We start from the raw sequence: 72,089 nt of genomic DNA, 5'->3' as shown, positions 1-72,089 counted from the left end.
GAACAAACTGCCTGGCGGGGGCATCGCAAATAATAGCTCCAATCTTGATGGTGTACCGCTGTCGGTCAAGTTCTAGACCTTCTTTTTCGAGCTGTATGATCTCTTCCAGAAACGGACCAAAAAATTCTTCAAGACTTTTCGATTTTCCCTAGCCGGCGGAAATGCTGACAACAAATGGCTCGCTGTCGACAGCACTAACCACACGAAACAAGATTGGCCCCATCTCGACTGTGTTTGTTGGGAAAACTGGAATACCGTCAATATTGATATTAATAACAATGACTTTGTTTCCTGGGTCTTTCATTCCCTTTTTCAATTTTCTTAATATTCCAGCAGACAGAGAAAATGGTGAAAATACTTGTCACCGACTTTTTCTTTTGTGGTTTTTAGAATTGTTCTTGGATCGGTTGGGATGTCATGGCCCACATCTTTAACGAGTTTTGCAACGCCACCAAGAGCATTGAGTGACAGACCCTTCTGTAAACATAGCAGGGCCAGTCGTTGTAATATTTCCTCTTTAGTAAGTGCTCGGACATGACTGCTATCATTTACGATTTCACCAGTTTCAAGAACTATATGTTCTTGATCTTCAACTCTCTATCTACTCTAATTTACGGCATCTGTTGTTACACCTTTCAATTCTTCGTTATTAGCTACGTGTACCTCAGTGGAATCGACTATGAAATCGGTGGAAGATACATCTTTGAAACCGTAGTTGGTGCTGGTATGTGGAGAAGTGTCTTCAGTCAGCTCGACAGCAGAATTCACGTCTACGGGTCTTAATTAGTAGTGGGCTGAACATATCGTAATGAAATTAAAATTACTATAGGTTTGCATGAAAAAGAATTTGTCAAATACTAGTATTGAAAGCGCCAACATTTCTACGAACTGACAATTATTGTCTTGTTACATTGGCCATGACGTTCTTCACTGTTTTATTAACGGCATATCTCCTTGCTGATGGGCGGTTTGAACATTTTAAACAAGACTAAAAAACGCAAAAGATGAAAGACTTCAATGGTGCACCTGGAAATAAACAACCAAACAACCAACAACCTGGAAATAAACAACCAAGCAGCCTATAGGCATAGGCTGCTAAAATGTATTTTGATGGAACAACAATATTGGAGCATTATACAGCACAGCCCGGTTTTCAAGATAGAGGTTTTCATAACAATATAAGAAATCTGGGTTGAAACCAAAATTGGGACATGATACATCTGAGCACGGATTCCAAGTTTGAGATTTTCATAAACATATAAGAAAACCGGGTTGAAACCAATATTGGGACATGATACAGCTGAGCAAGGTTTCCAAGATTCAGATTTTCATAAACATATAAGAAAACTGGGTTGAAGCCAATATTGGGACGAGATACAGCTCAGCACGGTTCCCAAGATTCAGATTTTCATTAACATATAAAAAAACCGGGTCGAAACCAATATTGGGACGTCATCCAGTTGAGCACGGTTTCCAAGTTCAATATTTTATGGGAAACTGGGCTGAATCTAATGTCGGTACAAGCTCGTCCTTCAAACACACGGACTCCGATTTTTTAAAAGCGCGGAAAAAAGGATTAATCCCAATATTTCACCGAATACGTTTTAACCCCAAAATTCCATTGTTGCTAAGACGATGTCAGAGCAATCACATAACAATATCTTTTAATCAAGACTCGGATCCCCGTGACAAAACCAAGTTTGGCCAAATGAACCTCCGAGATCGTATGCTATCCGGGTGACCACTAAGACAGTATTCAACGACTTCTCGAAAAGATGCAGATGGAAAAGGGAGAAGATGTAAATCTATTCCCTGTTCTATTTCTTCAAGTTCTTCTTGAGTGTCTAAGTCTTGAACTGCAAATTGTTTCAATTCCGCTGCCAAGTCATCCATACTATCCATCAAAGATCCATCTATTTCAAGTTCTATGAAAACCTCCTCACTATCGGGTTTCTCAGCGGCTTCTGTTTGTGATGGCAATTGATTTTCTAATTGCAAAGGTGTAGTGTGAATATAAACTCACCTTTTATTGATTCGTTGGCCATTTTACCAGATTCCAAACCTGAAATTTGGTCAAAACCAGCAGCCACCATGTTTGAACCACCATCGGTCATAATTCGAGGCACCTAAAAACAAATAGAGATTTGAATTAATTTGTTTCAGTTCCCTTAAGTAAAATAGTTTATTTTCCTTAAACAAATGCCTTATTTGCAGGAATTTCCCAGTCTTGTAACAGTTTTTCATATTCAGCAAGAATAGCTTGACTTGTGTGTCTTCCATGCATCTTACGAATTCCCAAGAATACGACAAACTTTTCAAATTCGTCCGTGACAGAAGAAAAAAGGCATAACTAACTGGTAAGTCCGCCGTGCCAGATTCTGAAGCTTCACTATTGAAGGGGATTTTCGGGGGGCTTTCTTAAAGGACGAAAAAACATTGTTATAGTTGAATTCGATATCAGTATCAATTGGAGCATAAATCTTTTTGGTACAACTTTAGTAATTATCTCACTTATGTTTCCAATTGCTGGGTACGCTCCCTAGACAACTCTTGAACATCAGCAAGTTCCTTGGAAGTGCTGAGACCGTAACAAGCCTGTTCAAGAGAAGACAGAGAGAAATAAAATGGCGAGTAATGTGGACACGCAGTGATTGCAGAATTCGAAATATCGATTTAAGCAGATGCAGGTAGTAAGTCGTTTTTGTTACGCATAAAGTGGAAAGTGTGGAATTTTGAACTTGTGGTATTGTTAAAAAAACCAGTTGGTTCATGGAAAATACTTATTAAAAGATATTTTTAACTTTAAATAATCAACCAAAAGAGAAAATTAAAAGGTGACATAATCTCTTTAAAAATGGCCAGTTAGCCGCTGTAAATTTTCCATTAAATGATCACCAGCTCAAACATATCCTTGGTTCTATACCTATACATATACTTCTCTTATCTTCTATATCTATATCTTCTATACCTAACCTGTTTTCCAAACAAATCTGGTAGAAAACTTGGGTTGTCTTCTCTTTTATTCTGACAAAGTAGTGATTTTTAAAAATCAGAACAATAATTTAAAAAAAAAGACAAGAGAAGAACTATGAAGAAATTTTCGCAAGAAAAATGAACAATTAAAACGATGAAGATTTAGAAGGAAGCTAACAAAAACACATGTCAATGTTATTGTATCGTCCCATTGAATAATACGACTAAACGAACTTAAAATTTTTTTCTCAATTTGATGACCCACATACTGGTTTATCGGATACTCTCTCAGAGAGAATGTAAAAATCTGTAATGCATAATGCATCATTTTCGATTGATTTATGATTTTCAACACAATTTTTTTATTTAAAAATATCTACTGTGTAATCATGTGAAAGAAAAGGAAAAAACAGCAATAGGTAGAACAATAGATTGTTATTGAAGATTCAAGAAAATTATTTAAATATGAAGCCAAGTCAAAAAAGAACTTGAAGGAACTCGTGACTAAAGTAATTTTAAAATTGATGGAGATGTATAAAAGGGGCATCACAAGTTTTCTGTAGCTGGTGTATGTAATGATCTTACTCGAGCTGAAAAAATCTAAATTTTATGAGGCCGTGAAATACAAAACCTATTTCTAACAAATTATAAAGCCTTCCGTGGTTGATTCGTAAAAAAAAACTAAAAGAACGTAGCCCCATCAATGTGTTTTCCACGTGTTGTTTTTAATGTTTTCGTGTAACTGATAATGGCTACTGACAACGGTTCCAAGTTTTGGGGTGTTGTAATAAAAACAAGTTGCGGGGTAGATAAAACATTCTCAAAATGATTTAAATTAAATATTTAATTAAGATAGATCTCAAACATAGGAAAAAAATCCCTTTCAAAAATAAGTTGTAGGCAAAAAGACGCGTGTTGAACAAACAATTATGTTTTTTCAAAATTTTCGGACTTTGTACAATTTTTTTAAAATAAATAATGTTTGGGGATGTGAATATTTGAATCATCTATTATAACATATTAAAAGCCCGCTTCGAAACAAAAATATATCTGCAAAAAGAACCAGCACCCTAGGCGGAAGCACTAAAAAATGTATGCGTCGGCTCTAGCAAAGGAACGGTATTATTGCAAACGTTGGTTTCCATCCGAGTTTATATTTCCTGTGCAATCCCGCGATTCCTTTCGTACACAATTTCACTATCGCAGTGTACAGCGGCTTTATATTTTGAAGGCGCAACGGGTAAATTTCCATTTATACACTAATACGTGATTCAAGCATTCGAGGCAAATTCTAATGGCGAAGCGATCTGTATTTACTTGAATAATTTAACCGCAGTTAGTTACGTGAACAAAGGTGGCAGGACCAAATAGGTCGCTCTCACGTCTACTGCTAAAGATTTGGCGGCTTGGTGTGAATGCACAACACTTTAATAGAGGCAGTACATGTAGCTGCCGAGGTTAATGTTGTCGCCAATTGTAAATCCAGGGGCGGCCAGCGATGGGTGGATAGACCATTTAATTTTTTCCAAGATTCAGGAGCTTTGGGATATGAACACGAATTCATTTGTTGTTCCATGGAAAACCCAATTGCAGAATTTACTGTCAGGGAAATCGCAGCTCGAGGCAACGGCCGCCAATGAGTTTCACTTAGATGGGATTGCGTTAAACGTTACGCATTTCTGCCTTTTCATTAATTTAAAGAAGTCGAGGAGTGAGAAACCACAGGCAAAACGTGGTTTTCAGTGGTACTGGAACACGTTAGGCATATCCCCCTCCTACTGACACCACCGACGAGTCTCATTACGGCGGCACAAGGCACGCTTCACCCATTACTCCAGTCAGTTGCACTCTAACTTAACTTCTGGGGTCTCTCCGGGGATTATACAGTCTGCAAAGATTTGTTACGCCTGTTATTGAGCTTCACTTGGAAAGAAGCCATGCCAACCAAAACTTGCCATAAAACGACTACGAAGGAAACCTTAAAAAAATAATTAAAATGTTTTTTTGCTTTATTTCCTCTGTCAACAGATTGTTATTACTAATGCTGAAATTATATATGATAGGGTATCCTTTAATCACGTCTACATAGAAGGTTCAGTCTTAAAAAAAGTTGCAGTAAATGACGCAATGCAGGTGCATGTTAAAATAAGTCGTACTATTTTCAAATATGATTGCATATTTGCTCAACTTACCCCCCAACGAACGAATAGAAGGGCAGTTGATGGGTCACTTCAAGGAAGAAACAGAGCACTAGGATTCGGATTCATAATGGTACGAGACAACGGACGACGACGACGAAGGACACCATAAAAAATAATTACATTTTTTGTAGATCTATTTCCCCTGTCAACAGATTGTTATTACTGATGCTGAAATTCTGTACGATAGGATATCGTTTAATTACTTCACCATAGAGGGTACAGTCTTAAAAAAAGTTGCAGTAAATGAATGACCCAATGCAGTTGTAGGTTAATAAAAAAGGTGTATTATTTTCAAAAATGATTGTATATTTGCTCAATAGTCAGAAAGGAATAGTCGGTGTGATTGTTTGTCTTTCTATGGCCTAGGGACATCAAAGAGGGAGGGCGGCCAATGGTAAAGGGTGAAGCCCCGCCCTGATGTTCAACAAGGTTACCGAAAACGGAAATTTTGGTCCAAAATATCTGTTAAGCAAATTATATTGTGATACAAATTGAATACGAAAACACCCACTTCTTTTTAACATATGAACTAAATTAAGATTCTACTATTGTGTAAAAATAATAACCTGAAAATTTTACAGCCAAAGAAGATATAGATTTTAAAAGAGTGGATGATTTTCAAATTCCTGTTTTTCACGAAAGCACAATTTGCCATTTCTTGTTTACAGTCATCCGTGAAAGTTTCTTGAACAGGAAAAGGGCTCTCTATGTTTTAAGTTTAATTTGACGGAAGGGATACTATGGTGCCCACCGTAACCCCAGAATTTTACGCCTTTTTCTCTTTATCTCTACATTCTACTCTTCCTTTACCTAATTTCAAATTTTTCTTAACTGCTTATGCATTACAACATAAAACAAAACTTATATTCGTCAGTCAGTGAATCACATGAATGGATTTCAATAAAAGTAAGAAAAGGGGATGACAGGAGTAATAAAATGTTTTTGGTAAGAATTTCGCCACCGTGAAAGCATATCAGTCGCAATTCTACAAGTTCCTTTAAATTGGCTCTCTGTTTTGGGTTACTGAGGAATAGAAATCTATCCCCGACACAAGTCGAACTATCATAAACATTGTTGATGAGAGCTAATGAGCGTTAATTGGAACACAATTCGACAACAAGGGAAACATTGATGCGATTAAAACATGAAAGCGTGAGAACTTCCTATTTCTTTGAGAAGAGGATACAACCCACCAGTTAGAGTAACTTCACACACTTCATAATACAAATAATCGACTATCTCTAGCTCCCGAAGTCTTTCCAGAGAGAGAAGGCATAATAGATCGATGTCTGAAAAACCATTTACCCTGCAGAGTCTTATTTTTCTAATCAAAGGACACCAGCGGAGCACTAATTGAAATATACCACTATGATAAGGATAATTCAAAAAAATTGATAACATGCAAAGGGAATACCTGATAGGATTATTATGCAATTCTAAGGCTTTTTCGGTAATACCAGCTAATACTTTCATTCAATCATTATGAATTAATATTTTCATGGAAGGAAAGCTTGTCACGAATGAAGTTCTAATTCAATTAATTGCTTTGAGAAGCAATGAAAAAATTTCAAAAAATACGAAGAATATTCTAGATTATCTCACAAATAAGCCTGTCTAGTTTGTTTTTTTGTCATGTAACTTTAAATAAGAGATTTTTAGCAATTTACGAATACCCCCTGGTTTGGGGGGAATTGGCTTTGCAACACAGGGGACATTTGGCGTGTATAAACGCAGCCGTCAGAAAGATGTCTAATCGTAAGTGTTATTTTCGGTCAGTTTCTTTTTGTTTTAGAAATGGTTAGAACCTATATTAGAAAAACAGATAGAGGAAAAGTTAATTCTGCTCATATTTACAGTGCTGTAAAAAAGTTTTGATTGAAAAAAAAAAGCTCTTTGTCATGTTGGTATTGAAATGTCGATTCCTCGACGAAGCTTGACAAGATATTGCTCAAATGCGAAACAAATTGATGCTGATTTATCTACAGTTGTTGAAAATCCAAAATTTAGCAGCTCTATTGGAGGCTACAAACTAAAAACGGTAACTATTGCTGAACATATCGCTATGTCATTGCTTGTATACTTTTGATACTTTGTAGATTTTTTCTTCGAAGGAAGAAACTAAGTTGGTAGATTACCTAAAGAGAGCTTCTGATATATACTACGGGTTATCAACAACTGAATTGAGAAAGCGAGCGTACCAGTTTGCTGATAGTCTTCAAAAGAAAATACCATCATCTTGGAAAATGAAGAAGATTGCTGGTGTGGATTGGCTACATGGTTTCATGAAAAGACATTGGGACCTTTCCATCCGTCAACCTCAAGCAACGTCATTGAGCAGGGCCACAAGCTTCAATCCCCACAATGTTAATGCTTTCTTTGATAATGTTGATAAAGTTTTAAACAGGGGCCTTACCACAGACCGGTTTCACAACATGGATGAAAGTGGATTTACGACTGTTCAGCGTCCTATTGGCATCATCGCTCGCAAAGGACGTAAACAAATTGGTGCTCTAACTTCTGCAAAAAGAGGAACACTCGTAACAGTAGCTTTGGCTGTGTCATCTTTAGGAACAAGTATTCCTCCATTTTTTATATTCCCCAGGTAAATGAATCATTCTTTTGGGCACTTAATATTATACACTTCCTTATAGATAATAACATTCCTTTCTGTAGGGTGCACTTCAAGCAATCTTTCTTGAGAGGTGCTCCATTGGGTTCCAATGGATCGGCTAATCCGTCTGGGTGGATGACTGAGAATGACTTTGTTTTGTTTTTGACACATTTCATCAAACATGTCCGTCCTTCTACCGAACACGAAGTCGTTCTTTTCCTGGATAACCATTCTTCCCATTTGTCAATCAAAGCTCTGGATTTGGCGAAAGCAAATGGTATCATCTTGATAACTTTTCCACCCCATTGCTCGCACAAACTCCAACCACTTGATAGGAGTGTTTTTGGACCATTCAAATCTTACTTCAATACCATGGCAACTAACTGGATGCGGGAGCATCCAGGCGAGACCATGCAAATTCCCAATATTGCCGAGCTTGTCGGGTTAGCTTATCCCTTGGCAACCACACCTTCGAACATCCTCTCAGGGTTTAGAGTTTCTGGCCTTTCCCCTTTAAATCGCTTCATTTTCAACGACGATGCTGATTTTGCTCCTTCTTTCGTGACGGATCGACCAGTCGTTTGTGATCCTCCAAACCCTCCCTCAAACACAGAAAATGAAGAAATTGAATCCGTGTCACTTATTGTAGAAGAAGGAGAGCCTTTTTCCAATAGACAACGAACTTTTTAATGTTCAATTGGACAACACCCTGCATATTCTTCAAGACCTAGCGAATAAGCAGGTAGATTTATATTTGTTTGAGCCTTCTGTTATTCTACTGACAGATATGTAACGTTTTTGTTCAAATAGTTTCCAGAAAGCAGCCAGGCTTCACCCATTAACGTCCAGAAAAGTGATCGGCAGGTTGGTTTTTATTCACGCCTTCTGTTATTCTATTGACAGTCATGTAACGTTATTGTTCTAACAGATTCCGGAAAACAGCCAGGCTTCATCCATTAACGTCCAGAAAGAGAATCAGCCTACCGAAACCACCTTAGAAACTCTCAGGCCTCACCCTAAAGCTGGTGAAAGGAAGACAACGAGAGGTGGTGGGAAAAAAAGGAGATCATCCATTATCACCGACACTCCCGAAAAAGAACAACTGGCTGCAGAGAAGGCAGCATCTTTGGCCAAGAAAAGACCTATGAAGAAAATACTGCAAGAGAATCCGGAAACATCAAATAACGCTAAATCAACAGCAAAGAAAAACATTCCAGTGAAGAAAACAGCAGCCCGGAAATCGTCAGTTCAGAAACCCTCATTACCAAAAAACAACCCAGAACAACATAACCAAGAAAAACAAAAAAACCCAGCAGAAGAAGATGAGAGTCTTTGTCTTATATGTCAAGAGTCGTGGTTGGAAAGCCTTTCTGGGGAAAAGTGGGTCCAGTGCATCAATTGTAAAGGATGGAGCCATTCAAAATGCGTACGAGTAAATTATCGTCTTTGCGATGATAGTAATTAAATATTTTTTTACAAATTTATCTTTCGTTTTTATCTTTTATACATGTTAACTAAGACATCCATTACACTTTTTCATTGATTATCTATGTTTTAATTCGATTATTTTCTAATTAAATGAAGTTTTAGTTGGTAGTCAGAATGTATGGTTTTCCCATAACAAATACAGGGGCCGAGACACCCCGGCGGTGTGAGCAAGTGACCCCGTATCTGGGGCGGGTTTGCTCTCTTTTTTTTATCGTCAATAACCTAGTCTTAATTTATTTAGATTGGATTGAAAAAATCACCATTTAAAGCGGGAATTGTTTACTTTTTTTTTAAGATTTAGTGGATCTAAATACGTTGGAAAATAAGGGAATGGGAGCTAAGAGAAAAAAAGTGAGCCGGTCGCCCCACTTTCCCCTACATAGTCCTTGTGATCTATTTCCCCACCCGAGGTTGTCAACGCGACTGACACACTATTCCTGGATACAACGGTCTGTAATATTTTGCACTGTGAAACGTCTATTTCTTCGTTAACGAAAAAAAATGATTAAAATAACTGCCAAGAAAATAGGAGAAATGTGTACCTGAGATTATTACAAGAAGTTCAAATGGTTTTTAACCAAAAATCACCAGCTTCGGAGAATGAAATGTTCATTACTCGCAAATTTGGAAATTTGGCAAAGAAAATTAGAAAAGTAAAATGTGTTTTTCGTTTCCCTAATTTAAAATGGTTCTGATTATCATGGAAAAAAACATTAAGTTGTAAATTTGATATGTTCTGTAATGAAACAATGTAATAATAACTTCAAAAGTTTTAGATTTCAAGCACAAATTTATAATTTATAGTTACAGGGCATCTGGTTACAGCACTTTTTAAAAGACTGTAGGTCCCCATATAATTCCTTTGACTGAGATCCAATGTATCAAGTTGATGTGTCATAAGCTGTTCAAGAATGTCTCGCCTAAGTTCTTCATGGTAATCAGCCTCATATATTCCTGGATACTGTATTTTATTGCAATCAAGCATTCTTCTACAAAATTTCATTTCCATAGCTATTTTTCCAGCAACCATTTCTTAACTCCTGGTACATTTGCTTCATACCAATTAAAGTGTCAACTATTTTATGCACAAACCTAATTGAATTTTATTCTTCTTCCTAAACAAATATTTTGAAGTTCTAAAGACAAGGCACCAATTTTCTACTCATGGATACCCAATCCTCAAAAATTTTCAATTTGCTATAAGGTGGTACAAAATTGGAAATTTCGGTATTGTTTTATCATCTTCCACAACTGGCATTCAAATCACCAAACAGTACAGTTAGGACTCTCTCACCACTACTCGCATTTCACTGCTGTTAATGTTCACTCTATGATTTAGAGGACACTCCAAAACAGGTTCCTGCCTAAACATACATAAAAGATTAAATCAATCTTCTCGTCAGTCCATTAACTTCAACCATTAACAATTTTGTCTACAACAATGGCTTTAATTTTCACTGCTAAAAAGGTACTCATAAAATATATATGAACCCTTATTACATGGTATGAAGGGAATGATATTGATTTTTAAAGTTGAACGGTTCATTAAGAATCCTAAAATTTACATCTTTCTTTTCACTTGTGTTGCAAAAGCCAGTATCCATAATGAAAGTTGAAACATATTGTAAACCGATCTAAAAAAAATAAAAGTTGGATAGTTATTAACCGTGTGTATAATGCAAACTTAATTTAAAATAATTTCTTGTCAGTGAGGTCAGCCCGCTACAAGCTTTTTACAATTTGAAGAATGTGAAGGTGGAAAATATATTTCTTCTTTTTCGACTGTTTATTGAGATTCAAGGCAATCACATGAAAGTTACCTGAAGTCTATGGGGTACCAAACGAGCATTTTTTTTTTCTAAAAATTGATTCATAATTTGAAATCGAAAATCAATTTGAAAAACGCTTTGCAAATTAAAAACGAAGTTAAAAAGTTCCAAAATCAAAAATTTTTGAAAGTGAACTCAAAAATTAAAAATGGAAACCAAATCCAAATTAAAAAGCAACATGATTACTTTAAATAGAAAATAATATTCGTAACAAATTTTAAATTTAAAAATGTAATTTAATTTTACTCGAAAATCAAAATCAATTATTAAATTGAATTCAAAAATCAAAAAGTTGTTGCATTTGAACTTAAAAGTTGAAAACCAAATATGAATACTGAACAGAAAATTAGCTATTACTCAGCTCGGCAGGATGGTGGCGCCAAGAGGCGACGTCTTGTGATATCTAGAATAGAAAATCGTCAAATTGTAGCATATGCGGAATGTATGGCATGATTTTACTAATGAAAGACATATATCAAGGTATGGTGATATTTGTAAATATTTGTAAATAATGGTTTAGATAACGGAACAGGGCTCAAAATACAGAAATTAAAACAACTGGTAGGCTACGTGCTAACGTGCATAAATAGAAAATCGGCCAACTCCGAAGTCCATTAATTCAAGTTAAATCAAGAGTCAAAACTGTCCTTAAAAATAATTATAGGTTTTTTTGATTGATAGCTTACCTGAAGATGAGAAGTAGAAAATAAAAAAATATATATATAGGCTATATTTCAACCCATTTTGTAAAGCCCTTCTGACCAGCCTTTGCCTGCCTTTGCTGCCTTTATTTTATTTTTTTATTTTATTCAATTTCTATAGCGCACTTTACAACACAATGATCAAATGACGCTTGCCTTTCTAGCGAAAGCTCACTGAATATGCGCCATATAGGCTCTACGGATCAGGTGTCTAGACTAATGTCTTCATTCCCCAGTCTGTCTCATATGTGACGTATGAGACATCTGATATGTCCTGCATGATATTCCCAGCACGTCCAACATTGTCTCGTGTATCCGGGCGTGTCTCATATAAAACATAAGCGACGCCTCCTAAATTTGATATAAACCGACTATAGAAAATCTGAAAAATTTGCGCAGAATGTTTTTGGATCTCTTCACCGTCATGTTCGACATGTCTCGCGTTGTATACTGTATACACATGATTGGGTATAAACGACAGAAAAATGAAAAAAAAAATTCAAGGGAACGTGCATCTATTTAAATAATAACGAAAGAGGTAGGCCGAATGAAAAACATTCTGCTCAAAATTTTCATATTTTCCAGTCGTGGGAGTGGGAAACTCTTGCTGAATCAAACAGGGGTTTCCCACTCTTGCTTCCGTGGTTCAGGAATCCGACGGGACAAATTTGGGAAAAGGGGAAATAAAAGGCGTAAACGATTTTCTTTGTCGGATTGTGTTTTCCTGTTCTTCTTATCCTCTGAGTTGTAACTTTTAAGTCGAAGGTGTTTTTCACTTTTGTTTTATTTTGATGAAGGTTGTTGGAATTCGTCTGTTTTATTAGACCAACTTGATCTTCTTTCAGGTTTTCTGCTGGTTCCCCATCATTTGGTCGTTTTCTTCACCATTGTGGCACGAATACAGATAGGGCTGCTGGTAGTGGTCGCCCACTCGACTGTAGTTCGACGAAAGATGGTTAGGCTATCTAAAAAAGTGAGAGATGGAGACTACTTGAAATGCAATATATCAAGAAGAAGTTCCCCGCAGATTTTTATAGCAATGCTGCACTTTACTGTAAAACCTTATTTAGATTAATTGTTTTTGTCTATAAACAACAATTATGTAATATAAACAAAACTGCATCTATATGCGGTTCCTGTTGGACTATTTCAAGATTCTTTTAGTATATAGATATAGACCTAGCACTTATCGGGCATTTTCAATTGCAGCAGTCGATCCTTTACTTGATTCCTTACCATTAATACAGGGGACATATAGGCGCATCCGCACAACATAACCATTTCTTAGTTTCTCTCTCTCTCTTTATTCTTTAATTTAATCCGCTAGGCCAGTGGTTATATTTCTCGTTTCAGTCAAACCCATCATTTACGATTTTCAGAAGGACTCGACTTTATATTATTCCTTTGTGACTGCTGATGCATAACCTCCAGCTCACACAGGTCTTGGAGATCATCTTTTAAAAAAAAGTTCCATGGAAGCTTTCCCTTATTCACTACAATAAAGCAGTCTGTGGATACACAAAGAACTTGTACAGAAAAACAGGCTCATCAAAACACCAAAACGAAAAAATACTCGAAAAATTCCATCACCAATTCAATTTCATGAATATGAATTCTTTATAACGATGAATATTCAGCCCTAAAAAAAAATCTTTTGCCAGCTATAGCTCTTCATCTTTCCCAGTTCATGTCCGAAAAAACAACACAAGCTTATTTCGTTTCTCTTTTACCGATTTCAGTGACACAGCGTGGAAATTTAGGAGCGGTTTGCCAATTTCATGCAGACCATTTTTATGTCATCCTTGCCCTTGCTTCTGGCGAAGGTTTCATATAATTATTAGTCGTCTTATTGCAAATTATTGAAGTTATATAATACAAACCCGTTGTGATGATGAGTCACAAGAGTCAAACACGAGAGGTGCGGTTAAAGGTGTATTGAGAGTCAAGAACAACCAAGACAACTGTAACACGATTACAAGCACAAGCGAGTGACCGTACAATCGAGACCTCAAATAGATCGAATGTCCGATTTATATACGGGATGATGAGCGATGGCTTGTCTGATGGTAGCCATGCCTGTTAAAGTAATTAAGACGGTGCGTATGGTAAACGCATCAACAAGTGTGAGAACTTGTCAATGGCTTTGCCATATGCTGTGAATTAACATTACACTCCTCCCCTGCTTGGAGATGTTCCAAACTGGGAAGGGGCGTGATCTTCTAACATTGGCAAAGCACAGCATCACTACATGTAAGATTAAAAGCACAACATTGCTACATATAAGGTCACTAAAACAGGCAAGAATGGTAAAAATCACTAAACAGGCAAGAGTGGCAAAAATCTGCATAAAGGTAAATGGTCAATGCTACTGGTGATTATTGTTATGTTTTTCTCCCCTTTTTTTTTTTTTTTAAAGTTTGTAATCAACGATCGTCTCCATATCGACGGTTGAGGCTGCGGAGAGCGGAAAAATACCGCTGTTTCAGTTCCTCCTGGTCGATTATGAATTGTTTGATTAAATTCAGTTGTTCCAGCGCAAGGGCCGGATTGTTCTCGGGCGTCGGACGAGTGTTAGTCTGGGAAGCTGCTGGGCCGGCAGGGGCGGCAGGCTGTTGCTCCGGCGTCTGGACGGTGGTGGAAACGGGTCGTGGAGCCTGCGGTCTTATGGAGGGGACCACTGCTATGACCTGTCGAGTCCTATTTTTCGAAATCGGAACCGGGGAAGGTTCATCGTCGTCGTCTGATGAATAGGGGGGAGGCGACAATACAACGCGGTTGTATTTAAATTTAGAAGAGCGTGCTGTAGACGGCCGCTTAACGCCCCGTGTTTTCTGGTCGTCAGGAGAAGTGTACGAAGTCGATGTCCCAGGTTCCGGCTCCGGATCGTTCGATGGAGACGGTGAAGTTTGTAAGTCATCAGACGGATAACTCCGGTATTCGGTCCTAGGAAGAGGCCATTCAATTACTCGGCCAACTACTGGTGGCGTAGTGAGTTCCACTTCGTCGTGGATGAAGTTAGGTCCAAGAAGAAGTCGACCACGTCCGGCCATGATGAATAGGATAAAATATGCGGTAGCGAAGTGAAGAAAGAAAAGATTTTACAGCGATATTTATAGTAGATAGTCGAAGAAGATCGCAAGAGAGAAGTTGGGGTGGTAACTAACTTAAAGAAGGTGCAGACAAGATGAATCTATATATTTTTTTTTTTTTAATGACGTCAAAGTCATTAGTCACTGTCAAAGACAGTAGCTAAGTCGAAGAGTAAAGTAGCTAAGATGAATAAATTCTTTTTCGTGCTTGCTTCAGTTGCTGGGCCTGGGAGTAAAAACGTCGATATAGTTCACGGCTGTCGTGGTTGTATTGGTTAATGAGGTCCTTCCTGTTTTGCTGATACTCCTCCTCGCTTCGGAGAAGAATTGGGGGAGCGTACATCTGCTCAGCTTCCCCGCTGCATTCGTTGTTGGGGAGTCCTGGTGGAAGGGGGGAAACTGCTTTCTCGTCCGAGGCGAAGTTTAGTGGTAGATCAGGGTTCGGCTCCGTCGATCCGCTATCGATTGAACTTACGTCATCGTAGTAAAAGTCGTCGCTGTGTAGTGGATCTTCGTCTTCCGGATCCGCTTCGTGAAGTGTTATTAGTGAATCTGCTTCAAGGTCGATTTGTTCTTTGTTGTTAATAAATCTCCTTTCTGTTTGAAACACTACAGTTTCGCTGCTGCTGCTAATTACTTCCGCTGGTATTTTCCTTACTCTTGCTTCTATGTCCAGGAGTACCACGGTCTTTTCTTTTCTATCAGCTACTAACGCGAACGTTCTCTTTAGCACTTTTGCGTTGGCGTCCATGTAAGCTGCTTGGGTAAAATCGATTCATTAGTGATGCTATGTCAAGGCAATGACTAAAAAGTTGGTAACTACGATTTATTGGCTAATTAGCATCTTTCTTTATTTTTTTTATTATTATTATTTTTTTTTTTTTTTAAAGCATTAAATGTTACTGGCTTTTTTTTTTTTAGGTTTTTCTTTTTTTTTTTTTTTGTTTGTAAACAACTATTAGCTGCTACTGGTGATTACTACAGCGCTCTGCTACCATTGTCTCTTTTTATTATAATTTTTTTTTTCAATTTCTTTATTCCAATTCGTTTAGATCGTCGTCATCTTCATTCTCGGAAGGCGTTATTTTGTTGTCGGCAATAATGTTTTTCTCGATGTCGCTGTCTGATTCGCTTGTTATCAAAGAATAGTCCCGTCGGTATCCAGGTGGTGGGGGTAGTTTTGATTTCGCTTTGTCTATTAGGCGTTTAAAATTTCGTAATTTGAGACTTGGTGCACCGTCGTCTAGGCGTGACATTTCGGTTCTTGTAGGGTAGATGTTCTCGTTGACCTTTCGTGGCGGAATAGGGATGTGCTTAATTGGCGGTATTTCTTCCAAGTCTGGCATATCCTCGTAGTTTCCTTTTTGGGAGGTCTCGTCCGACATTATGTTCATGGCTGCTATCGCTTTCTCGATTCTGTCAGAATTATTGTAATAAAATCTAGTGTCGAGTGTTTTATAGGCCTTTTTCCTATTTTCATGATTGTAGAGGCGTAAATATTGATAGACGGCATTCCTGCCATCTTTTTCTGCGGCCATGATTGGAGTTTCGTGGTTACGATTTCCAAGTTCCAGGCGGGCTCCGTGAGAAATCAATACCCTTAACGTAGGTATATCGTTCACGAAGTGCGCGGGCGTGTTTCCGTTATTGTCCTGTAGATTTACGTGTGCTCCGTGGTATAGTAGGATGTCGGCAATTTCATGGCGGTTTTTTTCCACTGCTAGATGGATATAAGAAAGAGATTTATGCACTTTTGTGTTGACAATGTGCTGGAATCTGTCTAGCTTTACTAGAGCCCTTATGGTTCCCTTGGTGGTATAATAATACTACTCGTCATTTTTAACTCATACAGTTACTGTAGGCTAATATCTGTGTCTGACTGCGAACAAAATTATTACGTTCCTTTGGTTTGTTCGTTCAACTTATAAAAAACTTGCCGCTTTTTAAATGATTATTTTTAGAAAAAGAATCTTTACAAGAATATTACTGTTCGCTGACAAAAAATTATTGTTGTCTTGAACTTGAGTTGTTTCTTTTATACATGCCTGTGCTAAACGCGCTTGAAGCATACGGTGGGAACCACGCCTTCAACCAGAAAGTGCAAACTGGAATTATTCATACGTAGCGCAAATCACCGCTAATATAAAAGGGGTGGTTGATAAACGACTAGTTCAGGAGGCAGAAGCAGGTACCGCTATATTCTTGTTCACAATAGACTTTTCCTGTTACGATCACGATACGGTGCCACTGTTTGTGATGTATATAAACTAACATATAAGAAATTCTCGGAACAATAAGTATTAGCTACTAATATACAAAAAAAAAACTGCAGAAAATGGCAGACAATAATGGCCAAAACTTTCTGTTTACTGGTAAGTATTTGAAATGTTATGAACTAAGGAAGGGTAATTTCGGTTATCAAGGAATCTGGAATGAAACATATCCGAAAGAAGTGTAAGAAATAAGACTGAAAAATTGGATTGCCGTGACGATTGGAAAAAGATTGTGTAACAGAAACATCAATCGAAGACAAGCCACTTAAATATTCTTCAAATTGTTGGTTACGAAAGCAAAGCCAGGAGCAAAGCTAAATGGAGGTATTATTTTGGAGCTTAAGTAAACTGTAACCTAATGTCAACATAACATAAAAATTAACAAACTTGGTGTTCAAGCGCAGATACTTCGTACTTGAACCGTATTCTGCAACATTGTTTCACTATATTTGTAGGCAGTACTAGAGACTTCCATTACCAGCTAAAATTGTGGTTTTATATCAAATTACCAGTGCTATGCACCATCTCCATGACAAAGGAATTGTACAGGGAGATTTTAACCGACTTACAATTCTTATTGTATCTCAACCAGTAGCTTTTAGGCCTAAGGGTCTCTGCTAGGATTAAAGTATGTGAAAGACTAAGTAAAAATAACAACATATCAGCGGGATACGGTGAAAACGAAGAGGAAAACCAACGGTTGAAAAATATAGAAATTTGCAACGAAAGAAAATGCTGGAAAAGAGCTGAGTCGTTGAACGTTCAGTAATATTATTTCCCGATAAAAAAGAACTTCCTGTGCTACCAAAAAAAATCTATGTCTCTTCTAGATGGCCAACGGGTTGGACTACATCCATTCGCGTAATTTGGTCCATCGGGACATTAAACCCGACAACATACTTATTTCATGAACAAAACCGGTCCAATTAAAATTTGCCGGCTTGGGACTAAGTAGATAGCCTCGAAAATTTTTCACAAAATCCGACAACGGTAAAAAGAGGGAATCCGAAATGGATGCCCCTAAAAGAATATTGGTAAAACGAAAATCCCAAAAAGAGCCATTAAGCCAACTCCCACACGGCAATGTGGAGAGTGAAAAATTAACTTCAATGCAAGCTGTTAACAGTAAAAATTAAAAATTCTCCCTAACAGAATTATTCAGCTACACACGATTTAAAAAAATTTAAAGGGAAATTCGAGGAGAAAACGAATTGCGCAGCCCGTTTCATCCCAAATCAGAAAGTTCTTGCTTATAGTGATTCCGAAAAATTTAATAGCTTTTTTAAGGTTATAACACACCCCGATCTCGTTGCACAAGATGAAGTTCAAAAAATTCGATAAAAATGGGACACCCTAGTGTACCAATACTAAAAAGTTGCCAGATTTCGGAAACTGCACCTAAGGACCAGCATTGCCGGTTCTAGAAAGGAAGCAAAAAACTATTGTCTTGATTCGGGTCCCTTGGACCACTTCCCTCTTTCATTTTGAATTCCTTTTTTCTCCAATTGGAAAAAGGAATCGCCCATTCGCCGCATAGAAGAAAGCGAGAATAAGCGAGAAATAGTTAATATTATTCATAAAATTAAAGTTCACGTTTTCAAATTACTCCAAAATGTTGCTAAGTACCATATTTCCAGTTTTATGATTTTACCTCTTTAACATTGTTGCCAATGAAAAATGCCCTTCGAAGAAATTTGTTTCCAAATAGCGAACCAAACATTTTTGAATAATTTCAAAACGTGAACTTTAATTTTATGAATAATATTAACTATTTCATCGTGTATACAATTTAATTTACCGGGTTTTTCAGTTGGAATAACGAATAAACATTTTTGGGGGTTTTCCCGTTTACGAGCGTATAGTGTCATCGAGTTAGGTTTTTCAGTCACCTTTCAATGAGCTCTGATGTTGTTCAAATTTTGAACATAAGCTGTTCTTATAATCCTCATTTCCCTGTCTAAAGCCCGAAGTGTAATTATAATTCGTTAAATTTAAATAAATTAAATAGTGCAAAAAACGGTACAAAAAAATCATTTTTGTAGTCGGGGCAAATTTAATTTTTTTTTAGAAAAAAAATTAGCTTTTTTTTAAGGTCATATCACACCCCGATCTCGTTGCACAAGATGAAATTCCCAAAATTCGATAAAAATGGGACACCCTAGAGTACACTGGCGTCTTCACTCTTATAACAAGTCGATGTTCCCCGTTCATCTCTTCCTCCGTGGCCAGAGTCAATCTGTTTGACAACTTTTTCCTGTTGCCTTCTTTGAAGCTGCAATTCTTTCTCCAGTTCTGATATAGCAACATTGGTAAACCAATGCCGGCAGAACATCGTTTGCCGATATTGTGTCAAAACACGGAATCAATACTGGCATTTCATAAATGGAGAGAGAATGAAACATCAAGTTGGAATTGGACCTAACCGTTGTGCGAAACCGACATGTAGCCAGTGTCAAATTCTGGATCGGCAACAACATTGTGCCAACGTAAAATATTTTACATTTCACCTTTATGTTAAGGTACTAGCTACATCGACAAACCGATACCTTACCTTTATAAGGGAATAATGTCAGCAATTCTTTATTATCACTACATTGGCAAGCCTCTATTTGACAACGATAGGAAATTTGAATCGCTTTTCGTATTTGGTGCAGATATTGTCTTGCCAATGTGGTACCTTTATGTATAGGTTAAATATTAAATTATTTACGTTGGCTCAATGTTGTTTTGTCTTATTTCATCCCTATATTGGTATGCTACCACCCATTATTTATTGATGTTATTACTATTAAAAACATAATGGAAATTTCATATGGAAAAACGTGTGTAATATATTACTACATTCAGACAATATTTTGATAAAGCAACCATTATATATCCACACTTTATCAAGTCATTTGTCGCCGTTGTAATCGCTTTCGGCCCTGCTACCACTGTTATTAGCATTTGCTTGCTTATTTTTCAGTATATGCTTCTTAAGAATGGCTCCTTTCAACGCCGCATGTTGTTTTCGGATAACTACCCCACCATTTTCGTCAGCCGAGTAAGTAAAAGTCAGCCCTAAGCGTTATAGTATTTCCTTTCTTGTCGGTGCATTCAATTTCTCCCTCGTGTCTTATCAAATCTGAAAGGGAAAATGATAAGGAAAATAAGTTTACAGTGATTCGCATGAGATTCTACAAATAATAATGAAACAAGTTATGGTACATCTCTTACTAACCACGAACTTAAAAAGTGTCACATGTTTTTTTAAAACAAGCTTGCCTCTTGTCGACTTCAAGACAACATATCTCATGCGTAGCTTCTTGTCCATCAGACCTCTCAGAATCGTCTTCACAATCTCTTTTAGATCCTTACCACCAAATAATGGAGATAGAGCATTTTGCGTATGATGTTTAACGGCTTTGTTGCCTTTCTCCAGTTCGGTGTTTAATGTAATTACGTCTTCTGGCGTTCTAAGTGGCAACTTCAGCCCAAGCTCGTCCATGGGGGCACTTGCACTAGCAAGGCCATTCCATTCTGCGTTTCTTGCTTGTAGTAGACGCTCCTACTCTCTAAAGAAGCGTTTGCACGATTAGCTTCAGTTCAAGATTCTCTTGTTTCAGTTGAAGGAGGAGGCGAGCGACAGACACCGTCGCAGTCAACCCGTCCCTTGCCGCAATGGCTTCTAAAAAAAAGACATGCTAGACAAAAAAACCAAAGACCATGACAGATGAAAATTTAAAAAGGTGTACCTGTCAGATCTGCTTCTGATATCGTATATACTATTTCAGCCTCAACATTATCTGGTACAAGCTGTTGCCAAGGGATCAAACCCATTTACAGTTTCATCATTCTCTTCTGCAGTTCAATCACTAGAATCCACCCTTTGCTTCTCGCCACTGCCATCTCTTTGGTCATCGTCTTGGTAATTTTTCTGTGAGGCATTGTCCACTCCATCCTGTTCTTCTATATCTTCTTCTGCTAACACACCTTCCACTTTCGACTTTTTTTTGCCTTTCCAGCCTCATCTTCTGTGTCATCTGATTCACTTGGTGAACTAGCTTGGCTATCCTCATCACTGCTTGGTTCAGGAGTTGGAGGCCCAGACTTAGGTTCTAAGACAAAACAGATAAAATTATTTGCAATGAACTATATACCTAATCTTTCCAGATACTGCTGTGCTGTTTGCTTTTCGTTGAAGGATTCTTTGTAACCTTAAGCGTTTCATCTTTTAGAACTATATTTTTGGGGTTAACTAAAACCAAATTTTATAAAAGAACATTATTAACACCGAATTTTCTTGAAACTTATAATGCAATATACGCTCAATATACAGTAGATAAATCAGGTTTTTCACTACACTTGTGTCTTCACGACACTTTCTTGAGGTTTTCTGCTTCGAAGATGATGAAGATTCTACATACTGAGCAGCTGGAAGATTCCGCCTTTTCCTGTGGGCGGCTAAAGTTGAGGTTGAGGGTTGGGAACTCATCGTTATGCAGAACTAATATTTGAACAATCAAGTGATGTTGAGCCGATGATTGATAGCTGACGCAACACGTAGGTTAATGTTTTGCATTGGTCAGCCTCACAAATACACCATCGCCAAATCAAATACACATTGATAGACCAATGTTCCACAATCAATGACTTTTTCAACTTATCTCAGTAGTTAAGTGACTAGATTCGGCAACAGCATTTCAGAATTTTAGAATAAATTTTACCGAATTTCCAGCAGAAGAACAAAGAAAAAAAAGTCTATGAAACTTGATCCAAAATTATAGTAAAAAATAGAATTTAGTTTATAGGAGAAAACATGGAAATGCCTACAAACAATTTACTATAACAATACTGTAATTTGTCGGCAAACCAATATGCTAGCAATAATGAATTCGGACTAATTTCAATAGTAACAGACAGACTGAATCAGCATAGAACCAATCTCAGAAATTTATTCGTTTTCATCCCGCTGCATGCACTGCATTGCAAGTCTTTTTTCGGCAAATTGTGATTCTACCAACATATATTTGGTATTTGGAAATCTATGTTAAAACGCCAAGCCAAATACAGCCTATTGATAAACTTGGCAAATCGTACAGAAATTCACCAAGTTCTCTATCGGCAAACCAAAAACCCACCATCAATGACTGTTGCACTCTTTCAGTAATGAATCAAAGAAACTGGAAAAGCCCAACACCAAGCATAGAAAGTCATCCGCATAATAGGTCTTATGTTGGCAAAGTAAGATTCTACCGACATTGAGTTACTTTTTCAACTGTCTCTCTGTGAAGTTGTCGGTGAAGCTGTTTGAATACGCCTACCGTTAATTACAATCTTTATCTAGTATAACATAGACAGGTTTTCACAACATCCAACACTTATTACCTTGTTGATAATAGTAGTTCATAATTTTTCGTTGGATGACGTAACGATTATTGACCGCACATTTGTAATGTTGAGATTAAAGCCTTATCCATATCTGATGAGCTGTTTTGCATCCAACCAGAGTGTTTTGGAGTTTCGGCTCAATTGTAGTAAGTAGAATCCATCTGGCTAGCACATCTTTCTTTTTCCCGTCTTTGATTGCTTCCTCGTTGAGGACTGGACCAGCTGCAGGCACTGGTGTTGCTTGTACTTCGATTGGTGCTGCAACTTGTAAGATTTCTCGCATCTGTATTAGAGACATGTGCTTTAGAGATTTATTTCTTGAAAGTTTTGTTAAGGATTAGTTCCTTTTGTAAGAAGCATGTGCTCGAGCGTTCTTTTAAGGCATACTCTTGAGCATTCATTGTTAAACATGTGTTTACTATAACATCAGGCAAGTCTACAATTGTCGTGAGCTTCACTTAAATGAGAAAAAGATATGTACCTCTGGTGGCATGGAGTATGTTCCATCAACTAAAGAGCAAACATCATTCTCTTCGAGTGCTACATCAAGCCCAAGCTTCCAAAGAGGCAGGTTGGTTCCGTCAAATGGAATGACATGATCAAGGCTGCTCTTTGAGTACATTTTTCTTCGAACGACATTCAAAATTTGACCCCTGCTTCTCACAAACCCGAGTACAGAAACAAAAACAACAACAAAACCTCACCACAGAGACAGTTCGTACACTTCATACACACTACTTAATACAAAATTTACACTGCTTCGTAAACTGTAACCGGTGGCACCAAAAATGAAAAAAAAACTACCCTAACTGACTAACCTATGAAAACAAATCCTTTCTAAATTTCAATTTGATTCAATTCAATAAGATGGGTAGCCGGTAGTGAGTAGTGAGACTTTCAAATCCACGTCTTCTTTTCCGAATGGCGTTCAATTTGTTCTTATTTTTGAATTGTGTGAAATTTTGCACGCAAATATTGGTTCAAATAGTTACCGTTTTCCTTATTAAGCTTTCTTATGGCGTCTGCGTTTAAGGCCGAAATGCGAATTCCCCTGATATTTTTTTAAATTCCCGTCAGAAATAAATAAAAAAAAAGTTTTTTTCGATTCAGTTTTTAATTCTGAATCGAATTACTTACGTTATCAATGGTGCAATCGAAATTTATTACAATATTTTGATTTGAAAAATCAAAACATAGAGCTGTACATGTTGTTAACAAAGCTTGCTAGATGTCCCCCTTTCTCTTCCACTTCAAAGAACCCCACGCTGAGAGATTTAAAACACCAGTTGATGATATAATAAACGTGAATGTGTTAATATAACAATTACCAGACATTCTCAATTTGGCTTTGTGTCTTTTGAGATCGTTTATATTTTATTAATTCATCTTTGCTGTTCATCAGTGTTGTTAAAAAAAAAATGAATTTACAAATGTTTACAATCTAGATAGGAAGCTATCGTGAGGGATCATTCTGAAATGATGTTCAAGTGGTGACATGAAATATAAAAAAGTGTTGTTAGCAACTCACCATATACTTACTATGTAATTGCCAACCATTTTGAGAGACCAAAATCACTTTTAACTTTCAATCGAATGTTGTTGAATACTTGTTGACGTTTGATATTTGAAATATTTTTTGTGTAGGGGATAATTTGGATTCAACCTTTTTCATTCTGTAGTCATGATGTATTTGTTGGGTCATCTTGCCCATGTCACAGAAATCATCTCGTTATCGAAAATCAAACCTTTTTCAAAATTATGTATTTTTTATTTCTCTTTTTTCCCTTTCCCAATTGTAATTTATTCACGTTGCCGGCAATTGGTCTAAGAAGAAAAAAGGTCATGAATTTCATTGTAACTGTTTCTAAACTAGACTAGCTAGGACTGTAAATTCAATTTTAACGCACAGTCATTTTGTTCCCATAAACTGGACGACTCTGACTCTTCGTACTGTTCTAACCACTTGAGTTAGTCAAAACGAAATGTTATCATTATCACGAAATGTACAACGCAATAAACAATGTTACGCAATAAATCAAGTGAAAATTACTTGGATCATTAAAAAGATTCTTATCAATGTCACCTAACTCACATAAACGAAAACAAGTTTTTTGTATGTATTACGCTAACCTCATTCACTATGGATTCAGTAATTGAGAATGCAGAACCATATAATGGATAATTGATGTCGAATTTCGTAATCATCAAGGCCCTCTTTTGTTTTCTACTTTCTTTAACAAGAATAAATTTTCTGTTTTAAAGCTGGGCAAATCCTTGACACTACTTATTTTTTCAAAGACGGAATTTATCAATTTGAGTTGCTCAACTAACCAAAAGTTTTTAATATTCGTCTCGAAAGCTGGGTTAAATTGGAAAGGGAAATCATCGTTCTTATGTTTGTTGGACAGGTTAGAATCTTCGAGGGAGAACAAAGCTGAATTTGCCACTCTCAACTTCGGCAAAGATGAGATTTTAATTTTGGAACTGGGGCAGTATTTTGGTATTAATGGGTTCCCAGCCCCTTCAAACCCAAAGTGGAAACAGACAGAAAGAAAAAAATCGTAAAAGAGAGAAAAAAGAGAGTTAGAACCAAAAAAGTGATCTTCGACACTGGCTGTCTAACGACACAGTGGAAGGACAGCGAAAACTCACTCACGAGCGTTGCTGGAGACCTACCACTTTTTACAGTTGTGGCTTACACCACCCCATTCGGCGTGGAGTTTGTACTGCACACTTTCGGCTATAAAAGACCAATCGAACCTGCAGAACAGGGCCAATTATTGACAAATAATCCTACCAATTGGAGAAAATCAATAGAATAAAATTAAGAAATAGCTACTTATTCCCCCAAAATGGTTAGGGAGCCCGATCCAGTTTTGAAACATGTTCGTTTTGACGTTACCATCAATCAAAGTAAATTCTGTCTTCTTGGATCTTGCCTAAGTAAATCAACAATTTTCAAGGGTAGTCATGTAACTTTCCATTTTTTTAACGATTAAATTATTTAAACGATTTCATCAAGAAGAATATGAATTTGTAGTGCAGGAAAAGAAAGGTGTTTCTTTGTTGCGTCAGGATCCTACATCATCTAGGCCACCTAGGAAAAAAATTGACCATTCCGTTACCAACAAATTATTGTTGTTGTGTTAGTCTGTTACATAAATTGGGCATCCATTCAGATAGATGGTAAAGGTTTAAGGATGATTTAAATCCCCTTTTTGAGGGTTTCGGTGGTTCTTTGAATATTAGTGCTGAAAACATTGTTCCAAAAATGAATGTCGCTGCTCTGGAAATCCTTGAAAAATTGAAAGGTGAGATAAAAAATCGTATGATTTTCTTGAAGGATGATTGTGCTAAGCTTCTTTCGTGGTCTATTTTGGGAATCAATGCGCACAGTATGTTCAAATTTTTTTCCCGTGCATTGTCGAATAATGAACTACAAAATTGACAAACAGAAACGACGCTAACAATTATGATTCGTGAAACTTTCAGTGAGTACGAAATTTCACTTTCGCAAGTGTACACTATTACGACGGAAAATTGTGCCAATTTGTTATTGGTAATCAAATTTTTATCTGAAGAACGGAGATCCAGCACTAACAAAAGGTTGTATTATTAAACGATTTTTTAAAGCTATTCTTTATGCTTGACACTTGATGCGGAATATTTAGATTAAGACGAGGACGAAGAAGATGGCATTCAAGACTTACTTGAATCCCAATGTTTAAATGAAGCAGGCAAAGTGATAATTAACATCAGATGTGCCGTGCCGTGCCGTGTCAAACGTTATTACAGCTTGCAGTGGAAGATGCTTTAAAAAATTAACTTGATTTAAATACCGAAGCTTGATTTCCCGACTATGTTATCCATGTTGTTATGTATGTAAGCTTTATCTAATTTATTTAATTCAATTTGTTTGTATGGCGCTCTCTTTACGACATGTTAGGTTCGCTTTTTAGACTGCAATAATTCTGTGACTGCTCGTATGCTGCACGTATGCTGAACGTGACGAACTGAAAGTGACGAAGAGTAGAAGGATATTACACACTTAGCCGAAGCTTTAACTCACTTGAAAATTACTACAAAAATGTTATTGTCAGAACAATATACTCGGCGATTTTATAGCAAGTGAATCAATTGTAAGCTGAAGAACAAGAAGATAGATACTCCTTTTGTAGTCGCATTTCTTGATACAAAATTCCAAAGACAAAGAGAGAAAAAAGTTGTTGTCAAATGAAGCGTTTGTTTCTGCGATTATTTTTCATCTTCGTTACAAGTTTTGATAAGTAGCTAAAAAACATTTCAAAAATATTGGCAAATTGTAATTTAAAATTAGCTACAATGTTTTTCTAACTGCTGGCTTTAGTTTTGCGTGGCAAAATTATTTGAATAAACTCTGTGTTGGAAAAAGACAAGGATAAGAATGAGATATGTGTTCAACTAGGCTTCTGTATTTGATACAGGGACTGATATGTGCCAACTTGTCGGCTTCATGTTACATAACGTGGATTACATTTGTTGTGCAGCAAGGGCATCACGATACATGGCATGGATTGAGCACAAAATGTAATTATCTAAGTCAGACGAACAAGGAAGAAAATAGATGAGCTTAATAGGCGCCTGGGATGCGTAGAGGAAGATCAGGACACAGATTTCAGAACACAGTGAGCAAGTTTCACAGTACAGAGCTGGAAAAGTTAAAAAGAACTTTCCTGAACACTAAATCTAAACAGATGATATCATTTTTTACCACAAGAGAAAATAAGGTGACAGTATTTCTCATGGAGAATATCATGTTGAATCTTGACTGTGATGATCTTTTTTGCTGATTCTCGTGTCTCGTAAGTAGGAGAAGATTTTATTTATGGTAGTCCAATGAGCTGGAAACGGATTCTCGCAGAATCGGGAAATTTACTGCGAAGGCTACGTCCGGTCGGGACGACAGCATTAAGGGCATGACGGACCAAGTTCCCTTCCTTGAAGAGAACTTTAATGGTTTTTTTTCAGAATTTTCCTCCTTGTCCAGAAATAATCAGTGATTTTTGAAAACTGACAGGATGGCATCCGTTCATGTGAAAGCGCTGCAGGATCTTTTCGGTGTAGTCTGGATGTGATACATAAAGCAGTTTTTCTTTCCATTGACAGTCCGACGAGGTAATTGGCTTCTGATGATCTCATTTAAAAGTATTCTGTGCACAAGATAATTTATTAAGTCTGAAATTGATTTGTTGCTGTTGCTACAGACCGAACCGTTGTCGACCCATATGATGATCATTGTGAACTCCTCCTTGTGATGGCGATGGTTGAGGCAAGGATCAGATTTCTTTTTAATATGGCCAAATATCCGAAGGAATGTGAAGTGCTGGTTACAGACTCGAAATACTTAGCTCAAACAAGCATTTGTTTAACCTTCAGACCATGTTTTCTTATCCATTTTTTTCGTACAGTTCACCGTACACGAAGGCCGTCTTCATGTCAAGATGGCGTATTTTGAGGTCGACTGCCATAAAGGACAAGATAATCTTAAGTGTATCTTGTTTGGAAACTAGTGGGAATGTTTCGTCGTAGTCTATGCCGAAACGTTTGGAGTAGCCCTTCGCCACTAGTCTTGCTTTGTACCGGTGATCAGCGCCACGAATGCCTGGTTTGATTTTGAAAAACATCGAGATTTGATTGAAGATCTGCAAGGTGGAAGTGTTGTAATGCTCAAGGTTTATTTACGAATAAAGGAGTCACATTCGTCCTGAATCGCCTGTTTCCAATAATGTTGGTTAGGGGAAGTCATGGCGTCCTTGTAACTTTTCAGCTCGTACAGTATCTTGCAAGAAAACCTGACACTTTTGTCACCTGACAACGCTGACAAATTTGTCAGCTTTTTCTGTCATGCAACGAAACTTTTATTTTCATTTCAAGAAGTTTAATGCAAAAAGTGAATTCATTTTAAAATTTGTGTATTACAACTTACAGTGCATCATCTTCATCTTCCTCAAAAGTTGCATGACATGAAATGAAGTAAACAAATGCAGCAGCGCACCAAGCGGGTGTGTTGAACACTAAAAAAGAACACTTGAGAAAATGTGAAAACATAGGGTATATAATTTCATTAATAACTTTTAAATAAACATCCCCTTTGGAATGAACACAAATGAATTTGATAGAATGATTATTTAGCTATCAAATGAACTCAAGGGGGGATTTCAATGTAATATCATGTAATGAAAATACTATTTTTCAAAAAACCCATTTTTCCATTAAGCGCTGTGTTAAAAACGGACACACACTTTTTAGCGCGGAAAAAAAGGAGGATTTACAATTAATTTTTTTTTAAATACTAAATCTATTCATAACTGCACCACAATTTGGGCACTTAGAGAATTAAAAATTTCCTACCATTTAATATTTTTTTACATCTTTTATTTCAACTAGAAAGTATATTTACACTGGTAATAAAATTTAAAATCACTATTTAAACATTTTCTACACGATATTTTTGTCGAATATTTTAAACATAACTACATTGTTATGGTTAAAACAGTGCTCACGAAAGAAAAACTACTAAAAATTTGTTTGAGGTCAAATTGCTTATTTGACTATACCAATGCGACAGTAGTATTTTTTAAATATCCCAGGTATCATATATATTTATTTTATAAAATTTTTTTTTGCTTCGGCATTTTGACTTTTCAGGTAAACTGTTTATAGGAAAAGTATGTTTTTTTTTCATTTTTTATATCAACTAAAATGTTAGAAAAGTTTCTTATTTTTATTCATTTCCTAAATAAGGCAATATACATCTAAATGATAATGTGAAAAAATCACTTTGTTCACAACACTTCTATTAAGGTACGGCTGGTGCGCATTTTACTAAAGTAACGTAATTTATTATAAATAGTAGGTAAACCTTCATTTACATTACATGTTCCTTGAAAATGTTGTGAACTGGACTTCAACTAAAAATAATTTTTACATTAAATAAGTACCTAAGTTCGTAACTTTGGGAAATATAAACATACCCGATTCTACTGACACTTCTACAGACAACATTCAGAGTTTTTAATATCGACTGAGCATAGCCACAAGAGCCCATCATGTTACCGTTCGTTTTTCAGACCAAAAGTTGCAAAACTGTTCACAATTTAATTGCTTTGCGGATGCAGTTGGTGTGAATACAGTCTACTAGTCTAGAAAATCGAACGGTTTAAAATTTTCAAGATATGTTACTATAAGAGATAACAAGTCTGTTGAAGATAGTTCAAAAGGACAAACGAATGTCAAAATGTATTGAAGGGATTAAAATAAAATGATATAGTTGAGATTGACATAAAAAATTACTAGTTTTTTTTATTCAATGTATTCATTGCCATATATATCTTGGGGTGATAATGCAAGTTATATCGGTTTGTACGATGAGAAATCAACGATGAGAATCAATGAGGATGGGGGAGTTTACTGATTAACTATATGGGCACTTTACCTTTTAGGGATTTCTTTCTTCGTTTTATATTATTTTTTGGTTCTTAGTACTCCCATTTAATTAATTGATCAGAAATCTGTTATAGCACTTACATCAGGCAAAAAATGGTTCTTCGTTAGGATTTTCCGATTTTGTATGATTATATGGCTTCCTTTATGAATCAGTTTTAATTGTTCATATCACTTCTTGGTTGACATTGTGTTAGGAATTGGGGTTCATTTTGGGTGACATCTGGATAACACGAAAATTCCAATGAAATTCTTTTCGGCAACCCTTGATCAAATGTCGGGAAAAATAGTTTTGACGGATTTTTAGTAGTATCTGGTGAGAATAATCCCCTCCCCTCCAACACGAGGGGCCAGAAACTAGCGAAATCCTTGCGATGGAAGCTCTCATCTTGGAATCCCAACAACAGAATTGAATAGCCTTTTCACTAAATATAGTGTCCCTTTTTTGTCGAGAGTTTAATGACAGTCGAAACGTACAAGTCGTTCTGGTTTTTTACCGTTTTTTTGCAACGGGACAAATCTTGCCCTTCAGGCAGCTGTGATTGAAGTCTCCACGAGAACCTCGCGAACCAACGGGACATATCAATATCTCGCGCCAGATTTTTCCCTTCAGGTGGATGCAAATTGTAAAACCCCCTGGGTTTGGACGGGACAGAAATGTCACCGGTCAGATCTGACCCACCAGACAATTACGACAGAAAAAAACATTTTTGAAGCGATGGTTGGATAGAATGAGAAAGGTACAAGGCGAAAAATTCTCAAGTGTCGGATCTGATTCGTTTTTTATCTTTCGCGTTCTACTGGGAGCTTTAAGAATAAGCTAAAATAGAACGGTGGGTGTCCGGTTCTCAGAAGTTCATTTCTCAGTGGCAAAGCTCCTTCCACCCATCGTTAGCAGATTTTATTGAGATTTAGTTTGGGCACTTATTAGTAAGAGAGAAAATGGCAAGACGGCGCTCGTGAAACTTTTAGCTGGGAGAGCCAGCGAAATATCTTGATTTATATAATAAATTGCAGTTGAATGAAGAAAAAGAACGAGAAGTTTGGAATTTTTTTTCTTTTCCTTTAAAATTGTTTGCAGACAATATTGAACGAGAAAGGGGAATATAATCAATATCATCAACATAATCTTCTACAATTCAAGAGACGCGTGACTCTTGGTCTTTTTCTTACCGGGTTGGATGCCAAGAAATGCGTCTTAAAGATAAACAAGAAGTAAGATTCTTTGAGACACTTATTTACGGTGTGCAGATCCTGGTGCCAAGAGAAAAAAACAGAGACTGTTGAGCGTTATAGAGGAAATACGCCATCTAAGATAATCGATATCTTGTTCATTTCTTGCATTGGGTAAGTAGACATTACAAATTGTAAACCATGATTATGGTATTTTACTTTGGTAATAAAATGTAAGTAATTACAATAAAATAGGTTTGAATCTTAAACTTATCCTATTGCCATCAAGTGTTGTGACCGTCAAAAATAACTTACGTCAAATTGTGATTTAACGTCAATTTTCTCAGTTTTTTTAACGTTTACGTTGACTTGACGATTTTGTTATCATCACATGAGACTTCATTCCTTGATAGGAATTGGTTTTTTAAGTTAAAGCTTTCAATTGATTGATTTTCTTTGTGTAATACAGATAACCACTGTTCTTACGTGTGATTTGTATAATTAGTGTTGTCGCTACTTCACTTAACACAATAATAATAAGACAACCATTTAATTTGTTGGATTCCTTTTTTCATAGTTGTGTTTATGTTGTGTTGCAAATTTTAAATATTATTTCATTTCTTACATATTCAGATTGCCGTTCAGCGTCGTCCCTCGAGAATTTGCGTCCAGCTGCCAATCCGAGCTGTACCATAAATTGCCGATTAGCCATGGTAGCTTATCTGTTTGCAGCAATGTTCAACTTTGATCTCTAGCTGTGTATTCTGTATATAGTTTCCTTTATCCTGGATCGATTTTACGAATCTACGCCTTCACAGCAAATTTATTTTTCAGAAGAAGGTAGAAACGACGGGATAATTTAATTTCAGTGGCCTTAAATAATATTTTTTAGGGATCAGATGAACGAACCGACTCGAACGGTGAACGTGTTTCTGATTACAGTCATCTGAAGACGAAGAGCAGCTTTTCTTGTGGATCCTCCGGCAACTCCTCATCGGAGGTCAGCACAGAGCCGATCGAATACATCTGCTTGAATTGTAGTTACATCCCAACCCAGGCGAAGGACTCAACCCCCATACCAGCCAATAGAAGCCTAGAAAAACTCTGCTTAAATTCAGAAAATTTCATGTGTGTATGTTTCTCCAATTTATTGAATAAATCGATTTTTAATTACATAAGAAAAATTGCCATTTGGTTTAGGCTCAATCTGTTCTCGTTCCTCCCATTCAAAATCTTCAATGAATTCGAGTTGAGCTGCTGTGTGCAAGCAATAATCATTGCAAGCCATAAACAGGTCAGTTTAAAAAGTTACTGCGGAAATTGTCATGTGTGGTTTTCTTCTAACTTTCCCTTCTAACTTTCCTACTCTACTGCAATCACCCAGAAATATTTCTCTGCTCCAAGCTACACCACAAACGATGTCAAGTGTTACGTAGTAATCTTCTATGAATTCGAGTTTAGCTGCCGTGTGCTCTCTGCGAGTAGCAATCATTGCACTCACATAAACATGTCAGTTAAAGTTACTGTGTTAGTTGTCACGTATGATATTCTTCTAATTTTCCCTTTAAACTTTCCCACTCTATTGCAGCTCCCCAGACATATTAATCTGCTTCAAGCTACACCACTACATATGCCAAGTGTTACGTAGCCAATAATTACTACTCCACTGCTGCTTCCCTGTCTAACTTTCCAGTTTCAACTTACTTCACCGACTTACTTCATACAACGTTGCACCTAGCTACAAGACGAAAGCCTCAAAATACTAAACTACTGCAATTGAAAACACTGATAGTTATGTTTTATATTTCATTTACTTCTATTTATTTGATTAAAATTCCTTAATTATAATTGTTATATTTTAGAAATCTCAGGCAGCTAAACCCTGCTTGTGAAAAAGGAGCCTTTTATGGCAGACGTCATTATTCTATTTCTAATTTCTAAATTATGGGTGTAATATTCTTCCAGCCACAACTACTTCAACTGGATAAACTTGTTCCCCCAAAATCCCTCATTTTTGGCTTTGTGTGCGTCGTCGTTTTCATGCAACGTCAATCGTAACTAACACCACAAATCCCATTACTTTCATTTTATTCTCCCACTGCCAAGAAACAGTTGCAATTTCAAGACTGACTTCTTGATGCCAAGGCAACGCTTGTTTCATTTTGGCAAACCTGGGTCTCTGCTAGTGCAGCCTTTCTTACACACACAACTTATGCGGTGGATACTTTTTGTTGTTTTTGAGAGATTTCTTTCACTATCGAGCTGTCTAACCAACTACTTTTTGTGTTTTTGCTGCTTGTTTGCTTTGTCTCTATTGCCCTTGCCAAAGAAAGACGAATTGTTAAACTACATAATTTAAAGTTTGATTTTGTTAAACTTTTTAATGGGTCTGCGGATTATGGCTTTAGGCTACGTGGCTCTGGCGTTCGTAAGTGAGTTAGACTTGATTTCGTGATTTTACTTTCTCTTCTTTCGTGAGTTAGTGTAGTATGATGTCATCGTGGATAATTAGTCAGCCCTACATGAATAAAAACCTTGCAACTTGCCACCAGAGAGTTTGTTGCATTTTTTTTCCTAAATTAAGCTTCCCACTCTCCACTCCATCACGGAGAATACAATTTTAGAAAAAAAGAAGCAGAACGTGATAGCAGCGGCAGCAGCAGCCAGTTTATGTGTGCAGAGTGGTGACGGCTGCTTTTCTGCTGTCGTTGCTCAAGCCCATTGACTCTTAGACTCTCCCTCGTTTTCCTTATCAACTCCACCCGCTCTAAGCATTTTAATTTCCGCTATATTTTTTTCTTTCACAAAGGACACTGTGCCTCACAGCTACTAATATGCCGCGAATTGTGTATTTCTTTAATAGAAAATAAAAGGAACACAGGAGCTTTTTCCCCCATCAACGTCCATACTTTTTGTGTTCCGTTTATTTTTTGGGGATTTTTAGTTGCTATTTAATTGTCACTAGAAAGTATCGAACTGTTACAGCTAGGCGGCCCCTTATACTCCCCTAATACTCCAAGTTCAAATTTTTCCCGCTCCAAGCGCAGTTTTCTCTGTGCTTAATTTCTGGGTACCATATCCAGTTTTGAAACCGGATTCAATACTCAATACTACAGACTTGTTAAGTCACCAACTAATCTAATTTGATGGAATCTAATGGATGCCAAACCAAAAATAGAAATAGTTTGCGGATCATTAAATTCTTTGTGTTACAACTTAGTAGGGTTGGATGTGGGAATAACAGAATAATTTTGTTTTTTATTCTTTCATTATTGGGAATCAATTTTAATTTATTCTTCAAAGTGGTACTAAATGAGTATGAATATTTATCGAGTTGTATCTAAATCGGTTAGAGAATTGAAGGAAAAAATAGAACAAAAGACATAAGTGATATTTGCATCAAATTTTCCAATAGAACTGCAATGGCTTTCCACTTCCTACGAAACTATCCAGAAAACACAGTAGTTGAAAAACTAGTGAAATCCACATTTCAAGGTAGATTGAACTTGAAATGTTAATTACATTGTGGAATACTATTTGTTTTGCAATTAGGAACAGATAACATTGAGCGTCTCACCAAACTGATGATCGACATATTTGATATACTCAATTTGCGCTTCTGCTCTGAAGGAATCAACCCTGAAATATGGAAAGAAAAAAAGGAAAGTTAATTCAAATGCTACAAGTACTCTCGGAAACTAAACGTGTTTATAAAGAAAACGGAAAGAATATCAATATGTTCGTCTCCCAGACAAGTCTTCAGGCCTGGCGTTTTCCATAACAGGAGCAATCAACTTAATTGAGGAACAATTCGAAGCAGGAATAAGAGTTGTACTGACAGGGAAATTTAACCATGATCCGTTAGAGATGTTATTTATAGTAATTGAAATTCATTTCTTTCTAATACTTAATATTAGTTTTAAAAAATACAGGCTTTTTGGAATCATTCAATCCGTAGATAGCCACCCAACGGTCTTTTTTGCAAATCATCCGGTACGTTTCTCTTCAATCTCGGCTAAGCTGCCTTGTAAAACAAGTGAAAGGAAGTAACATTAATAACAAAGAGCTAATTGAGATGCTAGTTACAATGTCAAAGTGCCATCAGGAACACGCTAAAGAAAGTGACATCACCGTTAAGGAGTACAAAGAAGCCATCAAAGACAAGTTGCTCGACGAATTGACTATTCGTTATGTAGATGACCTTCCAAAAGAATGTACAAATGATTTTAATTTGAATGTGATGGTATATGACCTTTGGGGTTACATGGTTAAAACCAGAAAACATTTGACCGCTTGTGATGTTTGTAAGAAGTTGGTGTGTTGCGATGAGCTAGATTTACCCGAAGATTTCACTGCTGACCAATATACAGTAATGAGGAATCGTGGATTTCTAATTTTTGTAACAGTACCATTTTTCAAAACTCTTCTTGTTGTTGAACAAGTGATTTAATCTCATTTTGAAAATCTTGATCACATATACATCCACGATTTATTTGAAATATGTTGTAAAAAAATAGCTGAGTGCATACTATTCCACTTTTTTGTGACCAACACAGAGATTACAATATAAGATATCTAGTCATGGAATATGATAAAGTCAGGTACCATTTAGAAAGTAAGCGACTTCGTAAGTTGCGAGGTAAGCTGTTGGTTTCGGAAGCCAAAGCAAAGGTCCAAGCAAACTTCAAAATTGCAAAGAATTCCTAGGAGTTGAGAATGTTTGATACAAAATTTGTCTGTTTCGCCCACCAAAAATACTCAAATCGAAAAAATTTTGTCTAGACTTTAAATTCGAATTCTTGATTCCATTCAACACACCCACCGTGGCACTTATAGCTTAGAAGCAGGGCAGACTTCAATTCATTTTCAGAAACCCCAGAAAGAAATGGAGAAGTTACCAGAAAAAAAGTCATGTTTAACCCTGTCACCTGGTATGTTACATCTAATAACGAGCATGATAATGTACATGCTGGATTTTAATTTTTTAAATTTAATCATTATGTATAGGATGGAATTGGCATCTCACTACAAATTGTATCAAAATTCCACAAATTTTGTATGGCTTGTAAATGCGATTGAAGAGAGGAAAAGCTCAGTTGTGAAATGACATGCCTTGAATATTGAAGAAAAATCAAATTACATTGAGATGGCAACAAATGTTTTTTTTTTTATTTCAAGAAAAAATGCCCTTATCTTCGTAAATTTTTTTTATCAGTATATTTTTTAAATAATTTTACAAAATTTTTACGATAAAATATTATCTCCTAGTTCCTGATACTTTCACTGAAGAAATTGTATTGAAGAATTTAAATTCGTCATTGGAAGAATCTAACTAAAGTCGAAGAATTCCCGCATTAACAAGGTTTGCCAGTTCTTTCTTTCTATTAAAAATGATAGCCTTTGCGGCAAAATACAACTTTGTCACAGACTCAAAAGAATTTTTTTAAATCAGATGAACGACTTGACTCGTACGGTGAACTTGTTTTGAATTCAATATCAACAGACCTTTATCGAACACAAATTCAAGTAGTAAGTGATTTACAAATTCGAAATAAGTTTTTAGAGGAAAAGAATGAACAGCTCACAAAAAAACATTAAAGAACTAAACGAACAAAACCCAAACTGATCCATTTATCTAAGAATTCAGTAAATACAGCATAGATTTTCGATGTTATGCGTTCGTTACTACCGATTATAGGGGTTTTTCCCTACCTTTGAATGTGATCCAGTATGCTCTAGATGCCTTTATTGTAACACTTAGTGTTATTTACGGGTGCAGTGCGGAAGACCAAGTCGTCAATTGAACATTGCGACAGTTGCGCAAAAATAGGAAAACAAATGACAAAAGCCGAACACGTATGAAGAACATAACACCAAATGAACCGTGCGTCTTTTGCCCAAAATTTCAGATGCCCAATAACTTTTCTTTAGTACGACTTTTGCAGTGGTGTGACCGTAAAAAATGACATCACATCATCGTTTCCATCACCGAAGACGAAGAGCAGCTTCTTGTGGATCCTCCGGCAACTCCTTGATCGGAGGTAAGCACAGAGCCGATCGAAGTACATTCGCTTGAATCGGAGTCACATCCTAACCCAGGCGACGGACTCAACTCCCTTACCAGCCAATAGAAGCCTAGAAAAGCTCTGCTCAAATTCAGAAAATTTCCGCATACTCCTTGGTTACTAGAAAGCTCCGGCTAGACTTGTTCTTATCTCTGTTAATTTGTATCGGGCCTCGCCCGAAGTGGGGAGGCCGACGCGGCGCATCTTTTCATTTTTTTTTTTTTACCTTTTTTGTATTTTCTTCTCTCTTGTATTTCACAAATTTCATTTGAAATTTATTTGCATTCTTTCTTGCGTCATCGACGGTTGCTTGGTCGATGGGAGAGGTGATAGGATTTCCGGTCGCAACGGTACGTAATATGCTAATCAGATGTGAACAGCCGATTCCTACTTTTGATATTTTCCTTCTACGGGGTGGCTTGTATATACCGTTGGTTGGTTGGTTCATTGTGTTACCTCTCGCTCCTTCCACCACCCTTCACATTATGTCGACGGTAAAAGGAAGAAACGCGTACACAAAAGTAGATGCAGCAGAAAAAATCGACTCTATCACAAAGAAAGTGGCTTCTCCTTTTTCACATTTTCTTCTTTTTCTCCTTCGTTTTGGTTTTGTTCTTTTTTCTTTTTTTTTCGATCCCATTTTGGTCACGTTGATAATCTCTGATGGAGAGAGTTCCAGAGCAAAAGTCTAGAAATATAAGAGAGAGAGCGTCGTCGCCGTCGCCGGTACAAGTTATCTCTATGCAAATTATGGGAGCCCAGCGCACAAAAGTCTATCAAGAAGAATGCGCGAGGAGAGAGAATATAAGTAGCGCCACACTCCACTGCTCCCTAATATGCGGCCGTTATCGCCACTCTCCGCATACTGTATTCGATCTATACCATAAATATATACTACATATACGTACGTACATATATAAATAAATCTACTACTCCGACTCGGTTAAGTATAGACTCTCTGTAATACATCGAGAGAGATAAGGGGCGAAAGCAAAGCAGTCCAGAGGCAAAGAGAGTGAGAGGGTCCATCCATCATTCCGGGGTAATTCGTGGCGGAATGCCGGCGATGACCCATACAAAACCCCCAAACAGCGCAGCCCCAGTCGAAAATAAAATGGGAAAGGACCATACAGAATAACGAGAACAAAGGAAGAAACAAAGGACGTACGGATACCCCGACCGATATCTTTCTATTCCGCTTATTTCGATAGGAAAACGGATCGAACGTTGTTGAGATTCTATTGAGATCAATGGCACCAGTGACTCTTCACGATTTCTTTTTCTTTCTCATTGGGCTTTTTGTTACTCGAACGGATGAAATACGGTCTGCATTTTAAAAGATGATGAGAATCAAAAGCGACGAAAGGGATCCGACAGGTGGAACGGCCGGTTGGCGTGTTGTGTGTCTTATCATTTTTTTTTATTTTTCTTTTCTTTTTTTATTTCCGTTTTTCTTGAGAATATAATTTGATCTAAGCGCATCAACCGCATTCTAAGCCGCAAGTGCTCGGCTAAGGGATTGGTGGCGACTGCGGCGGAGAATTAAAAAAAATCAACAGAAAAAAATGAAATAAGGAAATAAATAAGAAAACGAAGGAATGAAATAAAACGGCCACATTTGAGGTATAAGAAGAAAAAGAAGAAGAACCCGGTGGGGGGAAAAGCGGGCGGTGTTGGTGGTGGTGTACCGCCGTTCTCTGTACTGTCCCGGTTCGATGGCATCGGCGGGAGACCAGTGTGCGCGATGACAGATGCGTGGCTGATGGGCCGAGAGCGATCCATCATCATAGATTATCCTCTCGTCCGCGCGTCCTGTATTGTACATACACGCTTTGATCTTTCACGTGATTTTTTTGTTGTTGCTGTTGTTGTGTTATCCCGCGTTCTCTCCATTTTATTTTTTTATTTTATTCGTGCCATACGGATGGAATAAAAACAACCAACTAAACAAAAAATAACGCCGCACAGATATACGTCACAGCGAAATCGTTGGCCACCGCAACAACAGCCAGCAACTCCAGCAGATTCCCAGAAAGAGCTAGCCGCCGTTTCTTCTTCTTCTTCTATTTCTTTCATCCCATCATTTCTTCTTTTTTTCTTTCTTATTGGGAGCCTATCATCATCTTATATAACTCCCGGCCGAGTTTGCGTGCGTTATTATCAATGAATAAATGAATGTATTGTGTGCGCGTCCCAAAAACTTTGAAATAAAAAATAAAAGCATAAAAGGAGGAAGAAGAGGAAGAAAAAATAAAACATGCGCCGCGTCGGGCGTCCCCCCCCCCCATTTTGTTTTTCCCAGAAGGGTTCATTGTGTTTTTTTTATCGGTCGTACCCTATCCCAAGTATGTCCTACCCTTTAAGCCTTGGATGATTGAGTAATGATGTGGTATTGTGGATTACACCACGAAAGAATATGCGAGTGTTAAGAAGGTGTTAAGTATGAGAGAATTAAGCTTATATAATAAGAAATGGGAAGATAAAAAAATATATATTTACTTTAAAAATTTTTGCAAGGGATAGCTAGCTTTTTTATAGTTGGAGGTTTGCTTTGAGTTAGGGGAAATTGAGATACCCTCTCGGCTTGGTATATTGGAAAGAAGTGGGAACTTTGCTTTACTATTTACTTGGCGAGTCTCCCTGCCTCAACCTTAATCCTCTATCGGCTGGTATAAGAAATAAAAATATATCATGGCATCTAGTGGTCGTGATTGAATATAAGTCAATGGGTAAGTTCGGGAGATTTGAAATTCATAACAGTGGTTAATTCCGGGGACGTTCTGTGCATCGAATTGCCGAGATTATTCCACGATATTGGAATTACCAATAAAGGGTGGTAGACCTTCAGTACTCCTCTTTCGCAACATCTTCTATATTGTGGAGGGATAAAAATAACTATAATGTAAAAAATACAGTGTCGTATAATTTGCTGTAAAAATTTAACCGTTTCTTTCAATATTAGATAGGAGTTATTCTATAAAAGCTGGTCTGTTATTTAAAACCGAAAATTTTGTTAATTTAAAATAGTATATTAATTTAAATTTTATTCAAATATTATTTATTAATTTAAATTTTATGATTGCTCAATAGTTTTTGCATAAAATTCAAGGGTAAATTATGCGAACATTTTCTTACAGGAGGTGTCGGTTTTGTACTTTTTTGCATAGCAGCCGATAGGTGGTGTGCCGAAATGTGTCATAGAGGCTTTTCCGTGATTTATAAATTTTTTAACATATACCTTTTTTTTCCTTTTGACGTTAGCTTTAAGATTGACGTATGACGTGCACATTTTTCCTACGTCACTGAAAACTCCGTGACCTTCCGAACACTTCGCATCACTGTTGCCATCGTGGCATCAGCATCATCACATCTGTCTGTTGCTGTGTGTAACTCTTCCAACTCAGTTGCTCTAGTAATTAATAAAGACGATCAGGCCATAACTCGCTTTCATTTGTTTTCTCCTCAAATGAAACGAATCATAGTTCTGATACAAACGTAATCGCAAAAATTCGACTCTTTATATTATTCGAAAATTTATTCGAAAATTTATTTGAAAATTTTTTCGAAAATTTATTCGAAAATTTATTCAAAATACAAAAAAGCTGAATTTTAATCCCAAACTTAATAATTTTTTCATTCAACTTGAGTTTTTAATCATTATTTTTATTCTTTTTCTTTCTGAAATTCTTTATTCTTTCAAGTTTGATTTTTTTCTATTCATTTCCATTCCTTTTTTGACAAATAATTATATATTTAAATTTTTTTCATCAATGATGGTGTTGCCACGGAGAGAGAAATGAAGGAGAGACAATTCCCTGTTAATAAAACGACTCACAGCGTCACCCCCTTCTAAAAAGTTGCCAGCTTGAGGAAATTATACTCGTCCTGGGTTGCCAGTTGATAGGAAAAAATAGTCAGGGTACTTTTGTCTAGAATTTGGTTGTCATAAATTTTTCTTATAGCTGTTTTCTGCTTGTTAACATATATAGGGCGGGGACAGCCAACAACAAAACGAGTCAAATTGGGCAGACGACGCGACAGTCTGTCGTCATGGCCACAAAATTTTCCAACACTTTAACGCAAGGCAGTGCTTTCAAAACTGGCGACCCCGGGCATAAAGTACCGTTCTTGCAATCTGGCAACTTTTAGTAGATGATTTACGTATTTGCAAAGTTCATTTTATAGGGTTTTATGGAGCGTTCTTTCTCCTTCTTCTCCTCCTCTCCGGTTCTTCTCTCATCCGTTGTTCTCAGCAAAATCACTACCGGAAGATGACAATATCTTCCCAAAGGGAACGATATCTTGTGAAGTAACACCACAATCAGTCGAAAAGATTTTGTCAGAATTTCAAGGTGAATATTTCATGTTCATCGAATTGCTCAGACGTCCAACGTGTCAGAAAAAAAATTCTTTGTCAAATTCTTAAACATGATTTGAATCCTTGTTCTTGTTGGTAGCAACACTTCGATAACTTCTCGTACGTGATTTTCTTTGACAATGAATTAAATGCTTTTATCATGTTACTTCCATTGTCTGTAACTATGATAGGGAATGTCCAGTCTTGAAATACTTTTGATTTTTTTGCCACGACATCTCCGAAATGGGGAGGAGGGAGATATGTTAATTCAATTACAACTTCATCGCAGGGTCACCATTAACGTAATGTAGAGTTATGCCGAGTTATGCCGAGACAGAAAGTATTGTGTTTAAATAATAGATAATACCTAAATAAGAAGCAGTATGGCATTTTTGACCAGATCTCTATCGTGGCGTCCATGCTTTTGGATAGAGAAAACTGAATGTGCTTTTTAATTCATGGCCCCCCTTTTTATAACTTCCCCCTTTTTATAAATTTTTATAAATTCATGGCCCCCCTTCTTCGGTTGGGAAAATATGAAATAATTTACTTAAAGTGTTTCACAACGAAATACTTTGGAAACTATTTATCCATAATGTTATGTATTTATTAATTACAAAATTCTAGTCTCGAGACAACCATATTTTTGCCCATTCAGTAATTTATGGTCACTAAATGGTATAGTAGGAGATTGATAACTCGGTCACTGATAACTGTCACTGTCAACTGATAACACCGAATCATTCGGTACCGAGTACCAGGGTGACGGAATGTCCACCGAAGATCGACGGGCAGTCGCGAGGCTGGACGCTGAGACCAAGAAGCTGGATTAGGGTTACCAGGCCCCAATTCTCTGGAAGGATGAAGAGCCTCCATTGCTGCCCGACAACCGGAGTGTAGCTGAGTCCTGTATTCGTCCGCTTTTGAACAAATTTGCAAGAGATCCAGCCTATGAGAAACACTATCGAGAGTCGATGGCCAAGAACTTCGCTGAAGGTTATACAAGGCGGCTGTCTACCACAGAGGTCGAGGAGCGGCCAACTCGATATTGGCTACCCCATTTTGAAGTACCCAAGGTTTCCGGCCGTCCTGAGCTGCGATTGGTTTTCGACGCAGCTGCTAAATACCACGGGAGGAGCCTTAACGACTACGTCTCACCTGGTCAAGCACTTCAAAATCCGCTCCCAGCGGTCATTCTGCACTTCCGGGAAGGAGAGTTGGCGTGGTCGGCAGACATAGGAGCCATGTTCAGCCGGATCCGACTAGACGACGTGGATCGACGCTACCTTCGATTCCTCTCGCCGGAAGAAGACGGAACATTGACAACGTGTGAGATGACACGGGTGACCTTTGGTGTCTCATGTTCGCCCTATACGGCCATCCGAACGACCTGGAGAGCAGCAGACGACCACGCCGTAGACCAGGGTGAGGCGGCAGCCGCCATCCGGAGGTACCTCTACGTGGACGATTACCTGGATTCCAGCAAGACCACTGACGAGGCGATGCGCCGGGCGACAGCAGTCAACAAGGCTCTGAGCAGTGGCGACTTCCACCTGAACCATTGGGTGACCAACGATGCACGCCTGCTGGAGCAGCTTTCGATTCCGGACCCAAGGGGGGAGCGGCGTCAACACTGTCAACCTTGGCGCTGATGACGCCGAGATGGTCCTTGGCGTCACCTGGAGGCCCGCCACTGATGTTTTGGGGTTTCGTGTCCGGTTGGCAGAGATCAACTACACCCGTGCCGGGCTCCTTTCAAAAGTTGCCGGATTTTTCGATCCCCTTGGCGCCGCTGCTCCAATCACCGTTAAGGCCAAGATACGACTACGCCACCTTGGTCGTGAAGGGCCTGAAGTGGGAGGATGTGGTGACTGGTCCAGACCGTGAATGGTGGGAGAGTTATTTCGATACAATGCAGCAGCTGAAGACGGTGGAATTTGGCCGCTGCCTGTTTCCGGATGAAGACCGAATCGTCCGGACCGAGCGGGACACGTTCGTGGACGCCTCTGAGGAGGCCTGTGCCGCCGTATGTTTTATCCGCAATGTTTACCCTGACCACTGAGTGATCGTGCGCTTCATCAAGGCAGTGAAAAAGTTGGCTCCGCTGAAAACAGTGTCCGTGTGCAAGTTGGAGCTGAACGCTGGACTTCTTGGAGCTCGTTTGGCCCGTTTTGTTGAATCTTCATTGACCCGGAAGATCACAGCGCGTCGTTTCTGGACCGATAGCAGTACTGTCCGCAATTGGGTTCGAACGTTATCTGGTGACTACCAGGTCTACGTAAGCAACCGTATCGGGGAAATCCAGACCCTATCGGACCATTCGGAGTGGCGTTTCGTCCCGGGAGTCTTAAACCCAGTGGATGCGGCAACCCGCTCTCAACTGGATGACCGGGCAATCCCAGCGTGTTGGTTGGACGGACCACCCTTCTTGTATCAAGAGGAGACGGCCTGGCCACAAGACCTCCCCTGGACCTTGGAAAAGGCGGAGATGCGTGGGGCCCGCGCCCATGTGAGTGACGTCGTGTCGGAGAAAATAGTGCCATTCGATTGGAAGACGGTGAAGATAGCTGCCAGCGACGTGCCCACTCTCATCAGATTAGAGAATGACTATCTCGATCTCGTCCGACTGTGCCAGAGGGAGACCTATCCGGATGAGATAAGCAGACTGGAGCGTGGAAAAGTGATTCGCCCTACATCAACCTTGCAGCCCTTGACCCCCTTTTTGGATGCTGATGAGGTGTTGCGGCTTGGAGGCCGTCTCAGCAGAGCGAATTTACCGTACAAGGTCCTCCACCCGCCGATTCTGAATGGCCGACATCTGTTAGCGCGAGCAATCATCCGCGCCTTCCATGAGCAGCTTCATCATTCCGGAACTGACATGGTGCTTGCCCAGGTGCGACAACATTTCTGGATCACAGCAGGAAGTGAGGCGGTCAAGAGAGCTCGCAACGAGTGTCTGGCGTGTCGGCGTTTCCGACCAGAAGCAGTGCTACAGATGATGGCGGACGTTCACAGGGCCCGGCTAAGTGCTCACCAGCCTCCGTTCACCTACACCTCCGTTGCCTTTTTTGGCCCCATTGACATCGCCTACCACAGAAGGACGGCCAAGCGATGGGGCGTCCTGTTTACGTGTTTAGTGACGCGTGCCGTGTACGTCGACGTGGCGATCTCTCTATCAGCCAACGATTTCTTGCTGGTTTTGCGCCGCTTCGTTTCTATCTACCGCAAGCCAGCTAAGATGTTCTCCGACAACGGAACTAATTTGACCGGGGCGGAGGGACTACGTGAAGAGCTGGAGAGACTAAAGGAGAGTTCGGCGTTGGAGACGGAGCTCAAAGCTCTCGGGATTCGATGAAGGTTCCAGCCAGCCCAGAAACCCCACTTTGGTGGAGCTCACGAATCGCTGGTGCGTTCGGTCAAGCGAGCGCTCTACCCCATGCTGGACAAGGAGTTGAACGGTCAGCGTAATCTGAGTGAGGAGATTCTTCGGACGCTCCTGTTTGAGGTGTAAGAACTGCTCAAATCCCGCCCACTGACTTATGTCAGCTCAGATGCGGACGATATTCGGCCCTTGACGCCGAACGATTTTTTGAATCGCGCGCAAATTGCGGATCTACCGGCGGGTGATTTCTCTCGTGCCCTACCACAGGACCACTACCGGTACGTTCAACGGATGACGGACCGCTTCTGGGAGCTGTGGCATGGAGCATTCCTGCAGTCCATGACCTCGCGACGCAAATGGACAAGACCAGCCCGGAACTTAGCGGTTGGCGATTTCGTGCTCGACGATTGGAAGGATGCACCGCGAGGACGCTGGCGGACCGGAAAGGTTGTGAGAACGTATCCGCAAAAAGATGAACTAGTTCGAGCGGTAGACGTCGAGTTTTTTACAGGGATATTGCGCCGTGGAGCTAATCAACTCGCCTTATTGGAACCAAGCTCACTCTCTCCGGAAGCCGGATCCAGTTCGGGGGAGAATGGTTCGGCGGATGCTGTTTAGCTTTTGTTAATTTTAATGGCGCCACTTGTCCGACCACTGTTTAGCCTCATTTCCCCCTTTCCCCTGTCAATCAAAGTCATCTTCTTTGTGAAATCGTCCTTTCCTATTTTTCTGAACTGAAGTGACCTTTGCCCTGATAGATAATTACTTGTATTCGCGTTTTGAGTATTGTGACCAAATTGTTCTGACGTGCAGTCTCAGACGTGGTCGATACATGAAATTTGTGACAAGGTGGCAATTCCCACACCTCCTCTCTTAGGTTGTGTGTGTGTTGTGCTGTATATGTGCATGAGTGTGTCCAGGACGGACCACTCTTATTTTCATTTCCCCATCGAAGACTGGTCTCCAGGATGATGATGGATGCATGATTATGTGTCGATGCTCTGATTTCTGACAGTGACTTGATGTTACCCGACAGACATTGAATGTTTTTAAATACAGTCCACTTCTACTTGTCCAGACCGAGTTATCATCTGGTCCTTCGAACCGGAGCTACCGGCATCGTTCTGAATCACGCCTTTTCAGCGTTTGATTCGACTTCGACTGGCGTTGTAGCAGACCTGCCCACGCCTTTTCAGCGTTTGATTCGACTTCGACTGGCGTTGTAGCAGACCTGCCCACGCCTTTTCAGCGTTTGATTCGACTTCAACTGGCGTTGTAGCAGACCTGCCCACGCCTTCAGCATTTGATTCAACTTCGACTGGCGTTGTAGCAGACCTGCCCACGCCTTCCAGCATTTGATTTTGATTTTTGCCTGCCGTTAAACCGACCGGCCACGCTGCTTAGCGTTGAATTGACCTGCGCTGTGGCGCCTTGACCAAGATTGTCTGCCGTTAAGCAGACCCGACCAAGCCAACGAGAACCAAGTTGAAAGGAACTGACCATTCCCAGCTGAGAGGATCTTTGCCCGTCGAGCAGAGCCGACTTCTCGACGAGAACCAAGTTGGGGAGTTCAGCTATAGACACACGGTGTTCCAGGATCCTAATTTTACCCTCATTTGAACTAACTAAGAGCCTGCCGTTAAGCAGGCAACCCAGTAGACGAAGATTCCCCATCGACGAGCAGAGCTGCCATCCACTACGTTGCTGTTAGCTCTGATCCTTCGCTTTCTTCTGGCCTTTGTCATCATGGCGGAAGATATTGCAACATTCACCATAGACCAATGCAGGGGCCGCCAGAAGGTACTGCGCCAGAAGATAACCGGATGCTGCACCCGTATGCGGAAAGTTATAACCAACAAGCTTTCACGCCGTGAAGCCATGTGCCTCCTGGATGACGCTCGCACCCTCTTTGGTGATTCCGGCCCGATTAATGACCGTTTATTGGAGCTGTTGGAAGAGGCTGAAGGAGAGCAACAACAAAAATCATTCCTGCGTTACGGAGGATATGTTGACACAGTGGCGGACGAGGTGGCTGCTTATATCTCTGGCCAAGAGGGGGATGAAGCTTCCGTCCCTGGATGGGATCCTGCAGATACGGAGGTACTCGCCGCCCGACAACGAGCCCAAGACGCCGCGAAGGTTTACCAGGAAGCTGCCAAAACAGCTGAAGCAGCATTAAAGGAGATGGAGGCAGCAAAGAAGTCCGTTCAGGACCTAGGGGAGGAGAAGGACTTAAATGGAGATCGAGAGGACGATTTTCGGTCGATTATCTCATCGACCTTCGATCGTTCGGTCGCTTACCGGCCTGAGACACCACGCCCATTGCCTTCACTCATTCGTCCAGATCAACAGTATTCAGCAGTACAACTGCCAGAATTACTAGCAAGCCTACTCTCCACGAGGAAGCGCCAGAGAAAAAAGCACTCGAACGACAGGCGAGAGAAGTGTCCCGATCCCTGTCATCTGCCATCCGACACCACAAAACAAGGAGAAGAGAAACTGCCTTCTATTAACTGCTAATTTTTCCTCAAAATGGCTACCCGTGCTGACGATGACGAATTAGAAAAGGAGAGCCCATACACCCTAAAAAGACTGAGAACAAGTGAAAAGGCGCGACACACAAAATTAATGACTAGGATCATGAATCATATGGAAGAGAGAGGTAGTAGAAAGGTATTTAAAGTGTACCGTAATCAACTTGCTGAAATCCTGCACGAATGCACTAAACTCAATAGCCTGTACAATCAAGCTCTTACTGGTGAAGACAACACAAGTGACGAAGTATGGCAAACAGAAGTCGACACAAGAACGAACGAATTCTTCGCCCTCATAGAAGCTCACCTCGAGAGCCGCATCGATGAAGCATCCACCACGTCTTCCATCTCTACTCCAGATAAAAACCCGACGCCACCAACCCCAGCAGAAAAAGAAACAGAACCAAAGCAAACTGAATTAAACAATGGAGATCCATCGGCTAGCTGCTCCGCAGCGAAAAGGCCCCACACAGTAATCCCCGCAACTTCAGAAGCGCCCGGTCAAACCTGGGAAATTCTCACCACATCGAACCCAAGCAACCCTTTCTGGCAAAATCAAGCATCCGCCGGTAGTTCAGCCGTCACGACAGTAGCCACTTCTAGCCACCAAGCCACCGTGGCCCAACAACCACTCGCAACTGCTTCCGCAGTTGCCGGCCATCCCACAGTAAACGGCGACAATACAGTCCTTCCGTTCCCGACGGCAACGACTATGGTGAACCTGGTTCCGACGGCCCCAAGGACCACCGCCGCATCATTTAATCAGCCAGTGCCATCCACCGCTGCATTACCCCGTGATAACACGGCCCGTCCACCCGTAACCACCCCGCCCGTCTCCAACCAACAAGTACAGCCAGTCTCAAATTTCAACGCGACTTCAATGAGTCAACCTAATCAAGCTCCAGTCACCGGACCGCCTGCAACGACAAGATCGACCCCAGTGACTCAGCGCAATGTCTCGTTCACAACCAGGACAAACTTCAACCGTCCACGGCCATCAATGACGACAGCGACTTCCGTCTATCAGCAAAATTACTTCCCAGACACGCAACCAGCACCAACCACATCATCGTCCGACTATTTTACAACCCCGGGTGCTCCAAATTACTTCACGCAGCCAAACCCTACGAATTTCTTTCCACTGCCCAACGACAGACCAGCATTGAACGGCTTCCAACAACCCGATATGTGGATTACTAATTTAGGCGTGCCGAACCTCAACCAGCCTGCTCCACATTCAGCTCAACCCAGAGCACCACAAATGTCGATCCAGACATTTTCTGGTGACCCGCAAGATTGGCCGTCCTTGGCGGGCTTCAAGATACTTATACATGACGCCTGCGCTTCAGATGCAGAACGTCTTTATCATCTACGCAATAGCCTACGCCAAGATGTTCGCGACCATATCGGCGATGCACTTTTACACCCAGGCCTCTACCCACACGCCCTGAAAGAACTTCATCGAAAATATGGCAACCCTCAATTAGTAGCCCAGGCCTGTAACGAAAAATTAATGGCGCTCTCGGCTTTTAAAGAAGACTATTTCAAAGCACTGCAAAAATTCAGCGCCAAGGTACGAGGAGTAGTGTGCACGCTGAAGTACGGCGGTTACGATTCTCAACTGGGATGCTATGCCATCATCCAACAACTTGCTGCTAAACTTCCCATCAGCCTCCGCAAGAGTTTGGGAAAAAAAAGCTGGAGTCTCCAGCCGAGACTCCCAACGCTTGTCGACTTTGATGATTGGCTAGACGAGGCGTACATGGAAGAGTCGAGAGCGCAAACATCGGCACCAAAGGATAGTGGCAGAGACAAACAGTATCGTGATCGTCACGCCGTCTTCAATATATCTCCCGATGAAACAAACGGCTGTCCAGCAGGATGTAAAGAATCCCATCAACTCGATCACTGCCAACGCTTCAAGGACTTATCTCCCGAAAAACGAGCCCAGCTCATCAAAGGAAAAAGACTTTGCTTTCGATGTCTAAAGGGAGGCCATCGAAGTACCGAGTGCGGCCAAGACAAGAACTGTCCGATTGAAGGTTGCAAATACCGGCACCACGCTCTCCTCTATGGCACCCCAGTAATGTGGCGATCCAATCAAAGACAGCACCAACAACGAAACAGAGATAGCTATACAATATCCCAGTTTTGTGGCTTCACCTACCCAATCAATGATTACACCTTCTTACCAATAGTTCCAATCATTGTACGCGCCAACGGAAAGGAATTAAAGACTTACGGACTTCTCGACCGCGGTAGCAGAGTGACTCTTATACGCGACGACGTCTCCACCTACCTGTTGCTAAAAGGGGAATGGAGCAGATCAAAATTTGGTACCTTTCACGCTCAAGACCCCCTCATCAGGACAAGAAAGGTGCGATTCACAATAACTCCATTGAATCGTTCCGAAGAATAAGACGTCGACGAAGCCTACTCGATCGACAAGCTCAACATTCGTAGACGCAGCATCCCCCCAACTGCACTCAACAAATGGCCTCATCTAAAAGATATCAAGCTACAAGAAATCGACGGCGGCGAAGTCACTGTATTGATAGGAAAGGAACTAACCGACACCCACGACTTCGTTGAATCAAGAAGAGAGAAAGAATGGAAAAATGCGCCCATGGCGCTCTCCACTCCCTTTGGTTGGTGTGTTGTAGGAAAATTTGACAAGACAAATCCTTCTAGAAAACACAATACTAACAACGTTTTCGCTCTCACAATTGAAGAAAATGAAGATCATTTCAAGAAAGTCGTTCAATCCTTTATCACCGGTGAGATGATAGGCACACACCCGAACGTAAAGGTTCCAGTCCCGCAAAACGACGTGATAGTGCTCCAGAAAATTGAATTGTCAATAAGATATGATGGTGAGCGGTATGAGATTGGCCTGCCCTTCAAATCAGCAGAAACACACCTGCTCGACAATTACTCGGCAGTATTCCGACGACTTCGCTCACTCGAAGACAAATTCAGATCCGACCCGCCTTTTGCTCTCAAATACGCATCGATTATGGCAGAGTACGTCGCTTCAGGACACGCCAGGGAGATTTCAAAAGCCTAGGTGGACGCCACTCCACCAGGAAAGTTCTTTTATATTCCCCATGACGGTGTAGTAAACCCACAAAAACCGGACAAGGTCAGGGTAGTATTCGACGCATCAGCAAGATTTAACGGAGTTTCCCTGAACGACCGACTGCTCAAAGGGCCAGACCTGCTTACCCGATGTGCTGAAAACGATGTTGTATAAAGAATCCACTATCCACGATAAAGAACACCCCTCGTTTTCGTGTATTGTTGTGGCGCTTTGTGTCCAACAAAAACTCGCAAAAACGCTTTTTTAGCAGGTATTCTTTTGAAAAAAAAAATAATAAATAACTTTTGATAAAGAATGGTAAAATTCTTAACTATGGTCTGACGTTGCCTCTTCAAATCGAGATAAGATGTCAGTTGCCTCAGAATTTGTGTCCCAATCAAATTTTTCTTAACAGGTCGTCATGTTGAAGAATTCGGAGACTATCCTTTACTGGTTGTTTCAGATGCTAAAGTCTGCGGAGCATTATTAGCGGACAATTACATATTGTTGAGCACTCTGTTGCTTTTTGTTTTTAAATCAGTTTGATTCTGCACAATCTGATTGGTGGATGTGGCCGAAGCCACAGTACTTCAACTCAATTAAAAAACGAAACCAATCACATGATAGTTTTCTAGAATGCACATGGACATTTTTATAGCTATTTTGACAGCTTAGGTAAGGTTATGAGCGAAGCATGGAATTCAAGTCCCAATGTATTCATGAATAACTGCCTTTTTTAAATGTTAGCCGCTTACTATACTTCACTTTACAATTCACTGTAACAAAGTAACTGAATAGTGAAACAAAGTATAATACTGCTCATATCGAGTGAAAACGTTTAGTAATGTAAAAAAATGGTAATACGTAGTAATGTGGTAAATAAAAATTAAAGTAAGCTAAATGTAAGCAAAATGTATAGTATGGTAAAATGGGTAGGTAAATTATCTGTGAGTATCTGAGTCTGTAATCATTCTACTCTTGTTACGGCCAGGGAGCACAGATTCCTTCTGCAGAGCTGTTAACAGTGAAAGCAACAAAAACCCTAAAACGGTTACGAAAAAACTTTTTTTCTTATAAAAATGAATTATTTCTTTAAAATAGGTCTACTATAAAATTATCACCAAAAGACATAAAAAGGTCGAAAAATGTAAAGTTTTCAATTTTTTCAATTATGCGTAATGCAGTTTTTATGAAATTTACTGCACTATCACATTCAACGCCTGTATACAGCGCGTCGTTACTTGAAGTAACCAAACAAAGGAGGGAAATTCTAGATTTCAGAGAGATGTTTTTTTAAGTTTTGATTATAACGCCAATAGTGTTCTTGAGAAAGAAGAAGAATGTCTTCTCCTGACGATAAGGAAAGATAAGTATAGATAGGTTAGTAGATAGATAAGTATAGATAAGTATAGGGAAAAAGGAACGATTAAACATTATAATATTAAATAAATCAATCGAGTTTTCGAATTTGTGCTTTCGAAGGAAAATAACCGAGAAATGCTTAAAATATCGTCAGTAAAATGGAACTATCATTGAATTTAAAAAAGAATGGAAATAAAGGATACAAATAAAGTTTCACTATGGTGGTTTCCATACGAAACCGTTGTAGTATCCTGCACGGAAACTGGGACAGCAGCTAGGTGGTTCTCACGAGTATCCTTCGTAGAACCCCTAGCGGCTTTCCCAGTTTCCGTGCAGGATACTGTACATAGCGGTCAAAATTGAATGAAAAACAGAAAAACCAATGAAAAGACGGTAGTGTTGATAAAAACTAAAAAAAAACAACTCTAAGTAAAAACCTAAAATGCGTTGATTGAAAAAAAATACCGTAGATTCTAATTCTTTTATCTAAAAACTCCCAAACAAACGTAAAATACTTTGATTCTGGGAACCCTGCACTTCTGTGTACACAGGTCGAACCTCCCAATCACCCATCAACTGCCAGCGGAAGTTGTACCTAGCCCCACATGCGATGCCATTTTACAAAACTAAGAATTTAAATTCCTATTTTTCTACAAACTTTTCCTATAATTTCCACATTCTCAGACATTGAATATACAATAATGGCGTTGATTGTATGATACATTTGGAACGTTAAAAAAATGTATATGAAGATTAATTTTTGGGCATTAGTTTTTCCATATTTTAACTACTTGTTAATGAATTCTGAATTCTAACTAGGTAGACTATACATAATTTTTCTTCTAGAACTTAATAAATTTTTTTGTAAATTGAGAACTACTCTTTTATCTAACTTCTTATATAATCTTATACTACTCTTCTTTATTCCTTCAGTACGCATTACTTCATTAAATATTTCTTCAACAGTTTAGTCCACATGGCTTGCCCATGTTTTATCTCTAGACAATCCAATTAACATTGGAAAAGTAAAATCAATTAAACCACTTACTAATTCGGTTTTGTTCTGCAATCTTGGGAGAACACATTGAGGCCGCATGTTGAGAACATAATCTTTAGGCAATCTTTTCAGCAGAGTACTCTAATCCTCTCCTGTCTAAAGAATATTTCCACGTAACAATATTTAAATTTACTCTTTTGACTCATTTCGAAAGATCGGTCTAAGATATTTTGCAGATGGGTTTGTTAGTTTGAAATAGCCATCAATCAGTAACGAATAAACGCCATATGCTATCGTATATGTATATCTATACGCATATAGCATGGTTGCATTCATCGATATCAACCCAGCTCCAATTGCTGAAAACTAATCGTAAAAAAATTGAGATTGCTTACTTGACCTTACCTTTTCATTATTATCATTTACACCAGAAATAAATCAAATTTTCATTTTTCAGGATTTTTGGTGTGAAAATACACAGTAATATGTCGTTAACAAATGCATTTTCTGGCTGCATGCTTCTTGAAATAGTGTAATGTTCTAATTAATACCGCCAAAATAAGGTGTTATAAGGGGTATGAAACAGCTGTTTATTTTCAAAGACTCGAAGATTAAATTTTTTAATCAGCAAAGAATTCAACATTTTCTTTAGGGGGTGGGGTGTTGTTTTTACTTGTTCTTCGTTCAATCAAAACAATCTAAAAATGGACCTCAGTCGCAGCGGGGGAGACAAGCAAGGAAACTAAGCCAAATAAGGCCTCAAGGTTTCACTTTACGGGAAGTAGAAGTTGGAAAGAAAAGATTATAGATTTACAATTCAAACATGAATTTTCCCCCAACAGTTCAATGGTGGCAGCCATCGCTATCCACTAGGCTACGATTGCTGAAAATTAGTGAAAACGAGCGAGAATTGTTTTTGAATGACCAACTGGTCGAGGAAACACTGGAGCAACTTCTTCATGGGCTTCAACAGTAAATTGTTCGTTTTCTACCGGTTATTTAGTATGGTAAAGGATTTATTTGAGAAAAACCACCTTGTTGGTTGACTACTAGAGCAACTACAGGTTGCACATCAACTTCAGCTACGGTTGAACCGGCGGGGCTACCGGTTGTTCATTAATGGGTTGCGGATTAAGTGGAGAATGACTACTGAGGCAACCACAGGTTGTACTTTGATTTCTGCTACCGTTGTTCAGCAATGAGTTGGGAAATTAGTCGAGGTCGACTTTGTCCAGGGAATACTGTAGCAGACTAGGTTGAACTTATACTGTGGGTTGCATTAAAATTACAGGTTGCACTTCAGCTTGAGGTACATCTCTACCTACAGCTCTATCTCTACTCTACAGCTCTACCTACAGCTGCAGGCTGTTCAGCAATTGGATGCCAATTTTGTCAAACAGCACGACAAACTCGTCGACGTTGACCAACTGCTTTTCGTCCTGCTGTCGTAGTCTGGCAACTGGTTCAATCGAGTTTAATCGTTATTGACGGTGCTCTTTGTGGAGCCTATAAAGGGCGTTCTTCAAGGAAATATTAGTTCAACTGAAATATTAAGTCGAATTAAAATTGTTAAAATCAGTTAGTTGATGTAATAATAATATTTACTTCAGCAGGTTCAAAGCAGTACTTTGATTGATACAGGAATTGTGTTAATGCCCGTCAAATGATCAGTCATTCTCGTTCTGTCGCCTGTACTGACAAGGCCTCTCGTTAAATTTCTTGTGCTTGACTAAGACCTATGAAATCAAGTCGTGCGGATTCCTCACACTCTTAATAGTGGACTACAAATTCTTAGTAGAGTGAATGAACATACAAAACAATATTAATTAAAGAAAGAACTACTACAGAAAATAATCACAGAAGGTTTGTCGATGTCCGTGACAGCCCGAATTAAACAAACGTTTCCATGACTCCACGTCTTTATTTGTTCAGTTCCGTTGGCCATGGACGCTGAAACGAGGTGGTGTTTCAGTTACGTTCCCTACCAAATATTGAAAAATCACTGCATAGCAACCTGAATATCCGGAGATTCCAATCGTAAATTGGCAGCATTTTCACGCTAACTTTTCTGTAATTTAATAATATTTTTACATTATGAAATATTTCAAAAAGGAAAATTTTCCATTTGGTTTTGCTTAACACATTGGTTCGTTTACCTAAATTATGAACACACGACTTAAAACAGTGCAACGAATAATAGTAAAAAATGTGTTACCTAGATTAAGACTTGGTATGGCACTCGTTATTAGCCCCTAATTCCATTGCTATAAGGGATATTGTTTTAACGTTACCTGTCAGCTCTTGGTATAGCTTTCTTCCATAAAAATTTCTGCTTGCCATTCCTTGGAATTCTGAAGGAAGGCATATTTTCCAGGACCTATTTCCACTGTTATACCCAACTACAAAGCACTTTGCCATCCTGTTACTATTTCCCTAACTAGTAAAAAGAAAAAAATTTCCCTGTCAACTTTTTACCAGAGAAGCTATCGACGGCAGTAGAGAATAGTTGCAAGGTAAACTATTTGGTTGGCACTCAAAGTGGAATTAGGATGAGCTGTGTTCTACCTCTTTTTGTTATACCGTTGATAGACAATGCCTGGCCAGTAGCCATCAGAGGATCCCAACCGATATCAGTTCCATAGCAACCCAAAGAGAAGGCTACGATCTCGAAGCTTTACAATCCGCAAACATCTTCCGTAAAATGCCAAAGAGACAGCTTAAATATTGATCCTTTTCTTGTGGCGATGAAGAAGAACAGCGACGACCGTCTCGTGATCAATTTTCGTGATTTCACTCAGGATTGCATTCTTCGTGGCAATGGTTTCATCAGGTTCCACCGATACGACAACGTTTTCTTCCTTTTTTTGGGATGGTATCAGTATCTGCGACTCCCATCTAGTGTCACACACGCTGGCGACGCATACTGGTGGCAAACAAGTGAAATTTTCGATGACCTTCCTAACTGATGAAGCACCGTAGAAGACGCCATCGTATACTCAGCCACCTACGAAGAGTTTGTCGACGCCATGCATGCCTAATTTTATAGGGCAGCAACCCATAATGTGGCAATCAGCACCAACTGTCTTTTCCCAGCCATCTGATAGTGACGTTCAGTGGATACGTGGCGTAACTTAAAATGGTTTACGCCTTGATACATGAAGAGTTGAAGTTTAGTTAGAAGTGAAGTTTACGGAAAAGTCGAAAGGAGTCCGTATTTTAATGATAACTTTGTTTGGGATCCTCGTGTTGTCCACTCATTTACTACCATTCATTAACTTAATTTTGTTATGAACTTTTGAGTTATTTTATTAAACAAAGCACGGACAATTGATTGAAATACATGCATGCCGAATTTGGAGGGAAGCAGCTAAAAAAAATCCATTTTCAGAGCAATTATCGTTGAAGATCTATGTACAAACCGAAGGAAATTCGATCCACCGTCATTTACGAAATAATTCACTTTTACGTCACTACAGCCACAGATAAAGACTAAACCCAGTGGCATTTTTTAACGTTGTTAGGTCTTTCGGCGTCACAAACTGTCTGGTAAAACTTTGGTTTTTTGGCCGATTGAATTGCGAAATAAAGCAAAGTCATGTGGCTATGGAATAGTGGCGTGACCAAAGTTTGTTTTGGTTGACCATTCGTTCTTTATCGAAGAAAATATCCTCTATCCAAGAGACTTGTTGCTTGATAACTCATGCGAAATTATGCGTTCTTGTAAGTCGTCAAAAGCTCAGCTCACCTAAATTGATTTTCCTTTCACGGTGGCTTTTTCTTAAACTCTTAAGGAATTTTAAAAGTCTACCGGAAGTCTGCCTTAAATACGGTTTCACAGTTTTCACCATGTTTCTAGTCACTGTCCTAGTGCCCCAGTTGCATCCCCAGCACCGATGGAGCAACCAGCCAATACAAAAAAAAACAAGAATTTTGCTAATTTATGCAGTCACAATCATATTTTGGTTTGATGGCCGAATGGCATTTTTTTCATTTTCATATCATGGCGAAAGTGCATGTGACGGCATTGAAGGCACACTTAAATATTTAGCAAAATTAAGCAGTCTGCAACGGCAACAATAACATAATCCCCTTGAGCAACAAGTATGCGAAGTACTACCTGATCAAAAGACTAGTATTTGATGTATGACTTGTTAATGTTTTCATTGCATTTGTATTTAGATTCATTGCATGCGTATATTTAGAGAACGGATTATGGTATATTCCAAACATCCGTCAATTGATGACGTAAACAACGAATTTAAGGTTAAATTCATGTCTCGTGATGGTGAGTAGGATATATCGAGGTGAAAAACACTCAAGAAAGTATAGAGACAAACGGTGTGATATTTTTGGTTTGGGGCTTATCTTGGCAGTTTCCTAATTTTTCAAAGAAATACTGCACAAGCTGTAGATGGCCAAGTTATTCGAAAACCTTTCCATTTCATTAAAATTACCTTTCCATTCATAAAAAGATAGCCACTGTTTTAGTCTTTAAGTTCCCTTAGATCACGTTCATCTAGAATTTCATTTTGATTCCTTAAGGCGTGAATTTCAACTGGTGACGGTTCTGTTTGGTGACTTTGAAGAGCAGTTACAAATGAAGAGCTGCTTGCCACAAATCACGCCATGATTTTGGACATTTCCGTCTCCAAGCATAATGCATGTTGCGCCGATTAACTCAATAACGTACAAGAGTTGACCAAAATTGTTCGATGACATTATTTTCATAAAATATGCTTCTTTAGTTGGTCTGACAAATTGAAAGTGAGTGTACTTTCTTACGAGGAAATCGATTACATTGACAGCCAAGAGACAGGTTACGTCTCAAAGTCTGCTTGTCGATCCTTTCCCATAAGAAATGTTTTACATCATTCACATCTACTCCTCAATCCACTAAACTCTTTAATGATTCAAAATTTCGATTTTGAACTTCAATCAGCAAAGAATTCAATCTTCGTCTTTTAGGGAGGGGGTGTTCAGTTTTACTTGTGCTGGGTTCCATTTTCATTGATTTGCCATAAGCTATGTTTTGTTAGAAGATATTAAAGTTTGAGAATTAATGCAGTAAAAAACTTTTTGCAATAATTAGCTGCTAATTCTGTGGATTAAAATTTGGAATCCCAAAAAATATGTTTTTTTTCGATTTACTCAATAAGCCGTACCACAAAAAAATACAGTTACAGAAGTAAAAACTTACTGTTATCCAACAATTCAATACCATTAACATTTTTACAAGACTATAGTGGGTTAGGGTACTTAACCGGGTACTTAACCCGAATCTTGCCTTTTAGTTCCAGTCAAACAAAACTAGAAAAAACAGAAAAGAACCAATTAGAGAAAAAATTGGGACATGAGCCCTTCCCCCAACAATCCAATACCTCCAGCCAATTCCTACGCTGGGTTAACACTGGACTTCTTCCAAGGTAGACCAATCGAATATTTGTCTGAAAAATCCAGCCAAAACAATCTATGAATACAGAAAAAAGAACCATAACATTACTTAGGACATATGGAGTTACACAAAGTTGTTGGAGCTGCTGAAACTCATCCAGGGTGAATAATTAAAAAAAATAGGAGAGATCGAAAGAACAGGAGAGGTGAAAAGATCGACCGCATTGCTTGAATTATCACTGTGCGTTGGAGAAGACGGCCGTTATGAGTAGGTGGCCGTTTTGAACGGATTCAGTTACAAAACGAGAGCATTTGCCCTGTCTTTCTACCGGCAAAGCATCAGTTGACAACCCAGCTTAAGCGAGGGTTCAAATACAAGCACAACCACTGTGGTACTGCTTTCGTACTAAAAAAATCTAGCACTGATTCAAAAGAATGTCGCCCCCTTACTCCCAACGATTTGCTGGCAAAGGAAACGGAGTCACTTTATCCATGAGAGACCCGACGTACGCGCTAACTCATCAGAGCCACTTGTATGTTAAAAAGCTAGCCAATTCATTCTAGGATTTTTCGAACAAGTTTAATTTACTATCCCTCGTCGTCCGGTGCAAGTGGCAGCTGAAGGAGAGAAATTTTCCAGTTGTTGATAACGTTTTAGTAGATGAGCCTAATCTACAAGAGGAAGATGGTCGACGGAAAAAGTCACGCAATCCTACCCTGGAGCTGATGATTTAGTCATAGTTGTCACGGTAGAAACGGTTAGCGACGTTTATACTTGGCCTATTCATCGAATTTGCCTTCTTGAACCAGCGGAGAGCAGCCTCAACGACGGAGACGCCGAATTAGTTTCGGAGTAAATGGCATATTGGCGAAAACTCTTACTAAACGTAAATAGACTGCTATTGAACATGTGTATTAACTAATTAACTAATTCAATAATTAACTAATTCAGATTTTAATATTTCAAAACTAGTTGAAAATTTTTTTCTACAGGGTAAAAGTTTACTCTAAACTGTTGGCGGAAAAGCTAAATACTTTTAGTATGAAACATGGGTCTGAAATAATGGGTTTACAGTAGAATTGGAAAGCAAAAGCTAAGTCTAAAATAGGTTAAAGCAACGGGATCATTTTCTCTCTTTTCTTTGACTTTACGGGCTTTTGGTATATGATTTATACATATAATTCAAATTTTTTTACGTGCTAAAGCCTTTTTTACCATTTGCGGTTTGATGAGAAAATAGGTTGTTTTCTTTTTAACTGTTTTCGCTGTACGTATTGAAAATGGTGACAATAGCAAAAATGTAAAACGATCGTTGGTTGGAACACATTTTCATTGGGTTTCCATAAATGATCGGATACTAACAGTTGCAGGTTAGTAACATTTCTGACTTAAAGTTGTATCTAATATTTAGCACCAATAACTGTTTTTTTACGTGATTAAAGTGACTTCAAAAGGAGAGAAAAATTAGTTAGAAAGAGCGTAAGCTTGAATCAAAATCTGCCAATTTAATAGAAGATTTCACCAAAATCAGTGAAGTGAGACGAATTTGTAACAACAGAACACTTAACAATTGAATTTTCTCTTTGGATGTACATGTCGCATTTATATTATAAAGCTGTATTACATTGCGTATTTGTTTTAAATTTCTATATGGTTTTGATTTTTTTTTCGGGACGACCATCCATGATCATTGACTGCTGGAATTAAAAAAAGAGAGAAACCAAGAGTGAATTGTCCGTACAAAAAAACGAAATGTGGGACTATTTATATTCTATTTTCAACGACCTGTTGGAGAGAAGAAACGAAATTGGTTTCCTTACATAGGTGGTTCCGATCTTCGATGTAAAGGGGAGCTGTCTATTAAATGCATAGAATAAAGAGGACGAGTGTGTTATGACGGTGAAAATGATTGTGTTTTAAATAAATGCATACAAGATAAACTGAAAAAGTTATTAATCTCTGATTATCTAGTATGTACAGTGCATTGAATCGATATAGCTAATATTTATTCTATAATAACGTAGTAAGCAATACTAGATTAAAGTATTTTAAAGCTACGGTATTACAATGCTGCAGGATTAATGGTAAAAGATGCTTCAAAATTCAAATTGTTGCTTCCACCTTCTTAAATGACGTCAGACTTGGAAGGAGGTTACGGTTACTTTACGTCCCACGGTTACACAAATCCCATCACCAGTTAACCTGCTCTTAGGAACAAGGCCTGCTTTCTCGGTTAAGATCATTGAAAATTAGTCTTAGAAATTTAACTGAATGAACATTTGTGGTCTAAACGGTCACTTTTTTTTATGTAACAAAGTAGTAGTTTGATTTTATGGTAAGGGATAAGGCATTTTTGATGTATTTGCGCTCCCCTGTGAAGTGACATCAGCCTGTTTGGGAGACTTCGAAGGGAAAGAAAGAACGTCATTAAATCCCGATGTTGAAGGAGTAGATTCGTCTTCCAACAACAGCTGATTCGTTTGTGTAGACCCTTGCGATGTTTTCAAGCAACATGTCATCGATAAGCGTATATAGGCGTCAATAAATTTTTTTGATATCCATGAAATCTGCTGGGTGGTAATGGAGTTAATGGAGGTTCAATATTATAGAAACTATAAGTTATGCCTGGCTAGCCACACCGTCTTGGCAATCTACCTAAACAAATCACAAGTTCAAAACAAAGAAACATTAACAATTGGGAGAAGAGATTGCGCAAATTGTTATGTAACGCGTGTGGTCTAATACGATGGTTTTGCAGCCAAGTGAACTTAAAGTTGGTTGATTCATAGTATTTACCATGCTTGCTTGCCATGGGGACAAATTAATTACATTCAATTGAATATCGAAAACCAGATATTTGTAAACATAATACCATAGAAGTAAAAAAAAATGGGAAATAAGTGCTTTCTTAAAAGAACTGTTATAACAAAACGCAAGGGACAAATGTGAAACAAAATATAACAAACAAAATAACATAAAAAGATGGCTGAAAGACGAAAACATCCGATCAATTTTTAAAAAGCCATAAAATGAATGTTATCTTTCGTTTTAAATAGTGATTTTTAAACCAATTGTAAAGGTCAGGCACAACAATGATGAAGTCTTCTTTTGTGTTTTGTTGAATATAAAACCCACTGACATCGAATGAGAAACTTGAACTTTCTTTGGAATCATCTATACTTAAAGTTCAAGTACCTGTGTTTCTATATATGATACTTTATAAATACTTGAATTTATAGGGAAAGCTTTCATCAAATACAAATGATGCAGACAACCAAGTTTTTTCAAAGTGACGTCATTGAAAAATCAATTTCATCATCACAGTCATTGTCGGTGGGCATATATTTACATTTTAATCCTTTCAGAGAAGGTTACTGATTGAATGTGTTTTGGTAGGACAAGTTAATATGTGAACAGTTACAAAAATGTGGCGTGAATGAAATGTCATCGCATCAATATTAATATAAATTTGCTTAAAAGTCAAATAACTTAGGAGCATGGTATTGATTCCCATTAATTGGAAACGATCGAATTGGAAACGAATTGTTATTCACATCAAATAGAAGTTGACGATATTTCCAATCAAATTAATTTTTATGGCGGTGAAAAGAACGTCACAATGCAAGATCAAACGTCAAATCAACTGTAACACCAAACAAATACCCAATTTACGTACACATAGTAAGATTAATGAAAAACAAGTATCAAATATAATGTCGAACAAAATAAAAGAGATGTGATTTAAAATCTTCGAGACACAATTTACTCCTTGAAGTCACTAAGAAAACTTAGAAAACTGGTTGGAGAGACACCCTTGCCCTTTTCAAAGAAAGGGAGCAAATTAAGGTTTGCATTTCATCAGGTGTTACTAGATTGCACGGTGCGCACTGGCGTGCACACGGACGCTAATATCTGTGGAATTCTTTTTGCCCGTGAAAAACCAAAATTCGCGTAGGTAATTTCTGCGCGCGAACGCACTAAAATGCGCGCAATCATGGTTACAACATGGTAACATATCCTAACGGATTTTCAACCAGGGTTCAAATTCCGAACAATTCACTTAGGATAGTGTAAATCTTAACTTAGTGTAAGTTTCCTTGAGTTTAAGTTTACTAAAGCAATCCTAAATCTAAATTATAGTTTAGTTTGATTCCCAAACAAAAACTAGCCAAAACTTTGAGACACTCAAGAAAACTATACTATTAAGGACTTTGGTTTTAGACTAGACTTTAAACAATGAAGGGACCAATGAGAAAGGTTATTACTAAAATAACTAGAACAATATGGCGGACGCCTCTACACACACTTGTCGATTTAAGATTAAAAAGTAAACAAGCAGACGAAATCCTTTTTTAGACTTTATAACTTTGACATATTGCTATGCACCATACATCGATATCCATCAGGATGTATCGATCAATATGTAATTTTAAATAAAATTAAATCATTTTTGACAAAAGAGAATGATTTTCATTTTAATATTTCAAAATTTGAATGCTTTATATATTGAATTCACTTCCAACTACAGTACCTACCTAAAGTTTGGGAACGCGCAAGAGAACCTTATGGAAAAAGGCATTTTTCTCGGCGTTCCAGAAAATTCAATTTTCGTCGGATTGCGACGAATTTTTTTTGGCCGTAGCCATTATGAATAGCATTACGCTGATTTTTTTTTACATTTTTCCTATCAAGGGCAGAGTCACTTTTAACTCGAGCCCTAAGTTTGAGAACGCTCCGTAGAGCCATATGCAAATTAGGGTACTTTAAGGGGGGATAACTACAGAACGGGTAGAGCTAGGAAGACGCGGAAAACTCTGAAATGAAGAAAATCACAAGCAGAACAACATTCTTTATTTTTATATTTTTCGCGTCGTATTGAATGTAGTCAATTGTAAATTGAAAAGAGTTTTTATTTTATTTCCCGTTTTTGTCCCTTTCTTCCCCCAAACGCCGGGTTGTCACCCCCTCATAAGCGCTCGTTTTCTCTGTTTAACAGAGAAAAAGGCGCGTGGGGTTACAAAGCGGTAAATAAGAAACCTTTTTTCAAAAAACAAATTTGAATTTTATCGTCTCTTTATGATTTAACTGTGAACCTGCTTCCGATGTCTCGGACAGAAATGAAATACTGTAATTTAGGTTACTAAAAATATACATATATTGGTCTTTTTTGTTAAAGATTTCAAGATCAGAATTAGCTTTGACACCATTTTTGACAAAATCAAACGTCAAACATCACCATCATATATAGACCCAACTTCAATTTTATTTAGGTAGGTTTTGTCGTTTTGATGGAGAGTCGAGCGCCAAGTTTGGAAACTTTCTGTGTGTTCAGTTTTGGTTCTGCACTTTTTGATCTTTGAATTTAAATAATTAACCCTATTTTAATTACATGAACAATTGCTATTGTGATTTGGAATAATTACGATATTATTAAATATTTCAATTTCACTTCTAATCAGACGAATAGAGTGGTTTATGACAAATGGGATTCCTACGAATCTCCAAAGAAAATATTTCATTTGGATCGTTGTCAGCAGAAACAGCAATGAGCAATCCAGCATTATTCCACTTCTTTTCAGCACTGATATAAAGTTAGGATCTTATACCTAATATCGCTTCCGCTGCGGATGGCGCACGTCTTCCAGTGGGAATCTCATTCCAAAAGCTGACAAACGCAGTTTAAAGCAATTTGAATGCTCACACTTGGTTTTTGTTAATGCTACTGTAATGTTCATCGGCAGAAAATAGATTATAACGATAAATTTGTGCTGTGCGTTTGAAAATGACACATTTTCCCGCTTGGGCGTTTCAATTCATTTGCGGGAAATGGGCACCAAATTTTACACGCAGCCAAATGAGTCATGTGCAAGTGATCAAAAAATAACGGTGCGTAGTACGAATCGTTGAGTTACTTTACAAATTCGATTATTCTGATTATTTAAAAAATATAAACTAGAATGTAGAATCTACCATCTTCCGTACCCATATCTATTGTTGTCGTCGTTTTACCCGGTTTTACCAGTGCCGCCCCTCCCACCCTCAATTAATACACAATTGATCCAAACAATAGTAATAAATTCTTCTTTACATGGAATTTAAGAGTTATTTCATTTTTCATTAATGAACTTTAAATCTTGCATCACAGCGATCATTAATATAAATCAAACAATAACTTTCATATTGCCAGTTACACCCAAATCATCCCATGGAGTATTAAAAGTCTGGTGTACCATTTACCCGACGGAGAAAACTACCTACATATTCTTAACCCATTTAATTTTCGATATTGTAATGAATCAGAGAATAAAAATTCCTAAAGATCTTTGACAGCGTGCGTACTGCGAGTTTCCTATCATTGATAACTGGAAACCTGAGCTGAAATTCATCTGTAATGGATTTTTTTGAATCTCAAACATTTTCTTACTGAATATCAATTCCTATTTAAATGTCTACCTATCAAAATGTATGTTTAGGGGGAAAGTAAATCTGCATCAACAGATTTTAATCACGTCATATTCATGAAATAAGGAAAAAGGTCAATTGCATCGAATACATTGTAAATCGAACAGCATTGTTCACGATTAAGAAATGACTGGGCACTATTTGTTCCTACCTTACAACAGCAGTCACGAATTATTTGATTGGGCTATTCCGTTCAGTTATCTTTACGCCTTGACAAGTTTGAAACTTCACGTACCGGCAGCTGAGCATCAACAACGGTACTCAAGAGCGACGCTTGAGAGTTCATCTGAAGAAAAAAAAGTAATTATTTCATTAGTAGTATCGCGAGATGAATCCATGAACGTTATTTATTGTCACTCTACGTGACTGAAATGTTCCCTCTAAATGCATTAGCCCAACATTTGTGAAACGTCATTTTAGACCAGCGCATTTTAGACCAATACAAATATTGGCATCCCATACTTGGCCATGGTGTAGGCCACATGTCCTGAGAATCTTTCTGGAGTCAGATGCATTAATGGAGGGTCAATGTTGAGGATGTGTGGGTTTCTTCCAACCTTTAAATGTGGGAGGCAGAATTTGGACCTGTAGAAAAAAGGGTACCTGTTACACATCTCAATCTTGTTTTGAAAGGAGACCATCATTAGCATTAGCTGATGGTAATAACTTACTACACGAGAAATGTCCCAAGAACAATGATTGCTTGCATCAAGTCAAAATTTTTCACTGAAGTCTCAGCTGTATAGTTAGGTAAATGGCAGATGCATTGTTTACAACTATGTCAATTCCTCCAAATGTTTTGACTGCCAGATCCACAGCATCTTGGATTTGGGTTTCATTTCTCACATCCACTACGCATGGAAGGCAATGACCCCCAGCAGCTCTGACTACATAAAGAACAAGTGCGTCTTCATTGGATTATTCTCACACTATTTATAGACCAATATAGTCTGTTCTAAGCTGATGTATAGCTGTTATGTCATGGGGAAGAATGTCTACACATATCTTCATGCAATATCCCTTCTTCAGCTGCAGTATAGATTGTCCCAGGCTATTTTGGATGGGGCTTAGCAGTCTTTGCAGCAATAACTATATTAGCCCCATCTCTAGCGGCTTTGAGTGCGATGGCTTTTCCAATTCCACGACTGGCACCCGTGATGAACAACACTGTGCGACCGGCCAATTTCCTAACAAGAATCAAGGTGAAGGAATCAAGTCCAAGGTGAACGTTGTGAATGATAACATGGCAAATTACCCTGAATTGAGCATCTTTTATCAACTTTAAATCAATTGAATATCAACTTTAAATCAATTGAACAAACAAAAGAATCAGCACATCACGAGCACAACGTATTCCAAGACTGCCTACTGATTTGTTGATTCAAGGCAGGCAAGGAAAACAGCAGGTAGAGAAAAACAATTTCTTAACGCCATCTATATTTTTAAATAGAACCAGACGTTATTTAAATCAAACAAAAGCGCGAGAAACGAAATCAACTTTTAGAGGAAAGCACCTGGGTAACGCCTAACGCGATTGTGATAATTAACGGTTTCTTAGGCAACTTAAATACGGAGAAATCATGCGCAAGATGAAAGATGGAAAGCGGGTGATATCAGGCACGTAAAGATTTTTGGAAATTTCTTTTACGTACTAAATCATTTCCCCTACAATATACATATATATATATAAATATATTTTTTTCAGATGGTTGAGTGTGCATCCAGTGGAAATTTAATGCTATGAATTTAAATTTGAAAGCTATAACCCAATTATTTTTTTGGCCTTTATAAAAATTCAACGTTTCCGGGAAAACATTTGGAATTGAATCAAGAACTCCTGGAATGCCAATAATCATTTCCTGCAATTGTGCACTTGGCGTGTTTTGACATTTCCAGCTTTGACTCACGTCAATTTGTTTTGCTTGGAATAAACACGACGCGTCAGCGGAAGATCATTCCAAAGTTCGTTGAAAACTTGTCGACAACTTTTCCATCCAGAGCTCAACGCTGCACTCCATCAGAGTTGATGAAAAGCTACGCAGAATAATAATAATAATAAAAAGGCAAATGATTTGAATGGTAATAAACCTTCCACTCACTAACGACGCTATTTTTCATTTCGTTTTTGTTTTTTTTTCCTTAGAAAGTTTCCATTCGCAAGTGGCACGATTATGCATGTAGTATAATGAGTATAATTTACCGTGTTGTGTTTAAACGCCAGACGCACGGCCGGGTGCTGCCTAATTTCTGGTAGCTTCAACAAAGCTACTCTTACGTCTTACCAGCCAGGAAATTTCCTTATTTCTTGGTTAAGTAAGCGGTTGTCGCCGAATGTCGCGGTTATAGTATATATACGTTTCCAATCATAGAAATCTTGGAATCCACTTAAATAAGGATATACCCAGTTCCCTTAATGCATGTGTGTTCATAACATAACGATTTTGCATTCAGCATAATAACACAAGATCGAGAGATGAAGAGTAAATCGATGGAAAAATATTTATTATTCGTTTGACGTCATCCAGCAAATGCTTTCAAGCGCATCAGACAAATGTATACGCTGCCAAAAGTGTATACGCAGTGTGCGAAAAAATAAAATAAAATCTAAACAGGAACCAGCAGGTAACCCTATTGTATATTAGGATTGAGGAGATATGTTTTGCTCCTCTATTATCCGACACCGAGTATTACAACAGATATGTATGTCTACAGCGGAATCCAATGAAACGTCCTTTTTTAGTTCGGGAAATGCTGGTATCAATTTGATATTTGCATCCCGGCGAATGATGGGAAAATGCTGATACCGAGTCACGAATCATTCTTGTTACCTCTTTCTTTCGCTCGCTGTAGAGATTGCATAAGAAGAGTCATCCGTATGTAATAGACAGCAAAAGTATGGAAAAACCGGAAAATAAAAAAAATAATATTGGAATAACATAAACCGACGAGCAATTATATTAGTGAATCGAACGTTGGTTGCCACACACGCAAACACGGAAGTTGTTATGCAATTAAAAATGACATTTCCCCAATGACGGCCGAATCAATCAACAGCCCTTGACGTTACCCGTTGACATTAACTAGCCAATTTCACGTTAATTCTTCTAGCAGAAGAAAAAACCAAATTAACTTGCACTTAATTTGATTCAAATTAATTCCCGGCTGATTTATAATTGGTTTTTCCGCAAATAAAAAATGTTCTTCTTTATTATTTATTTTAGTTGATGGAGATCCGGTCGTACACTTGGCCGCTGGAGGCAATTCGCCCGTCTCGTGCAAGATGGTGGGCTCGCTGCAGGCCGTTTCCATTTTCGTGTCCACTCTGTCCATCACGACCATCGCCCTCGACCGTTACCAACTGATCGTCTACCCGACTAAAAAAAGCTTCCAGCTGACGGGCGCCCTGCTGGCCCTGCTGGCCCTGGGCGGCATCTGGATTCTGGGCGTCGTCCTGGCCCTGCCGCTCTTCATCGTCCGCACGCTCCAGCACCACGACATCCCCATCCCCAATTCGCCCATCAGCTCCGTCGACTATTGCCTGGAAGAGTGGCCCAACGAGCGCGGCCGATCGCTCTACTCCATCGGCAGCATCTTGATCCAGTACGCCCTGCCCATCATCACAGTTTCGGTGGCTCACGCCCGCATCTGCAACAAACTCCAAGTGCGAATGGCATCCATGAACCATCAACAGGCCACCCGCCAACAACAACCACAACAGCCGCCGCAGCCGCTGCTTAATAACGCGCCCAGTCCCAGTCCCAGTCCCAGCACCAGTAACGGCCACCGCCACCCTGCTGCAGAATTCAGCCGTGATGACGGCCAAAGATTCGGCTGTTACGGCCGACAGGCGGGCGGCGGCCCACGAAGAGAAACTCCGTAAAACCAACACGCTCCTAGTGGCCATCGCCATCATTTTCACCATTTGGCGAGTTTTGGATTATAAAGCAATCAATGTCAGACGCGGGAAAATTTGATTTGAAATTTTGAATGGTAATTTGCGTCCAGCTGCTGGCTCCTGATGAACACGTTCAACGTCGTCGTGGGACGTCACAAGATCGGGGCTTCGTTCGTGGCCAGGAGCAAGAACAACTTGAGGGCGACGACGCAGAGCATGAGGCAAAGGGCCAAGATGGTCGTCCAGCAGCAGACGGCCAGCACCGGTAAACGGCCCGACTCCAAAGCGGTGGGGCTGCCCTCATCGCCGGAGGTGGACGGCGCTGGATCATTTCATGTCGAGAGTCCCGCGGGAGCTGCTGTCATGCCCCGGCGCCAGCACGGCTGTGACGATATTGCCGTCGCCCACCACCGGTCTGCTGTAATCTCATTTCCGGACGGAAGTGACGGTGGTCACCCACCTGGTCCCGGACCCATCGCCTACAGCACCTACACCTTGTCCGGCTGTCACCGTCTATCACCGGGTTAACACGATCACCGGGGTTAGCGCGACGGCCTCCTCACCACCCGAGCAGCACCTTTGATTATAGAAGAAGAAGAAGAAGCCGATGACAGCTGGCCATCATCACACGTATTGACGTATACGCGCCATCGATCGACTCGCCGGCGTGCCTCATTTCCTATTTCATTTCCCATCAGCTCTTATTATATGATCTTTTATTTCCTCGATATATTTGTTTATATTTAAAGTGAATTCGCTTCAACAGGCGTATTTAAAGTTAAACACATTTATAGGTGTGTTCCAATGCGGAGGCCGTTAGCATCAGACGACATAATTGATTGAATTTGATTGTTATAATTATATTTTAAAAAATTCTATAGCGAAAGAAAAATTCTTTTGATGTTATTTTTTTGTCTTGTATCGGGATTGGGATTTAGTTTGCAGACATCCCGGCCGGATCGATGGCTACATAATATGTTCGTGAATAAAAAAAAAACTTGGAGGGAATAAAATTGGCTTATAGATGAAAAATATGCGACTGATATATTTTTCCAGCTGAGAATTGCGTGTGCCTGTCTCGAATGCGATTACACATGTTAATACGTTCGCGTCTGTTGGGGACATTTTGAATATGAATACGATTATACATGCTACATGAGAGAGAGAGAGAAAGTCCTGAGGCGCTCTAAAAAAGCCGAGGCCGACTATATAGTCTACTATTAACGAGCTGTTGCGTAGGAGAGAGCGGAAGAGTGGGAAGACAACCGTAATTCACTCTTATTTCCGGAGAATTCTTGCCTATTATTTTATTAAATTGATCAATATCATTAGATGTAGTAGGCTGTGTGGTTCAATCCATCATTCATCATCTTGTGGAATCTGCAAGCGGACGCTTTTCCAGATTGGAACAGGAGCTTATACATCCTCATGTACGCATCGGTAACCGCTTTTTCTTTGATGTGATCAACGGATGTTACCTTAAATTCTTTAGAATAAAAAAGAAAGAAATTATTTAAAAAAAAATAAAAAACGCACAAAGACATTTTAGACTTACTTATTCCTCCAATAAACACCAGCAGGATGAATCCAAAATCATTTCTTTGTTTAAAACGGATCTCCGTCTTATTCCAACCTTCATCTTTGATCTTTTTATCCAGGGTTGGCTGGAATACGTGGACTACGTACATACCCCACCCCCTGGAAGTAGGGCCTTTCGGACGGAATTTTGGTAGCCATCAAAATTCCGTCCAGGAAGAAAATAACTAAATAAAAAACAAGGTGGGGAGGGGGAATTAACTTTAAATCAAAATAAAAAATAAAAAAATAAATAAAAACATACCAGGTCAAAATTTCTTCTCGGAAGAGAAATGAAATATATTCGCGCAAACACGCATCTTTCGCATCCTCAAATGTATTCATAATTGCGGTTTGGTTATGTAGTTCATCTCCTGTAAAATAAAAAAAATTTAAGTAAACTAAATTTAAAAAAAATGGAACATAAAAGTACCATGTATTTGAAGATTCACGCGAGTTTTCCCATTTTCATATCCACGATGGAACTGGTAACAGGTACCTAATTCTTGCGTGAAAAATACAAAATGCCTGTGGCTAATTCTGTATTGTCCCCGTGACATTTTTGTTTGGGACGAATCACCAAGCTGTGGAATGAAAATAATAAATTAAAATTTAATGATGAATGAATGATGATGAATGATGATTAAAAATGAGTGCAGGGGACCATCGAAACTTTTTTCGGATTTTCTTAGAAAGGAATCTGCAGCTACAAAAACTTGCAATTGTAGTAAAGTAAAAACTAGTAGTAAAAACTCCACCATTTGAATTTCCGCGTTTAGTTTTTGATGACTTATTTGTTTACGGTCATGATATTTAACTGAACTTTGTCCTCCGCAATAGATTTTGACGTGTTTGGATACCCTGCCAAACCTGCAGAAATTTAGCACAGATTTTATTTTCATTAAAAAGAAACTCGAACTCGGTTTATACCTCTGGATAATAGAATCGACTCGTGGCCGCCAGATCAATAATGCAGCTGACGTTTAAAACGAGATCAATCAATTTTTCTGGTTTAATAAAACTAAATAGACGTATTTTTTTACCAACTCAGTCTGTAGAAAAAAAATTAGTTTATTGAATAGAATTGAAAATTTAAAAAAAAATACTGTTCCCAAACAACGGTAAAACCTGGAGTATTCAGCTGGTCTGTAGTTGGTGGTGGTGGTGTGGCTACTGGTTGATCTTCCATTTTTCTTGGTGTCTCCTTCTTGACAAGTTATTTTCGCATTTCATTGAGGTCTTTCAAGTTAGGCCAAACAATGAATTTGAAAATCCCGAAGGACACAAAGCCTGTCAAGGCTTGGATGTATTTTTCTTCGTCTCCCAAACGGTCAATAATCTGACTCATGTAAAAGCTTTTCGAAGATTTTAGAAGGGTATTGCCCATCTGAAATTAAGGAAAACAAATTAATTACCTCAGTTAAGACTAACTGACTGACAAAATTTCAACTTACTCTGAAGAAACTTGCAAATCTGAAACTGCTAAACTTGCGAGGTTCGAGGTTCGAGGTTCGCCTAGATTGAACATTGCCTACTTAACTTCTAGGCCGGCGTTCAACCACCGAACGCTGGACCAAAGGACATATTAAAATTTTTTTAAAGTGGGCCTATTTCGTCCGGTCCTATTTGCCTTTCTTGTTAACATTAAAAAAGCCGTCTTTCGTATTTTTTTTTTTAAATGAATTATTATACAAACAAATCAACATTTAACCATCATTTTATAGACATAGTGTTTTTCGTTAGAACACAAAAAAGTGATGCTCGCTCTCTGCATCAACTTCAAAGCCATAAGCCATGTA

The 72,089-nt window shown here is 38.7% G+C and overlaps 2 protein-coding genes, 1 long non-coding RNA gene and 2 pseudogenes across 3 annotated transcripts; 3 read left to right on the top strand and 2 right to left on the bottom strand.

Moving 5' to 3' along the window:
• Window positions 1-7,086: 7,086 nt before the first annotated feature.
• On the top strand, window positions 7,087-9,250 carry LOC124342032. The gene is made up of 5 exons (XM_046795003.1): window positions 7,087-7,212; window positions 7,271-7,776; window positions 7,848-8,430; window positions 8,596-8,649; window positions 8,714-9,250. Exons 1-5 carry the CDS (start codon window positions 7,087-7,089, stop codon window positions 9,248-9,250), a joined length of 1,806 nt encoding a protein of 601 aa, XP_046650959.1.
• A 26,027-nt stretch (window positions 9,251-35,277) lies between these two features.
• On the top strand, window positions 35,278-44,967 carry LOC124342031. The gene is made up of 4 exons (XM_046795002.1): window positions 35,278-35,559; window positions 42,473-43,177; window positions 43,339-43,638; window positions 43,696-44,967. The coding sequence occupies exons 1-4, from the start codon at window positions 35,278-35,280 to the stop codon at window positions 44,965-44,967; spliced, it is 2,559 nt and encodes an 852-aa protein (XP_046650958.1).
• Window positions 44,968-54,396: 9,429 nt separating this feature from the next.
• LOC124341962 lies at window positions 54,397-65,096 on the bottom strand. Its single transcript, XR_006918687.1, has 3 exons — window positions 64,972-65,096; window positions 55,031-55,034; window positions 54,397-54,408 (listed from the first exon to the last, which is right to left on the bottom strand). It is a non-coding gene; the product is annotated as an uncharacterized LOC124341962 (long non-coding RNA).
• A 155-nt stretch (window positions 65,097-65,251) lies between these two features.
• LOC124342030 lies at window positions 65,252-66,180 on the bottom strand (annotated as a pseudogene).
• A 1,864-nt stretch (window positions 66,181-68,044) lies between these two features.
• On the top strand, window positions 68,045-69,337 carry LOC124342247 (annotated as a pseudogene).
• The last annotated feature ends 2,752 nt before the right edge of the window (window positions 69,338-72,089 follow it).

This window comes from Daphnia pulicaria, chromosome 6, assembly GCF_021234035.1.
Source record: "Daphnia pulicaria isolate SC F1-1A chromosome 6, SC_F0-13Bv2, whole genome shotgun sequence".
In the NCBI taxonomy this organism is placed as follows: Eukaryota; Metazoa; Arthropoda; class Branchiopoda; order Diplostraca; family Daphniidae; genus Daphnia; species Daphnia pulicaria.
The sequence above is the reverse complement of the archived record's forward strand: the minus strand, read 5'-3'. Positions and strand labels throughout refer to the sequence as shown.

Excerpts from the sequence above, each read along its gene's own strand:
- LOC124342032 (XM_046795003.1), top strand. The coding sequence starts at position 7,087 with ATGTCGATTCCTCGACGAAGCTTGACAAGATATTGCTCAAATGCGAAA. Across the intron at positions 8,431-8,595 it reads TTGAATCCGTGTCACTTATT|TTTCCAGAAAGCAGCCAGGC; the intron begins GTAGAAGAAGGA and ends TTGTTCAAATAG. Across the intron at positions 8,650-8,713 it reads TCCAGAAAAGTGATCGGCAG|ATTCCGGAAAACAGCCAGGC; the intron begins GTTGGTTTTTAT and ends TTGTTCTAACAG.
- LOC124342031 (XM_046795002.1), top strand. The coding sequence starts at position 35,278 with ATGTCAAAGTGCCATCAGGAACACGCTAAAGAAAGTGACATCACCGTT. Across the intron at positions 35,560-42,472 it reads TCACTGCTGACCAATATACA|GATGAAGAGCCTCCATTGCT; the intron begins GTAATGAGGAAT and ends ATTCTCTGGAAG. Across the intron at positions 43,178-43,338 it reads ACTTCCACCTGAACCATTGG|AGATCAACTACACCCGTGCC; the intron begins GTGACCAACGAT and ends TCCGGTTGGCAG.